This window comes from Podarcis erhardii (genome assembly GCF_964252035.2).
Source record: "Podarcis erhardii genome assembly, chromosome: 7".
NCBI classification, from domain to species: Eukaryota; Metazoa; Chordata; class Lepidosauria; order Squamata; family Lacertidae; genus Podarcis; species Podarcis erhardii.
In genome coordinates, this window is record NC_138511.1 from 44,244,600 (window position 1) to 44,309,610 (window position 65,011).

The window sequence follows — 65,011 nt, forward strand, 5'->3', positions numbered from 1 at the left end:
CACACTGTTTTCAGCTGAGCCCAGGAGAACCACCTGGTATGGAAAAGTGTTGCAATGCTGGCTTCCAAGTTCATCCTACTTTTATGTTTTGCTGGGCCAATTTATCTAGACAAACTTTTGAGTTATGTAGCATCGTTAACAGTCTGTAATCAAGCAGTTCTAGGCCAAATGCTCTTTGGATAGTACGTTTGGCCATCATTACTTTTCCTCAACCTTTGCTTTACGTAGAGTCAATGACCTACTTCCTTATTCTGCCTGACAAAGGACTTTGTTTTTTGTTGGCTTATTCTAATTATTTATTTTCATATGCCTGTATTTCCCTGTGCTCCCAGCTATTAATAGTCTGGTCCTATCAGTAAGCCGTTTATGATGATTATCATCATCATTTCAATTTCTATCCCCCACTTTCTCCCAAAAAAGCCAAGGGCAGCAAACAAAATGGCAAAACAGTACAGTTTTTGAAAAACAAAAACAAAAATTCTGAAAATGATTCCCAAGTGCTCTTAGAGGTGGGATTTATCCAAATCTCATGTATATCTTGCAGACCATGGCGTGTTCTTGTTTTCCCTAATCAGTAAGTGCTAGAGCTCATTGCAATGGCAGAGCATCTGTTTTGCATGTAGAAGATCCTGGGTTCAATTCCCAGCATCTCCAGGCAGGTCTGGGAATTTGTTCCAGTCTGAAATCATGGAGAGCTGTCAGTGTGGACAATGCTGAGCTAGAGAGCCCAATGGTCTGACTCTGTATGAAGCAGCTTCCTAATCTCCTAAAACTGCATATGAATATCTATGGCTGGAGTGAGGTATGTCTATGGCCTTCAGGCCTTTCTCTCTCTGGTCCTGGGCCCTCCCCAAACCATGCACCCCCAAGTGCTATTCTGTGCCCTCCTACTATGTGCTTTCGCCTAGTCAGAATGTGCCATTGAACTGCAGGAATGCCTTTTGCATTTGTGGCTAGAGAGACACATAAGAGGGGTGTAGAAATCTGGCTTTTGCATTGCTGGCATGTAACCCACTGTGCGAAGATGAGTCACACATCACATGTCCTGGCCCTCTTTTGCCCCTGGCCCCACCAACTATTAACATAGTTGGCCCTTGGGAGGTTGCCTGGCAAGGGAATGGGTCCCTCTGGCTGAAGAAGTGTGCCCCTCTCTAACCTAAGGGGATGGTAGTTGGCAACGCTCTCTCTTGGGTGTAGGTTCCACCAGCTTCAGCACTCAGGTCTGGAAAAGCAGCTGCAGTTTTCTATAATTTTGTGTTGCAAAAGGGCAAGTGCACAGCTTTCAGATAACTCTTAGTTGTTGAAGGGAAGCAAAAGGATCCTAAAGTAAAGGAACAGTTCTATAATGAGTGGAGATACCTTTGCTTCTGGCCTCTAGAGCTCCACAACAACACTCCTGCTCTTAGGCTTCTTTTTAAAAAACCACTCCTAAAAGTTACAAAATGACACAGGTGTGCCTGCATGCAGGAACTCACACAAACACACCCCACTGCTTGCTATTGATGTCGCCAGCTCTCAGGTATCATACAACTGCATTTTGCACAGCATGCAAGCAGCTTGAGTAAGAAATGTCTTCTCCCCTGAGGAACAAAAATATTACCGTTTGGAGTGCTGGGGAAAAAATGGGACATCCATGCAGTGAAGGGAAAGACCCTACAAGAAATTACTGCGTTAACTGTATGGGTGCAGGGGGAGCTCCTCTGCTAAGGCTGTTGTAATGTGCCCTCCCTTGCGTGCATTGAATAAAAGAAAATAAAAAGATTTCCTGAAGGGTTGTTCAAGGGCACCTGCAAGAGCTGGATAGAGGAAAATGCAATTTATTTGGAGAGAGCCCTCCCTTCCCTGTGAATGCTTTAAGGGATTAACTAGGTTAGGATTAAATTACTATACTTGGTCATCAGGATCCTGTAGAGTTGCATTGCTATGTGTGCCTTTGATGTCAGTTCTCTGTTTTGCCTCCCATTGTAAAAAGCAGCAGCCCCCAGTGGCTGGGAATTTGCAAGGGAAGGGTGATGGAAAGAAGGGCTTCCCGGAAGTCTTTGGTAAAGGCTCTAAAACCCCTTCTTTCAAACATGGGTAGATATATTAGTGCTTCAGAGCATGAGCAGAGTGTCTTTCCATCCCTACTCTTGAGGCAGGGGTACAGGCTATTGGCCCATGTGTGCACTTTATACTTTGGAGGGGAGTTGTGCTCTTTTGCTAGAGGCATTTGAGCATAGGCTGGACAGCCACTTGTCAGGGTGCTGCAGCAGCATCCTCTATGAGAGGCCTTCTACTGGGCAGCGGGTTGAAGTAGATGACCTCTGGAGGTCCCTTCAAGCTCTGTGATTCTCCCGAGTAGCTGCAGCCAGCTGCCCCACATCTATATGGCATCCAGGGACCTGAAGATGTGCTCTCTCTCCCCCCCCTTTGAGCCTTGGTGTTCCCTTTTCAACATACTGATTTCTTGGTGTTCCCCTCTCTATATATAGAGCTCCACTCATGTACAAAATTTTCAGTTTGTTCCTGATTGAACCCTGAAGAGGGTGAAGGGGACACTGGCTATTTAAGAGCAGCCCCACTAGATCTCATCAAAGTTCCACCTAGTCCCTCCCATCCCCTTCCACAGTGCGATTGGAAGGTCAGCAATTCGAATCTGCGCGATGGGGTGAGCTCTCATCGCTCTGTCCCAGCTTCTGCCAACCTAGCAGTTCGAATGCATGCCAGTGCACGTAGATAAATAGGTACCACTGCAGTGGGAAGGTAAATGGTGTTTCTGTGTGCTCTGGCACTCATCACGGTCCTCTGTGCTCCAGTAGTGGTTCAGTCATGCTCGCCACATGACCTGGAAAGCTGTCTGTGGACAAATGCAGGCTCCCTTGGCCTGAAAAGCGAGATGAGCGCAACACCCCATAGTCGCCTTTGACTGGACCAACTGTCCATGGGTCGTTTACCTTTTTATCTTACCCACTCCCTTCCACAGTGACCAATTGGATGCATTTTCTTTTTTAAGTCGCTTTCTGGATGTGCTTGGAGACATTTTTTAAAAATGGCACTCTCTGCATGCACCCAGAGGCGTTTTTTAAAATAAAAGGCAACTTTCTGCGTGCTCTCAGGGGCACTTTTTAGTAGCCGCATGCGCTCAGAGGCCCTTTTTTTTTTTTTTTTACAAAGCCACTCTCTGCATGCGCTCAGAAGCACTGCTTCGAAGCACTTCAGGGCAGAGGTTTGGCGTTGAACCTCTGTGCCAGAGCTAAGCCTAGCGTGGGAGAGGGCGCCCTCGGCTTTTTTGTCCTCCGCAGGGCGGAGCCGGGCGCGGGCCCGCGGGGCGTGTCTCCCCACCTCCTGGCCGCACCTGGCCCTCTATAGGCTGCGGCTGCGGGGCTCCCTCCTCGGCGGGCTGGGCTGGAGGGATGACAAAGCAGCCGTGGCGGCGGCCAGCCCAGCTCAGCCCTCCCCTTCCTTGTCCTCTTCCTCAGGCTGCCCAGCAGCGCCGCTGTTATGGCAACCAGCCCGCCTCGCCGGAGGAGCCGATGATGGAGCAGCGGCCATGGCCCGAGCGGCGGCAGGAGCAGCGGCGGCGGGAACCGAGGGCGGCGGCGGCGGCGGCGGGAGCGGCGCGGGGGCCGCGGTGGCGGCGTCCGAGGAGCGGCCGTCGGGGGAGCCGGCGGAGCTGTCCCTGGAGGAGGTGCTGAAGTCTTACGAGCAGCCCATCAACGAGGAGCAGGCCTGGGCCGTGTGCTTCCAGTGCTGCCGCGGGCTGCTGCAGCCCGGCCCCGTCGAGGAAGGCGCGCCCGAGCAGGAGGCGCGCCGCTGGGGGCCCGCCGGGCGCATCCGCGACACCGCCGACATCCGCCTGCACCGGGACGGCGCCGTCTCCGCCTGCGGAGAGTACGGCGTGGCCGGTGAGTGGGGCGCGAGCCGGGCGGCACCACGGAGCCGGGCCGAACGACCCACAAGGGCGGCGGCGGCGGGGCTGGAGCGAGGGGAGCGGCCCCCCCCCGGACTCGGGCAAAGCAACCTTCTTGTCGGTTTTTGCTGGGCTGTCCGGGAAAAAGCTTCAGGGACGGAGGCTCTTTGGAGGGACTGCGGCTGAGCGCTCGGCCCCTCCCCCGTCTTCTCAGCCCGCAGGGATTAAGTTGGGGGGGGGTGAGCTTTTAGCTAAGAGCTAAACGCACCGCGAGTGCTGGGGGGGGGGGGGAGAGAAGCAAAGAGGGCTTCTGTGTCCCGCAGTCCCGTAGCCACCCCCCTCTTCACCTGCTGGTCCCTACCTGAGAGGCTAGTGGGCGGGTGTGTCCAGAGCTCTAGACATAACGGGAGGTGGGGGGGGGACGATTCCTTGGCAAGGGAAGAGCCAGCAACTGAACTGCCGGGCTAATACCCTCCGTTCCTTCTACCCTCATTTCCTTAAAAAGAAAAAAAAGGCTGGAAGTATTCATTGGTGATTTGCTTTTGTGATTCCTGTTTTAGAATCTACTAATATAATAGTGAAGCCCTCCAAGTACATCTAAGCAGGAAACAAATATATTGGGGGGGATAACTTTTGGTGTGCAGAGGTAGATTTAAGGTGTGTGTGGGTGTGTGTGTGTGTGTTTCCTTTCTGAGCCTGAGATGTGTTCCAGAAGTAAACAAAAAAGTGTTATGGTGGGAAGTGAAATCTTGCTTCAGCCAGATAAGGGGCATGTAAAGACTCTCCATTAAAAAACCTGGACTTCTTGTTTCTGAAGGGCAAAAGGTTTTAACAATTTGGTTGGTTCTGAATATCCCAAGGGAAGAACTGGAGGTGAATTGTGGCTGGGGCCAGCCTCTCCCCATGTGCTGACTTAAAGCTGTTTTCTTGGAGCCTGAAAGCAGCCTGTTCCCAAGTAGACAGAGGGAATCCTAAAGGCATCAATCTGTCAGATGTGATGGCATTTGAGGACGTCCTGTTTTGTAGGAGTTGGTCTCTGTGCATTTTGTGTTCCTGCTGATCCTTGCATATAAACAGACAAAACTTAATTCTTTGCAAAGGAAATTGAGAAGCAGAGAAGAATTAATTCAGGTTAAGTAAGCTGAAGGAACTGTTTTCTACATGCTCTCACTTCTGTGAATCAAAAGATTGTGTGTGTGTGGTCTCCACTTGAAGGTGAAAGGCACTTAAACTGCAGGAAGATAGATACAATATCATCATGCTTTAAAACCAAACCAAACAAGCCTCCTAATGGAAGACCCGCCATGTATGTTGCGATTGCCTTAAGCACTGCAAGGCTGTCCCAGGGCCAGCGCTAACATGAGGGAAGATGAAGCAACTACCGCAGGTGGTAAATGCTATGGAGTGGGTGGGGAGTGGGCAGAACTGTGTGTGCCCTACAGCCTGCTTAAACTAACCTGCTGCCTTTGAGTGCAATTGTGGAAATCTAAGAAAGCTGTCAGTCTGGTTGACTTTTGTACGTGGGGGCGGGGAGGTGCAATCCTGGCCATCTCAGGCAGCAAAATGCCTTGGACCGCCCACACGTTGCTGTAGAAGAACATTTTCCTTTTTAAAAGTTTTAACACTGTTTTATTTGGAAATTAAAGCTATACGTATTGTGATAACATGACAATATAGCAGCATATTAACAAATCCTTATCCAAATTAATTATATAATTTTATTATGTGTTACCCAACCTATTTGCATGCTTTTCTTTTAAAACAAACCTCTTTCCTGCCCCACCCCTCCCCCACTTGCCTGCTGTCACGCAAGTCCAAAGTCTAAGCTTCCCTGTGCACCTGCAAACTGGGTGGGGATCCTGGATTGTAGTAGGTCCTGGATTATCTTTCATGTGTGAGCAAAGAGATCAAAGTATCTCCCAAGGACACACTTCACATCCTTGGTATGTTTATGATGTGTGTAATTACACCAACGACCAATTTGCAGCGTGTTCTCATGTGCTAGCGTAAACAGAAGCCATTGAGTGCTTGAGTCACGCTGCTTGCCTTCATCATTTAGTACATCCATGCAAGGCAGGTGTAGATGTTTAAGAGCTATACATTCTGCCTTGTTGTCTGTCTCCAGGGTAGGGAAGTGTTTTGGCCCCAAGGGGTGAGCCAGGCCCTGTGTGGCCTCAGGGACATCAGTGTTTGGGTGCTTAGCATCTCACAGTTACCAGCCACACAGCAGGTGATGAGAGAATTGTGTATTGAATCACTGCAAAGCTGCTCCCTTTGTGGCTTCTCTGAAATGCAGCAGAGGAAACGTTCCCACCAGCGATGCACATAACTAATGCACACACACATTCATTTATGCTCTTGCATGCATCTCAAGGCTTGGGACAGGCAGGAAGAGCTGCAGTAGACATTTTACCTGTAAACCCACAGAAGGGTTTTGGGAATCAAATGTGAAAGCTACAATACGTATAAAACATTAAAAACAACACGATATGAAAGCTATCAGACCTAAAAGAGACAGGATGTGTGAGACATGAAAGTGGCATGAAAGGGAATTAAAAAGCCCAGGGGGAAAGGGGGGGGGCTTTGACTGGCAGCACTGAAATGATGTCAGTGAAGCCTGTGGAGAGCATTGCACAGTCAGGAGGCCACCAGCAAGAAGGCCCTTTCCCCTGCAGCCTGTTGACACACCTTAGATGATGGGGCAGCCAAAGGACAGCCTCTGCTGAAGGTCTTAGAGGAGGGTATCTAGTGTGGTGTCCTCCAAATGTTGTGGGACTTAAACTCTAAGCAGCCAGCTGACCAATGATCAGAGCTGATGGGAGCTGTAGTCCAACATCTGGAGCACCACAGGTTCCCAATTCCTGTCTTGGAGTATGGGCAGGCAGGTGTTGAGATGAGGGTTTAGACTACAACTCCCATCACCCCATCCATTGTCTGCTGACTGAGGTTGATAACAGTTGCAGTCCAAAAATTCTGGAGGGCACCAGGTTAGTGATGAATGATGTTGGATTTACCAGTGAAATGAATGGAGGAAACTGACATGCATGTACCCTGGGTTCTCTTTCAGCTGCTTATCTCTCTCAATGGAAAAAAAAAATGCACTTCTTGCCTAGTTCAAACAAGCTGGGGACTTACAGGTTCTGGGCAGGTTGGCATCCTGCCATGTTTCCTGTTGGAGGCAAATTGCTGCTCTTATATGAAATTCAACAAAACCAAGGAGGTTCCATCTCCTCAAACAGCTACTGCTCTTTATCTCAGCCATGCCAGTAATTATTTATATTTTTGAAGAATGTGTCTCCAGCTATCAGGCAGCAACTTGTTCCTTTGGGCATCCTGAGTTCTTACGTTGTTAACTTGGTGTTCTCAGCCCATAAGCAGAGGGTCTCTAATGAAGCTGAATGTTGGAAGATTCGAAACAGACAAAAGGAAGTGCCTCTTCACACAGCACATGGTTAAATAATGGAAATCGCTCCCACCAAGGGCAACAATGGCCACCAACTTGGATGACTTTGAAAGAGGATTAGACAAATTCATAGATGTAAAGACTATCAATGCCTGTTAGTCACGATGGCTATGTTCTGCTTGCACTCTTGGTGGGTGCAGTATTGCTCTAGATACCAGTTGTTGGGAATCACAAGTTGTGAGGCTGCTATTGCACTCAGGTCCTGCTTATAAGCTTCCCAGAAGCATCAGCCTGGCCACTGTGAGAACAGGATACTGGATTAGGCGGGCTATTGCCCTGATCCAGCAGGATCTTATTATGTTCTTATGTGTGCGCTGCACATATATATACTTACCACCCCCTCGGTTCCCTTTATGCATCGGATGAATCCTGTTGTCCACAAAAGCTCTTGACTTCACAGCTTTATTCTGTGCACTGTTCCACGAAGCTCCATTCCCCACTTAAGGTGAATGGAAACAAGAGACAGGATGAGCATGTCTGTCTGACACTCATGTGCTTTGTACGGAGCTTGTGTCAAGAGGGAAGGGCCATGGCTCAGTGGAAGAACATCTGCCTTGCATGCAGAAGGCCCCAGGTCCCATCCTCTCCCCACCATCCCCAGGTAGGGCTGGGAATGTCTTCTGCCTGAAACCCCGGAGAACCAGGTGTATGTAGATTATCCTGAGCTAGATGGACCAATGCCATGGTCTGATTCAGCATAAGGCAGCTTCCTAAGAGTAATTCACAAAGAATTGAGGCAGCAATATCATGACTTCCTCTGTGTGTATGTGTGTGTTTGTTTGTTTGTGTGTGTGTGTGTGTTTGTGTGTGTGTGTGTATGTATGTCCCTTTTGTGTGTGACTCTCCTGTTGCGCAGCTGAAGAAATGAGGATGTGCCTACATGCAAAGAATTGAGATGTTCTCAACTTCAAAGCCACTGTACTGTTGTCTAAATTTGACGACCTTATTGTCCTAAGCTTCATATATCTGAATCAGTTTGGCTGCTGCTACTTTACCAATCCTCACCAACAGGCACCGAAATCCTTTCCATTGTGCTCATCCCCCAGAAAGCACTTCACAATTCCCCCATGTTTTGACATCTCTCTGGCGTCTGCAAAGGCAGGTAGCAATTCTATTTCAAAATTCTAACTCTTTCCTGCTAATCCCAAGAGAATGAAATACTGGAAGGAATGCATGGGGAAGGTAATTGTTTTCTGTTTTGATGTTCTTTGTCATGTATGAAAACTCTGAAAGAATAAGAGATGCCTGGAGGGACAAAGCAGAATGGAACCTTTTGCCTTTGTCCTTGCAGGGGCTGCAGCTGGTTGCGTTGGAGTCTGCAGGAGTAGCTATTGCTGATCTGCTTGTTCTGATAATATTTACTTAGAAGCATTACACAGAGTGCCTTAAAAACTGGTCTGCCCGGTTCTGGGCTATACATAGCCTAGCCTATGATTGTCAGCAGCTACTAAAGGGTCACTGACTTCTTGACCTTCAACCAACGATGCAAAGCGAAGGTGACTCTTTTGGTGCATTTAAATCATTCCAGCCCAAGAGCTCTCTCTCTCTGCCCACAGGCACCACTGATGTTTTAGTGGGGAGGAGGCCAAGAATTGCATCAGTTTAATGGTCCCTGAAGGAACACAGTGATGAACAGTAGCAGTATATAGCAAGGAATCTTTGCTGCAGTAGAGAGAAGCTCAGTTCCTAGCATATTACTTTCCAGCATCCATGGTATCCTGAAAACCTTGCTTTATATAGCTAGGGGTGCTTCCAGAAGGACACTTCTTAAAAATCATATATGGGGAGTTCAGATCTGATTTCTATGTTTGTGTGTTGCACATTGCTTCCCACTATTTCCCATCCACATTAGAGCTTGATGGGATGTATCTGTGCTGAGCTGCTTTGCTCTTCCTCTCTGACATGTCTCCCCTGCCCTCCTCTACCTTTTCTGTTCTGAACATAAGAAGAGCCTGCTGGATCAGATCAGGGGCCCATCTAGTCCAGCATCCTGTTCTCACAGTAGCCAACCTGATGCCTGCAGAAAACCTGCAAGCAGGATCTGAGCAGAAGAGCATCTTCCCCTCCTGTGGTTTCTAGCAACTGTTACTTGGAAGCACTTCTGCCTCCAGCTGTGGAGGCAGAGCATAACCATCCTGGCTAGTATCCTCTGATAGCCCTCTCCTCCATGAATTTGTCTAATACTATTTGAGAGCCATTCAAGCTGGTGGACAACATCACTGCCTCCTGTGGGACCAAGTTCCTTAGTTTTAACTATGCACAGCATGAATAAGTCCTGACACTTTTGGGCACACCTGCAGGTATTTTTGCATCTGTGTGCAAATCAACCCACTGGAAGTCTGCAAGACCAAATGTAACCAGCCTTTAGGTATCACTCTTAACAGTACTGTAGTTAAAATGCAGACTTGTGCTTTTGAGGAGGGTGCAACTTTTCCCATTATTTAAAAAATAATCTTAATGGTGAACCCTTGCACAAGAACAATGTTTAGCTATATCAGTCTGCAGTTTGATTTGGTGAAGGTGTGATGGGCAAGCAATATCAAATAATAATAGTAATAATAATACCCAGTAGGCCTCTGTAACCATTAACAACACAACCACCTGTCTTCCTCAGCCTACCCCAAAAGAGAGCAGCAATTAAATACTGGAATGAAGAGTCTTGTGCAAGACCAGCACATAATTTTGCGAAGTGTTTTTAAATCTTGATGTATGGCACTTTCTGCTGCAATCCCCTGCATGATCTGTGTGGAGATTCTGAGAGAGCAGTTCCTCTGAAATTCAGAGGATTTCCTGTTGAAATCCAGGTGTGCTTTCAGTCTGTGGAATGTAGGCATGCTTGCAGATTGTGCTCACGTAAGGAGCAAATGGAAATAGGGGCATGGCCTTAGAAAAAGGCTACTCAAAGTGGTGGTCCACAGAATAGTGCCAGTCCATAAGCCATCAGCTGCCAGACTATGAAAACATCACAACGCAAGTTGGGTGAGATGCCCCAGGGACCAATATGGTGCTGGTTTCTGACACATTGGGGCGGGGGGTAGGAATTGCTGGTCTGCCACATCAGATAGTTTGAGAAGCAAGACTAAATTCTGTTACAAATGACTGGGTTGGTTCCCCACCCCTTATCTTTTTTCCTTTGTCCATCAGAGAGTTCTGTAAAGCTCTAAACCTTGCTTATATCTACTTCAACCTAATTTAAATATACTATTTACATACTGTCTCCTGCCCTTTTGAGACCAACAGAGAAACTGTAGTGACTGAATTTCCATGTTGGGGACATTTTAATGCCAAATGCAAAGAGAAATATTTCCTGCTTAGCCTCTGCAGTTCCTCTTTCAGGGACTGGTTGATAATGGAACTGGAGTCAAGGGTGAATTGTGATATATGAGAGATACTAGGAACTGAGAGAGGGGCAAATCCGTTCACCAGCTGACTTTGTGCCCCTTTTACAAGGATGCAAATCTGAGCTTCTGCTGCTACTTTCTTTCTTTCTGTGTCTGGGTTTTTTAAAAGTTCTTCTGCCACCGAATTGCTGTGTGGTGCTGCCTACGGAGATGTTTAGGAGATGCCTTAATTTCTCTGAAATGTCTCGGAGTTGCTGAGAATCTGCTGAGTCTGTTAGACTGCGCTTTGCTGATGCGGCTGCCCTAGCAAGTTATGCCTCTTTAACAGCTTTTGCTCCTGTTGTCCTGCTGATAAATGGAGTACAGGACACTTGCTCCATTCATGTGGCTGTATGAAGCCATCCTCTGCTTTCTTCCAATGCAAGGCTGCCAATCTGGTGCAGCTCCAGATATTTTGGAGTACGATTCCCATCAGCCCCAAGAAGGATGGGACCTGTGCAGTCCACATCTGGAGGGCACCATGTTGCATCCTAGAGGTAGGGCAACCTTCCCCAGCCTGGTGGTCTCCAGGTATTTCAGGCTACAGCTCCCACCTGCCCCAGCTAGGACAGCCATTTCCCACTATAATACCTCTCAGCTGTGATGGGAGTTGTCCAAAATATTTAGAGGGCACCAGCTTGGGGAAGCTTGTAGTATTTGCAAAATTTTGAGAGCATTGATTGTTGGCTATGGAAGTACCTCTAAATAGAGATGGCTTATTTGAGCCTTCTTTCCCCAGCACCTCTTGGACAGAGTGATGATGGGAAGAAATAACAATAGGCTATATTGTTCTGATTTATATCCTCGGACCTTTGCCCATAATATTCCTCAGAGCGGCTTACAATCCTTTTCAGTATACAGTAAAAACAACTTTTTGTTGTTGTAAGAAGCGCTGCCATCACTACCACCACCAGGACTACCCTTCCTCCACCACCTGCAACCAAACAAACCCCAAACCAGTCTAAACAGCATTGGGCAGCCCTGCAGAAAGCATCCTCGACCTCTGTTCTACGCATGCTAAGAGAGAAGGAGAGCTTCACCCTTCAGTGTCACTGGAGACTAGAGGCACTTGTGTGGGCCAGATTGACCTCTCTGCAGGGCAGCCTATAAGTGGCTCATTGATTGGGGAAATGGCAGGAAATGGGGGTCTGAGCTCCCTCGGGTCACAGGGGACATGACAGCAAAGTGGCTCTGAAGCACTGCGGACAATTATGGGAAATGGAGCAGGGGGAGCCTGGCTTAACTGCTTTATCCCTGCCTGGGAATGAAAACCTGCTCCATTTAGTGCTCTTCCTCTCCCCCCCCCAAAAAAAATAAGGCTCTGCATTCATAAATGGCAGGTTCTCTGAGGACTATGGTCCCCAAGTGGGTGAATTTAATGGCCTGCCTTTTCAGGGCTAATTTCTGTCTTGCCAAAGATGCACTTGGAAAAACACTTTCTGCCCCAGAGAGCCTCTTATTTGCCTTTTTGACTGTTGGTGCACCAGCTGCCACGTGTCTTTTTTCTGTTTTGTTTCTTTTCCAAACTCCCACCACTCGTGCATTTTTGCTTCTTTCCCTCCCACCTCTTAATATTTGGAGTTCACAGCCTGTCCCTTGCAGAAGAGGAGGAGGCTGCTGCTGCTGCTGTTCTTTTAATGTTCACAGGCAAACCCTGATTGTTCATGTTTCATGTATGCACTTGAGCCTGATCTACAGGTGCAGCAGACAGAGACTTTCAGCCATGCAGTCTTCCACCACCCCTTCTTTACCTGTGTGGCTCTCCATGATGATTCACTGCCAGCCAGCCAGGACTGAAGAAGGCAGTACTTAAAAGGCACATTTGGGCTTGGAGAAGGAGTAGTGTGTGCTGGTGTATAAAACAGAAAATCATCATCAGTACAATGACAAGCCATAGTTCTCCCTCACCATGGAGGGTAAAGCAATAATAAACAGGGGTTTGTAATTATTATAATACCTCAAGGCAGCTTACAGATAACATAGGAACAGCTAAAAACATAGCAGGGTGAGAGAGTCATTAAAAACATTTAAACACCAATAGAATAAAAACTATATAGGAACATAAAAGATTCTAAAGGAACAGGAAAAGAAAGATTTTTTTCCTGTCTGACCAATGAAAAGAGACTTGAGGGGAAACTGATGAGATCTCAAGTCCCCATAAAAATAGCTACTGGGAGTTAGTTTTTGTTTTAAACAGTTTCTGGAGAGAAGCATTGCTGGGCAGTTGGCTTGGATAGGGTTTCCCAGTCTTTAATCAGCTTGGGTTGGGACAGAAACTGTGGCTGTGGGGAAAGGGGAATACTACTCGTTGCCCTCTGACCCTAGGAGATGTGAGTGTTTTTTATGTCAGTGTGGTTCAGTCTGGCCTGCATCAGGTAATGTGTTGCATGCATGATGCTGAGTGGGCTTTCTGTGAGCACCCCAGTGCTGTAGCTGAGCCAGCCATTCATTTTCCTTGAGAGAGCTGTGGCTTTGGCACCACCTCACTTAATGCATTGAAATATTAATCTCTTACTCTTGGACTTGGTTCTTAAGCTGTCCTGTAGGCCTCTTTGGACAGTGTCTACAGCACCCTTTGAATTGCTGTCTGGTCTGTAGTAGCAGGGAATATGGACTCCTGCTTTGATAAGGGAAGGAGGCTGGGTTGGAATCCCACAAAGGTGCCCAGGTGAATCTGGGTCCTTTGAGTCTAGCCTTGCTCTTGTGGTTGGGAAGAGTGTGTGTGTAAGTGGGGCATGTGAACAACAAGGTGGTATAACAACCCCAACTTGACAATATGGGATATGGTTCCAAAAGGCAGCAATCTTAATGGTGTCATTTTCCTCTTGCAGAGCTCCCATTGACCTTGACACCCTCTGCTGAAGCACAGGTACGTTGTCGATTCCCTCCTAGGAAATAAGGGGTCACTGAAACTTGCCCCCGAAAGCCAGCATTATTGGATCATTCTGGTGACCTGCTAAAAAGCTTTTATCTCAGCATGTGGATGAAGTCATTCTGCCTTCAGCCAGTTGAAAGACAGCATAGATTTCAAGAGATCAGTGCTGAAAACCTCAGTCTGCTAAGAACATAAGAGCTCTGGAGCTGGATCAGGCGAAAGACCCCACCTTCTGGTATTATGAGAGAGGGAGAGATATGCCTTCTGCAGGCCATGCATTTCCTTTAAAAGCTCCTATCATGTCTTTCCAACGTTATGTGAATGAAAGCGCCTTAAAGTGGTGCAAACAGAACCCTTCTGATTCCGAGTGATTTCTGTGTGTCCTCCTCCTGAGAAGACCTCTGGGAGAGGCTCTTTCCTCTCCATTCCTCCCCCCCTTCCCAAACTCAAAGCAGCTGCAGCTCCACCATCAGCCCATCTCTCCTGGGTGCCTGTCGCCTTGGTAGCTAAGCCCAAGCAATGAATAATTCACAAATGCTGAAGCATAACTATATTTAATGGGCTGTCCCAGGCCAAATCAAGTCCCTCCTTGATCCCATTAGAAATGGCCAAAATGGTAGCTGGGAGACTGGAATAGTTTGGCTTCAGATGGGCCGGGAACCAGAAGCAGCCAGCAAGGGAGATCCTTCGGCAGGTGCTGTGCACCTGCTGGATCTGGTTTGGAGATCTTACAAGGGTGGAATTTAGGCCCTTTTAATCTCTTTGCACACCCTGAACATGTGTGTGTCCCTCTCCCTCTTTCCCCACGTTCTCCTCTTAGCCTCCACAGCTCAGCTCAACTTGACATGACACTATCTTTGTTTTTCTTCTATCAATGTACACCTCTTCCCTTTATGACTGCCCACCCCCCACTCACGTTTCCCACAGGGGAAGGAAGCCAGCTAACAGTGCAGCTTCTGTTTCTGCTCAGAGATTCTTGGCTCTCTACATCAACCCTGTTCCCTGCGGGGGGCTCGTGTTCCCCTTGACTTCTAGACAACGGAGCCCTGGCGTTCATGGTGCAGAGAGGAAGAGAAACAGGAGGGGAGCCAGAATGCACACCTTTGTCTGGGAAATAAAATGAATTGTTTTAAAATATCATTTCAGTAAATCTCCAATACCGTGGTATCTCAGGTTACATACACTTCAGGTTACAGATGCTTCAGGTTACAGACTCCGCTAACCCAGAAATAGTACCTTGGGTTAAGAACTTTGCTTCAGGATGAGAACAGAAATTGTGCTCTGGCTGTGGAGCGGCAGCAGCGGGAGGCCCCATTAGCTAAAGTGGTGCTTCAGGTTAAAAACAATTTCTTTTTTCTTTTTTTAAATAATATTTATTGCTTTTAAACCTTACAAGAAGAAAAAGAAAAAGAAAAAAAGCAGAAAAAACAAAAGAAAGAAAAAACAATACAATACAATATATAAACAATACACTACACAACATTAACGCATTAAACTAAACAAAACAGAACAAAAACAATTTAAAAACATACATCATACCATTTCAATGCCTTATCTTTCATTCCCTTGTTTCATTGACTTCCTCTCACCTCCCTTTTTGTATTCTACTTCTATTAATTGTTTCAGCAATTCCTTTCCATCTTTCACTATTTTCTGTCATATAAATATCTTAACTTATTTTAACCTTATTTTCCATTAATACTATGATACTTATTTATGCTTAACTCCTTATAAGACTTCTACTAAAGCCATATAATTTCATTCCAACATTTTTCTAACACTCATTAATTTCCCCGTATTTCTATAAATAAACTTTAAACTTTTTCCAATCTTTTTTCCAAACTTTTTTCCAAACTTTTTCCACCGTCTCTTCTCCCTGGTCTCGGATTCTGCCGTCTCTTCTCCCTGGTCTCGGATTCTGCCAGTCATTTCCGTCAATTCCATATAGTCCATCAACCTGGTGATCTTCTGTCCGAGCCTCTTAACTCTTTTCCAGGTCCCTTCTGCAAGTCTTCTTCATATTGATACATACACTTTACTTTGTCTTCTGCTGATCTTGTTCTTAATTTCCTTTCTTTGATGCTGAAGAGTAGGTCTCAGAGGAGCTCCAACATAGCAATGGTTTTATTCCTTCTCGACATGTCATCCACATCTCCGTGGTTAAGACTAAAATCCAAAAGATATTTCAGGACGTGTTTCAAAATCCCTCCAAATCTGAAGGTCCCCACAACTCCAATTTCCTCCTGACCCAGGTCCAGGTTTCAAGTTAAGAACAGACCTCCGGAACGAATTAAGTTCTTAACCTGAGGTACCACTGTAATACCAACAGTAACAGCAAGAACAGTATACAACACAATACCTGCAACTAAGTGTTGCAGTATATCTTCCCTCTCAAAATGAGTGCTCCTGTTCAGAGTTCCAGCCAGATACTGCCTCTGAGAAGGGCATCCCACTCCCCACCCCAGACATGGCACCCGGGGCGCACTGCCCCCCGCCCCCCTTGCGACTCCACTGGCTACATGTAGCCACATCTTCTGTTGATTTGTCTAATCCGCTATGAAAGCCATTCAAGTTGGTGGCCATCACTTAATCTTGTATCCTAATGGCACAATCTCACCTAAACAACCTTTTTGCCTTAACCACCTGCGTCTGTTTGCTTGCAGATGGTGCAGTCTCTCGGCTTTGCGATCTACCGAGCGCTGGACTGGGGTCTGGATGAGAATGAGGAACGGGAGCTCAGCCCTGAACTGGAGCGGCTTATTGACTTGATGGCCAACAGCGATTCAGAGGACAGTGGCTGTGCCACGGCAGATGAAGGCTATGGCGGGCAGGAGGAGGAAGAGGAGGCTGTGGCGGAGGGCACCCTGAGGGCCGTGTGCACCTTCAGCCAAGCCATGCGGCTATGTGCTATGCGCCTCACCCAGCCCCAGGAAGCTGAGGCCCACTACCAGGCTGTCTGCAGAGCCCTCTTCCTGGAGACGGTTGAACTGAAGGCTTTTCTGGCCAAGATTCGCGATGCCAAGGAGGTGAGCATTGCAGTGGGCTGTGTTGCTCTTGCCACATGGGCATTGATGGGAGGGCATGCATGGCAGCATCAGCGCTGCTTGACCCCAAGAAGGAGCATGCGTGCGCTTGTGACATGTTGTCTGCTTGCTAGGGGTGTCAGAGATTTCTGCTGGAAACAGAAACGGAAGTAGAAATGGTTGGTGTTCTCTTGTTTGTCCCATGCCTGGAATGGAAATCAAACTATGGCATAGAGTCTATATTCACTACTGGCACTTCCAGTCCACAAATGATGCATAGTCTATTATGTTGGGATACTGCCAGGGAGACAAAGGCCATCATGCAGCCTACACGTCTTCTCCAGACGGTCTCTCGGTCCCCCATAGAACAGCATCAGTCAATTAGCGACATGAGCTTCAGACACATTCCAGGACTTGTGCACGCCCTTTTAGCAGAGATTCCACAACGGAAGATTCACCCAGGAGAGCATAATTACAGCTTTATTCAACGTTGGTCAGAACAAAGGAAAAACATGACTGCTTGCTTTCATGCCGAGGAAACAGAAAACAAAAGCTATATACAAAACGGAAGCTCCCCATGAGCAGGAAGTACGCAGGCTTGTGACACACAACAGCCTGCTCCCTTTTTAAGGAGGAACGGAAATATCCTAACATTTTACTCTCCCCCACCCCAATTTGCATTGCATTTCCTTTGCACTGAGATGAATGGGCTGGAATAATGTGACTACTAAAGAGCTTATAATCCCGCTACCACCGACATTGAAACCCATAATGCAGTTTTCAGTAGAAAACAAACTGCAGCAGAAAGGAAGCAGTGCTGCTTGTGATGAATGTAGGGTGGGATGTAGCCCTTTTGCATCCCTCCTATTCACATGGCAGCTTGGAGAGTTACACAGTGACATGTCTCTGCCTGCAAGGAACTCACAGTTTTAAAAATGCAGTAGGGAAAACAGAGAAAGGGAGAGTCAAGGGAGGAAAGGAAGATTTGGGGCAAACAACAAACTACAAGCCTTTAGCTTGATTTGAGTTCAGGACATGCTCCATACATGACAGCATTGCAGCTTTGTTGGAAGATGCACTCCATGGATTACGGCGTCACTGCTTTTTGCCTGAAGCTGCAACATGGATAAGCTTCCTACACAGCAGCTAGAGGAAGGATAAGGATGCTCCAAACCCTGCAGCCACCTGTATCTGCAGAGCAGTGACCTTGTTGCTCTGGGAAGGGGAGGCATCAATTGTCTGTAGAGCTGCAGCTGTTGTTAAAGAGGCTGTTTTCTGCCTCATTGAGCTTATGAGGCTGCTCCTTCTGCCTGTCAGCCTGATGATGGCACCTGTGTGTCCCAGCTTGGTCTGTGTGCAGGCTGCCTAAGTTGCGATGGGTAAGCTGGGAAGAGGGGGCATTCTGGTGGCAGTTGCAGAACAGGGTAGATAGGGATGATGATCCTGTGGGTGTCAGAGAAGGGAAGCTGTATCTGGGCTGGAGCACAAAGGAGGTGGCTGAGTAGTTAACGGCACCTGGGCTGGGGAAGACGGACTCAGTGGAGACTGACTTCCCTACATCCTCGTGCACTGGTGATACATGTTGCAATTCCTAGTTGCTGGTAAGGGGCAGTTTTCTTAAAATGTCTGGGGTTCCCTGGCTTTTGTTTTGTTGGGCTTTTTTAGTTTTTTAAAGCAATGGTATCCTGGATAAGTCCTTGGAATTTGATAGTTAACAATCTAAGGCTGTGATCACACCATACATTTAAAGCACATCCCCCCTTTTAACAACCCCCTGCCCAAATAATCCTGGAAACTGTAGTTTATCCGTCACAGAACTATAATTCCCAGCACCCTTAACAAACTCCCAGGATTCTTTGGTTGGGTAGGGGAACTGTGCTTTAAAAGTATGCTGTGTACACAGCCTTAGTCACTGAGCTTGCTGATTAATGAACAGTGACATTGCCCACCTTGCGCAGACTTTGCAAGAATTCCAGGGGAGGGAGGGGAGATGGAAAGAGTAGGCAGTGGGCCACATCCTGATGCACCACTTGTCCTTCCTTCTCTACCCAGTTCCTGGTCTCTCACGTGCAGCCCATCCCAGTTGTGTAAACAGAGATCCTTCCATGAGAATTAGGCACCCTCCCTACTTCCTTCAGCTGTTTCCTTGTAGAGACTTGCTGGGCTGTTGTAAAAAACCAGCAGCAATAGCACCTCCTTCTGGCCAGTATCTCTGATAGGCAGCAACCTCTAGCCTACTGAGCTGCCCTCCTAGAATCTCAGGGAAGCTTTTCTTCTGGGAATGGGCAGAGCAGCAATTTGCATTCCTCTCATTCCAAAGCTTCTAAATGACACACCTGCAAAGAGACATCACCTGTCTCCTGGGAGGAATAAAGGAGGGCAGGCAGGCAATGCTTTTAACTGGCTCTTCCAGCACAAAATAAGTGACATCCTTGTGGGCTTGTCTCATGGGCGGAAACCTATTAACGCTAATTAACTCGTTGCTAATTAATAACTCTACAGCCAAACAGTTCAGAAGGGATCATGAGCTACTCTAGGAAACGATTTCCTGGCACATTTTTGTCTCTCTGGAGGGGTGAAGTCTGGCCATGCCTGCCCTTCATGGGGATGAAATGTAACACAGCTCTTCACAGCCACTGTCCTTAAGTTAGGGATGGAGAACATGTGTGTCTGTCAGTTGCTGTTAGATGCCTAACTCCCATCAGCCCAGTGGGAGTTATTATTAATATGTTAGAGGACTTAATGGTTAATAAGATAAATGCCTTGTTTACCACGGCCTCTGCCTGTTCCATCTGTCTGCAGTAGAAATATGATGTGGGTTTCTCTAGCGGGAGCTGACAAAAATGCATTGCAGATTTGTTAAGATTTCCACTTAACAAATTGTTTGTACGATCGCATCCCAGTAAAGCAGCTTGGTGGCTGTAGGATGCCAAAAATATGGCCCTGTGGCAATTAGTGTCTTTTTGGGTGGTGGATCTCAGTAGATTTCACATCCTGACAGAATCTAGAAAAACTAACAAGTCCCCCTGGGCTGTTGGTCAAAGGGCCTGTATTCCACTGCCACTCTCATTGGTGACACTCTCTGGGGAGATGGCTGAGTGGCCTGTGCAGAAGGAAAAGCTAGCCTATTTTTGTTTCTTGTGGTGTGCAGATGCTGACGAAGCTGAAGGATGAGGACGAGAAGCTGATGGACCGAACAGCTGCAGATCTAGACAACCTGAGGAACACAGACTGGGTACAGAGTGAGGGGGGTGGGTGGGATGGCCGAATGTCACCTGGATAAATGGCTGGTGGCTCTGGGCTAGCCCCAGTGGGCTAACCATGGCAAGACCTTCAAAGCTGGCCAGTGAACTTCAGTTTCTTTTCCTTGGACTAATCCTGGGGCTGCCAGGAGAGGCGCCCTGCTTACTGGTCCTGCTAGGTGTGGCATCAATTGCTACTCCAGCTTCACCTGCTCCAAACTGGGGGAGATTGCAAGGAGGGAATGTATGGGCCGTGTGTGTGTGTGTGTGTGTGTGTGCTGGGGAGCTATGTGGCACAATGGCCTTAGGTAGAGTTCCCCAAGGTGGACCCAAAGATGGATTGCAGAGGCTCTTTCTGGGGGAGGAAGGGGCACGAGGTTCATGCCAAGCCATTTTTCGTCAGCGACTGATATTTCTCTGCCTGCTGCAGGCTCGGCTGTGGGTCCAGCTAATGAGGGAGCTCCGCAATGGAGTCAAGCTCAAGAAGGTCCAGGAGAAGCAGTTCAACCCCTTGCCCACTGAGTACCAGCTGACGCCCTTTGAGATGCTGATGCAGGACATCCGGGCCCGCAACTATAAGCTCCGCAAGGTCATGGTGAGTGAGGTGGGTGGGTAGGTGTCCCTGGCTAGTTTGATCACTGCAGCAATAGGGCCCCTTTTCCTTTTCCTTTTTGTCTCTACCCCTGCCTACACCTCCCAAAGCCTGGTACTGCTGGACTGTGTAAAGTGACAGGGAAATGCCCTGGAAAGAGTGGGATAACACTTGCTTTGACATCTGTGCCATCTAACCTCCCCACAAACAAATCAGAATGAATACTCAATAGATAGAATACTCAATAGATAAATTGACAGGAAAGATTAGATACTTAAGAGACCAAAAATTCATCGGGGACTGGAAGAAATATGTAGATTATCTGGAATGCTTAAGTAAAGGAAAGATGACGCTTAAGGGATTTAAAGAAGCACTGTAAAAAAGTAATAAGTATTGATTAAAGGGAATAGGAGGAAAAGAGATAAATAATGTCAATACAAGATTGAGGAATGCGTAATGAAAGTGATGAATACGGATGATTTACGGGACAGCTGAGGGAAGTTTGAAAGAAAATGTAGTGATGAAAATGATGTGAAATTACTGTATATATATATATTATTTTTCGTTGTTGTTGTCGTTTGTCTTGTTTTATGTTTGTGTTTTATGTTTAATAATAAAAATTATATGGCAGAATGAATACTCAATAAACAGGTTGTTCGGAAGCGCCTTCCCAGTGTGTGGCTCCTGGGAGTCAGCAGGTACTGGCTTTGCCACCTGTTTTGGTTCCCCCTTATGGACCCACTAACAGGGGGAATTCCCACAAGCCTCAAGTCTGCCCATACCTGGGCCATCGACCGAGTCCATCCATCATGCTCAGAAATATTTCCAGAGACCCTCTCGGGAGGGAGCTAAAACTGGTAGTATCACACATGTAGCGGCTCACACTTTCAAAGCTTCTTAAGGCATTCACCAAAGACAAAACTGGGGACTGGACAGGTGCTGGGAAAGAGGAACTGCTAATCCAGCTGCTAATTCTTCCTCTTTGGGGCATCTACCAGGTGGACGGCGACATTCCTCCCAAGGTGAAGAAGGATGCGCATGAGCTTATCCTTGACTTCATAAGATCTCGGCCGCCCCTGAGACAGGTAGGTGGAAAAGGTTATTCATAGGAAGAAGCCCCCTGCCCCCAGTTTTGGGTTGGCCCTGTAGCCTGGCAGGGGTTTGCTTTTGGATCCGGGGAACCAAACATTATGAACTTAAGAGGCTGCTGATTCCCTAGCCTAGGAGATTGGCAGGGGGCTCTCCCGGTTATTTACCCGGTTATTTACCCAATCTCCATCTGATTTGTGGGTGGTTCAACTATTGGGAAACCCTTTGAGAACCTCATGCCAATAAGGAGTGTGGTCAAGGTGGACATGGCCACCTAAGGTGTATCTACACAGCATCTGCAAGAGAGGAATGGGCATCTTAAGCCACACTCTGGGTCCCTCCAGTGTTTTCTTCTTAGGGGGACTGTGCTGTGCAGGGAAAGAGGATCCTCCTGTGAAACTATTTACATTTTTCTTGCCACTGCTGTGTGACTGCCACTGGCAAAATCACAAGGTGTCTCAGGTTGGGCAGGCACATGAATGCCTGTGGGAATGGGCAGACCTTGCCCACTGGCTAACAGTTTGCCACCTCTGTCTCAACTGGCTGTGCCAGGGCTTGATCCTGGGGCTCTTCTGTAAGCTGAGAGCAACTTGACAGATGGGGGTTATACTTGGACATGTGGAACTTCTTGTGAAGTTGCTGTATCTTGGTCACTCTGTCACCTTAGTTTTGTGGGATCAACATCCCTTATGGATCCTTAATAAGGAAGGTGGCAATTAACTATATAGCCCTTCTGAAAATGAAAAACTGCCCTTCCGACCTGGCTGCAGGCTTCGGAACGGAGGCTGCGCCCCATTCCTCAGAAACAGAGGACGCTCCATGAGAAAATCCTGGAGGAGATCAAGCAGGAAAGGAAGCTCCGACCTGTGGCATCACGGCACCAGAATCAGAAAGGTAAGCCTGCGATGATGAGAAAGGCTAAAGGGAATCCTTAATGCTAGTGGGCAACATGTTCGTCAGTAAGTACATGGGGCCATTCAGGCCATATTTGTATAAGGTATTTGTATGCCACTATCATTCACATTTCGATGCTGGGTCCAGAAATTACGTGGGAAATGGGAGGGGCAAAAGTTGGGACCTAAGTTATTGGGTCCAGTGGGAAACTCTGAACTCAACAGTGCAAATCTCAGAAATGTCTAAGTGATCAAAAAACCTGGAACAACTGCAGAGATTCTGTTTTGTGGAACCAGCTGTTACTGGGACTGGTGGAAGATGGCTTTGAAGCTGTCTGAATGTCTTGGATCAGCCAAAACATACGGAGGGCACCAGGTTAAGGAAGTAGAGTTAGTTACACAAAACACTCTCCAATGAGAGGAGAAATGTCAGTCATGTGCCCAGTGTATTCCAAGGGTGGTACTCAATGCTAGTCCTGCTCAGAGTAATGAACATGACTAAGTAATTTCAATAGGTTTAGTATTCTAAATAGGATTTGGTTAAATACAACTCCAGATAGATTTTTTTTTAATAAAAAGGAGACGCAATGTCAAAATATTCAATATGTCTAGCAATTTATAGATAGAAAGTGGCTGTATCCAATGTTCATCCTACTCAGAGTAGACCCATTGAAAGTAATGGGCATTTTAAAGGTGTTTCATCACTTGCTGTTTTCCTCCCTGGGCTTCTTTGGGTGGAGAGGTGGGATATAAATAAATTGGGCACATTAATTTCAGTGGGTCTTCTCTGAATGGGATTTAGGTGGCCACAACTCTAGAAGTTGTTGTGCTGCTACTGGGCCCTCATGGTGCTGCCATCCTTGTTCTTCTCCTCTTCCAGGGTTTGGCTCCCTCCCCTGCATCCTGAATGCCTGCTCCAGCAATGTGACCTCAACTTCCTGCATCAACCTCTCAGATGTCTCCGACGCCAATGCCCTGCCCCAGCGCCAGAGGCCTAGGGTCCTGCTGAAGGCTCCCACGCTGGCAGAGATGGAGGAGATGTTGACCTCGGAGGTGAGAACCAAGTTTTTTGCCTCTCTTGACACCTTCAGGAAGAAGACTTTTTTAGCCTGCAGGAACAGGTGCTGTGCTGCTATGGAGACACTTTGCCACCCTATTGCTCCTTGGTCCCAGCCACCATGTTGCCCTGTACTGCACATGGTGCCCGGAGGTGTCTGGAAATGGTGGGGATGCACTTTGTGGTGGTGCATGTGGAATCAGCCTTCAACTGCATTGGCTGATGTTACCAGTTGGTACTAGGGATGGAGGATAAATTAGATTTTGTTGGCATTTTAATGAGAAGTTACCTAATGCACACTTCCTGAACCGAAATAATTACCCTTTTAAATTTGTACTGCTACAAATTTTGCAATGCAGTTCTCCAGCCAAACAGTCATGCATATATGAAAGGGAAGTGAGCATTGCAATACATAACATACAAAAATGCATTATGTTAGAGAAAATTACTTGCAAAAGTGTACATATTAGTCAAAATGGCATACGAAAGGAAAGTCACACTAAAATGCTGATTTTTCAAGAGGATTAAAAATATATATAATTTTAAAACCACAAACTGCTGCATAAATGAGGAAAAATTAGAAAACTGAAATGGGCAGATTCACCCATCTCTGCCAGTCTCTGGAATTACAAACGTGAGAGTGCTGTTGTTCTCATGTCCTGCTTGTGAGCTTCTCTTTTGATTGGGGCTGTAAGAGCAGATACTGGAGTAGATGCCATGCAACACACCCCAGCCTGACCCAGTTGCTGAGGAGATTTTCTGATGTTCTTGGGCTCAAAAGCCATTCCCTCAAGTGTGACCTCTTTCACTGATGAATACACCTATTTCTACTCCCTTTTCTGTGCAGGAGGAAGACTCTCCAAGCTCTGAGGCTGTACAGGAACCAGGTCCACTGATGCCCCTGAAGCGTGACCGCTCCTTCTCGGAGCAAGACCTGGCCCAGTTTCAGAGTGAAAGCGGTGGTGGCCAGCCTGACTCAGAGTATTTGGGACCCAGCGGGTCTGAACCGAGACCCCGCTCAGGTACCGAGAGCCCTGCATGGACCAGCATGGAAAATACGGGCAAGTGCACTCCCCACCCCCCACCCCGCTTTCCAACTCCACCCAAGCCTTTCTTCCTAACTCTCCACACACTGACACTCTGGTTCTAAGTTGGTTAAATGCATGGCATGTTTGCAACCTAAGGGACCCAGCAGCTCTGCACTAAAATAGCATGAGTCCTGCACTGACCAGCGTGGAGGAAATGGGCAAGTCTGTTTCTGTCTGTCTCTCAACGTGTATATATACCAAGATGGCACTGACTCTGGTCTTGCTGGCATTCTGTTGTCATCCTCCAGGTTCGGTTCCAGCCAGCTACCAGCAGGCTCCCTGTGGTGCCAGTCCTTTCCCCCCAAAGCATGGCGTCCTCAGCTCTGTGGACGAGAAGTCAGAGGCTGGTTCCAGTACTGCCCCGGATGTCAACTTGAAATATTTGTGGCTGGTAAGTATCTGGTATGAATCAAACTCTCATGGAGTGTGGTGTTCCTGTGCACTGGGTGAACTCCCAGCCTCTTGATGTGGGGCTAGGCAGGGAAGGAGCATCCGTTCCCTGTCCCGATCTTAGTCTGGCATACCCCAAACGTGCAGTAAGCTGAAATGTTGTCACAACCTGGAAGAAAACTTGCATAGAATGAATGGCATGGGTGGAAGGGAGGGAGAACTGCTAGGTATCTGTAAGGTTTGGAACATGGGCCCAGAGACTCAGATTTGCCTAAAATACACTTATGCTAATTTATATGTATAGATACAGATTTACAAGTTAAATATGTCACAAAAGGCAAACCAGACAATATCTCTGCTCCAGATTGCTCCAAATAAGTTCTTCCTTTTCCTCCCACCCCAGACAGTCCTAAATTGGTTCCTCTTAAATTCATCTGCCTTTAATTAATTTCCTTATGGACACTGCTCCAGATAGTCCCCTTCATTTAGTTTATTCATTAGCCCCAAAACATGGAGAGATAAAATCATCTTAAATAAATTAATGTATTCCTCCAATTAATATTACACCACCAAAATGCTGTGGCACTCAGGAAAAAGGTTTGGGGCCTGAGCCCCTTTACTCCACAGCCTTATCAACACCCCAGTGGGTGGTCTGAATACACACTATGGGGCCTGGAAGGATCTGTCTGTTTCAGTTTTCTCAGGTTCCCATTTTTTCAATCTGCTGGAAGCAATTTAAAGAACAGCGTAATATACTTAGAACCGCCCCTGATTTAAGGGCTCTTCCACTGAAGTAATAGGTGCAGATCCAAGTTTTGCTCTCCTGTTAAAAAGGAGCTAGCAGGGGAAGAAAGACTTGGTCAGAGTGAACAATACTGGGCTAGTTGGACCAACAGCCTGGTGGTCAAAGGTGGCTCCTATGTCCTTCTGTTCTCTCCTCTCTCCAGCAGGAGTTCAGCCACCCTGTGGAGAGCCTGGCACTCACTGTGGAGGAGATGATCAATGTGCGGCGGGTGTTGGTGAAAGCAGAGATGGAGAAGTTCTTGCAGAGCAAGGAGCTGTACAGCAGCCTGAAGAAAGGGAAGGTGAGAGTTGGAGGATTCGGGATGGGGTGTCTGTGTGTGTTGCTGAGCAGGGGCCTCTTGCATTGAACAATAGTCAGCTTGGAAGCTCAAGTGTCTCCTTTTCCTCTCACCACTCAGATCTGCTGCTGCTGCAAAACCAAGTTTGCTCTGTTTTCCTGGCCCCCGACTTGCCTGTTCTGCAAGAGGTGAGCAAGCTCTGTTTGTGTGGTCTAGGCCCGGGAGTGTTGTTGGTTGATGGCTGCTGAAGGGGCTCCTTCCTTTGATCTGATGTTGGTTTTCCCTTTTTGGTTTTAGGTCTGTCTGCAGCTCATGTAGTCTAAAGGTAAGAGACTCTTGGCTCTGCCCATGACATGAATATGCCCCTTGGTGCAAGAGCAAAAAGTGAGCCCACTTGTGGCTCAGAAGATGGTTTTCTCCCATCTTCTGAAGATCTACACCGGATAAGGGCCATCCAGGTGTCATTGGACTCCAACTCCCATCAGCCCCAGCCAGTATTGTCCATGGCTAAGAATGATGGGAGCTGTAGATTGAAAACAGGTCCCCTATCCCTGACCTACAATAAACATCTCCTTCCCAATACAGAGGGATACAGTGCAGGCCCTTGCTGTGGTGATGATTCCCTGTCATGACAGTGATGTCCAGTGCTCCTGTTCTTCACCTTTGTTGAGAACCTTTCTTTTTTACGTCCTTCTAGATCAAGATGCCTTCAAAGAAGCTTGCCCATATCCCGGTCTATGCCCTGGGCTTTGAGACCCTTCCAGGCTCGTTGGGTACAAGGGCACCTCCATTCCGGAGGAGGGAGGCTTTCCAGTAAGTAGGACCCCTGTGCACTCTCTGCATTTGTCTCCCCCACCCTCAGTTCATTCATGGAGGCACTGTGCTCTGTATGATTCCTGGTGGAGTTAAGGGCCTTAAATAGAACAGTGCAATGTTTTTCCTACCCAAATTCCTCTGTCATCCAGGATTGGAGACAGCAGGCCTTACTTCGTTGCAAATGCTTAGGGAGAGAAATTTGCCACTGCAAATTTTATGTGGTCTTAGCCAGGTCCAAGAAGGATATGAGGTGGCAAAGTTTCTCCCAGGACACTTGTGTGCTCACAGTTCTATGAATACAACCACAAAAGACTGGATTAGTTTTCTTTTAAATAAGTATTCTACTATTTATGGGGGTAAGCTTGTTTGCAGAGGTCTTACTTGAGCTACAGGGGGCTGAGAGTTCATACAGCTGAGCAGCAGAGCTCTACGTAGAGTGGAGCTGGTACCATCACTCTGTCTTCTTGAAATCATGCAGACATTTGAAAGCTGAGGAGGCTGGGGTTGTTTGCAAGATGGGATTCAGGTGGCTTTAGAAATGAGTTACTATTACTACTATTAATGGACTGAACTAAATAGTTGCACTAGTGGGAACCAGCACACAGCGTCCCACTAGCGCAACTGGGCATTCATTCCATGCTCCTCCCCCACAAATTAGCTATGGGGAGTTGAAAGAACCCCCAGAATAGTGCATGATGGGAGGAGAGCGGAGTTCATTCCACCATGAAATTGGAAATGCTTACGCCAATGGAACTATTGCCTTAGCACAAATCCACCTAATAATAATTGTCATCAATATTATCATCATCACTCACCTTTCCTCCAGGGAGCTCAAATTGGGGTACTACATGTCTCTCCCCCTCCCATTTTATCCTCACAAACAACCCTGTGAGGTAGACTAGGCTGAGAGGTAGGCTAGGCAATGCACTTCATGCCTGAGTGGGGATTTGAACCCTTATCCTGCCTGCCAGCCCAGTGTTCTAGCCGCTACGTCACCGTCGTCTTCCTAGTTGAGCCAGGGGGCTGTCAGTAACCAGGCTTAGTTGTCTTTCTTGGGGCGTTTGTGACGGATCCCCCTCTGCCCCCACCCCACTTGCCTTTCCAGCTCCTTGCAGGGCACGCGCTGGCGCAGCGTGGAGGAGGAATTCCCGTACATCTATGCGCATGGCTCTGTGCTCAAGGATGTTTGCAGCGACTGTTCCGGGTTCGTCACAGATGTCGTCAGCTCCAGCCGCAAGAGCATGGACATCCTGAACACCACCCCGTGCAGGAGCCGCAAGACCCAGTCCCTTTACATCCCTTCCAGTTAAATGACCCACCTCTGCTGCTGGTGGTGGTCTCCTCCACCCCCCCCCCGCCCTCTGCACCCAACCTTCATTCTTTGATCCTCTCTATTTCCCAGCCCCCAGCAAGGAGGATGCAGGTGCTCTCTGGCCAAGGAAGCTTCAGCTGGCTTTGTCTGGACTTGTTGCCTCCTGGCTTCCTTGCTTCTCTGTCCAGCCCATCTCCTCCTTTGCCTCCATCCCAGCCTCCCGTGAACATCCCCTGCCTGGCCTGCGTGCGTGTGTACATATATACATAACCTTATAGAGACACTATATTTATACCTGTCGATCAGCTGCTGTGGTCCATGGGCTACATTTGGTCTGAGAATGCCCCTGCTTGGCAAACGAGGACTCTGCTGAAGTCTTCCAACCCACCCACCTTTTTTGGATTGTAAGAAAGACGGATTTGGGGCAGGATAATTCCAGAGTGTTTGGAAGCCTGGCCATCTCAGTTGCTGCAAATGCAACCTAGAAATCCCAGATGCAGCCACCCCAGAGGATGACATTGTTCCCTTGAGGGCTCTGCCCTTTCAGTCATACTAGTAAGAGAAGCTCTTTCTGAGATGTCTTACCTGTGCAACTTCTAGTCTTATGGGAAGCAGGCCCATTGTGCCATGACCTGTCTGCTGCTTTCCAATATCTTCCTCCAAGCTGTTTCTCTGCCCCGCCCCCCACCCTTCTTGGTGATGTCTTGATTATCTGCTCCCTCCCAGCACCAGCAGGAGGTGCTTTTTAAAATGTGTTCAGACTATCATTGTCTGTTTTCTAATCCCTGGTTTTTTGGGGCTCCTTGGATTTAGGAGGCAAAGGGTAATTTTTGTAATCATTTAGACAAAGGCTGAACATTTCCCACACAGTGGGTTTTGTGTGGCTGCCAGAACTACAGTTGGGGGGTTGCATGGCTGCTAGGGATGAGCCAGGCACCGACGAGAGTATCATCAGTGTATGGCAGGATCCTGCTGGCAATGTCTCCTCGTGCAGAACAGGACTCTGGCTCTCCAAAGGCTGATAAGATGAGCAGTCTGTTTCCACATGTCCCATTCCCTCACTCCATTCAGGATTGCCTTGAAAATAGAAAACAAAGGTGCACAAAGGAGCTCTCCCTGTGAGGACAGAATGAAAGCCAGATCCAGCCCATGCCAGGCCTGGGCTAGGGTGAGTCTCACCGCTGCCTTTAAGAAAATTTGGAGAGAGGAGATTGGGATATGCAGGGCTGCCCCTGAGTCTTTCAACCACCTTCCCTGTCAAGCCTGCTGCTGTGGTGGCCCGCACATGTATATTGGCTGTGCCATGGCATACTGAGCTCATCTTCCCTTGATAGCTAATTTCCAAGCCCTGGAAGCACCCCAAAAACAGAGGTTGTAAATGCAAAATCCACAGCCCTAATATGCCAAATTAGCACATCAGCACTATACATTTAAAGCACTATGATACTACTTTAAATAGTCTTGGCTTCCCCCAAGGAATCCTGGGGCATGTAGTTTGTTAAGTGTACTTAAGAGTTCTGAAGAAACTCCTATTCCCCTCACAGAGCCACAATTCCCAGCAATAACAATCAATCCTTTGCAGGAAATTCTGGGAACTGTAGCTGGGCGGGGGGCGGGGGGTATACAGGTCGTCTTATACTGCTCAGCACCCTTGACAAACTACACTTCCCAGGGTCCTTTAGGAGAAGCCATAATTGTTTAAAGCAGTATGATACTGTTTCATATGTATAATGCAGATGGGGCCTGAGACTATATTGAGTGTGGCTAGCGGAATGGAGAGTGGATCAATTTATCTTTGACAGATGGATAGAAAAGGGTCTTGCTTCTCCTACCCTTTTGTCTTTTCCCTGGATCAGTTTTATTCAACCTGGAAGGCAGCACTTCTGCCGTCTCTGGTCTGCTTATTTCTGCCAGGGATGATGACAGATCTGCCTTTGAATGTTCAAGTGTGAGACCAGGCTGGGATAAGCTAAATTCCTCGCTAGCAATGGCAGCCCAGTCTTCTTCCACCAGTGAACCATTCAGTCTTCAGAGTGTATGCAGCAAAGACAGCCAATACCCTGTGGCTCCCTAAGGATGCAATTTATTATGGTATAAGCCAAAGGCAGACAACATGGTGTCCTCTGGGAGTGGTGGACCACAACTCCCATCAGCCCTATCCAGCATGGCTCATGGACAGAAATGATGAGAACTGTAGTCTACAACATATGAAAGGCACCCCAACATACGCTTTCATGGACTAGTGGACCACTGCATCTGACAAAGTGGATTTCTAGTCCCCCAAAGCTGATGCCATAATGAATGAAGTCTTTAAAGTGCCACAGGACACTATTTTTAATTTTATTTTTTTGGTTATATTTAGCCTTGTAGCTCTGGGTTTTATTCTGTGGCATGGGCCATGGGCTGCAAGGTGCCAGCCTGGTGTTGCCCATTTGTCCTGTTGAGAAAGTGGGCTTCAGCACTGCCACTTGGGTTTGGCAAGAGCCTCCATGGCTCCATCCCTGCATGTTACCTACCCACAGTGGCTCTGCTGCTCAGGATCTCAACCGGCCACTTAAGACAACCTTGGACCACTTCTGTGGCTCAGAACTAGCACCATCTCCTGCCAAGCCTGCACACAGTCTCAAAAGCTGCACACTCACTCTCTCCCCCCTCTTCCTCTTCCTGCCCCAGGGGACGTAACTGCTTCCTAAAATGCCACTAGTTTTGTGTATAGCTCCACATTTTGTATCTTGCCAATACCTGCAAATGCCAAATATACAGTTCATGCAGTCGTGAACTGTTTATAGTGGAACAGACCGTGTACCTGCAGGTGCACAGCTGGATGTGCAAATACCTACTTGTACAACCAGTCGGTTATGGGGTGAGGATTAAGTGCTTGTCAATTTGCACATGATGCAAGTGGAAAAAGCAAGGACTGAGTTACACAGGGGATTGAGAGAGGACATTGTGGAAACAAATCAGGTGGAGTGTTATGAGGGTCAAAGAGGAAGCCAGGTGTTTGCAGGTGAGTGCTCAAGCCTGTTTTTCCTCAGTGCTGAGAAAGGAAGGTAATCCAGCTATAGGAACCGCTAGTGCTTTTCACTGCCACTGCTACTTCTATTGCTGTTTGTGCCAATCTGCTTGCTTGGAGTCTTGCCTTGGCTGCATCGTGCTGGCTGCTGCCTCTGGAGTTCAACATGCCTTATCACCCTGCTCACCTTCTTTGCAATAATTCATTGCACTCTGTGTCAAAAGGGGTGTGTGTGCTCCCTCCTTTTTCTTGTATGTTCTGCCTGCACTTACTCTCCCCCTCAACCAATGTTTTATACACAGCCTGTATTGTAAAGAGTTGTAAATAAAATGTAAAGTGAAACTGATCTGGTGGTGTGGCCTTGCTAATAAACACCTCTGGGCAGTAAGAGGTTTCAGATTCATCCAGCCCTAGTGGTGACTGATGGTGCTTTCCGTGAGATAGATGATAGATAGATAGATAGATAGATAGATAGATAGATAGATAGATAGATATATGCACATATATAAGGGGTTGAGTGGGAGCATTAAGACTCCAAGAAATCCTGTTCCCCAATACCATAACTTTGGATTCTCAGTGAGCAAGTCAGGCCTCTACACCTCTTCCCAGCTCCAGACCCAAGACTGCCAGATTCTGTTGTTCTCTTTCACACCTTCATGAAGTCAGAGGCTGAGATCTCCTACCGGAGTGACAGCTTTTTCTCTAGAAACTGAGAAGAGGCTTCCAGGTGTGCATATATATGCAACAACGTCCTGGATGAATAAAAAAGCAATAATCCAAACAGATAATTTCTTAGTCTTAAATATTTTTATTGCCATTCTCCTTTTTACAGTGTCTCCCAATTACAAGGAGTGTGATAGCAAAAATATGAAATAGCGTTTTGATAAAATAAAAATCACTGTTAGGCACTGTTACTTCATTTAGAAGTCTAAGAGATTGCCTATCACCCAATTTACTGCACTCTGTAGCTCATGGGGAAAAACAAGAGCAACAACAACTGTATATGCAAGACCACTGTGGTATTTATACATGTTTCTACATTTCCCAAGCTTGAATGGGCAGTTTCTTTGGAAAGCCAACTAAATTAATAAAAGGCCAAATGAAAGTGTAGAGTCTAGTTTTGTTTGACCTTGCCTGCGTTTTAGTTGATGAGTAATCTTTTCCACAATGGCAGTTCTAACCACATTAAAGCAAGCAGTCAAAGGCCCAGATACAAAAGAACGATGCTCCTTTCCTCTCCTCAATCTCAATATCCACCCCAACTTGGGTGGCTTTAAAAGAGAATTAGGCACATTCATGGAGGGCGCGGCTATCGACGACTACGAGCCAGGACGACTAGGCTCCCTATCCTTAGTCGGAGGCAGCGACGTTTCTGAATCCCAGTTGCTGGAGACCACAGGAGGGGAGCACGCTCTGGTGCTCGGGTCCCGCTTGCGGGTCTCCCTCAGGCAACTGGTCGGCCGTTGCGAGAGCTTGGATGCGGGACCAGATGGCCGGATCCAAGAGGCTCTTCCTTCGCTCTTAATTCCAGCTGGAATCGAGGACCTGCGCACCCGTAGCCCGAGGCGAAGGCTTTGCTCTGCAGCCGCGACTTATGCCGCACGCTCCTGGGAGCATCAAATATAACGACCGCGCAGGCAAGCGGGGCATGCGCAGAGCCATCCGGCTCGTCGGAGGCGTCCTCTCGGGCAGCGGCGCGCACGCGTCACGAAGAAGCGCCTCTGCTCTCTTTCGGGTCCTCCAGGTGGCTTCCGGTCCGTCGGCTTCTCTTGCCCGGGGTGCTACGGTTCTATTATGTCGCGACGGGCCTTGAGGAGGCTGAGGGGGGAGTCGCGGGGGCAGTCGCCTCTGGGAGGCCTCGATGTGGGAGGCGGCGGCGAGGAGGAGGAGGAGGAGGAAGAGGACGAAGAAGGTGGTGGGGGAGGCGAGGTGCCGTCGTTGTCGGGGGCTGGAGGCAGCAGGAGGCGGCCCCGGCAGGAGCCGGCGGGTCGGGTCACCAACCTCTTCGAGCTGGTGAGGGTCGGGTCTGCTGAGCTGCCGCCAGTGTGGCCCTGAAGCGGGAGGAGGCTTGGCATAATGGCTCAGGAAGAAGGAGAAGAAGAGGCAAAGGCCCGCCGCCCGCTTCAGCTTCCGCTGCTTTCCCGTAGTAGCTTGGCAGATGTTTCCAAGAAGCTCAGAGCAGGGCGTGATGGCAGGCAGCAGGCTTTTTATTTATCCTCCACGGTTGGAGTTGGAGGCAGTTTATGCTTCTGAATGCCAGCTGAGAGAGTTGCTGCTGAGCTCAGGTCCTACTTGCATGCTTCCTATAGGCCTCTGGATGGCCATCGTTAAAAGAGAAATGTTGGACTAGATGACCCTTTGGCCTGATCCAGCAGTTAAGCACTTCTTATGTTCTCCCTACCCCAGCAAATTGTATTCAGTTGAATACCCTCGCAGTATGTGGAGGTTCCACTGCTACCTGTCATAAAGGTAAAGGGACGCCTGACCATTAGGTCCAGTCATGGCCGACTCTGGGGTTGCGGCGCTCATCTCGCTTTATTGGCTGAGGGAGCCGGTGTACAGCTTCTGGGTCAAGTGGCCAGCATGACTAAGCCGCTTCTGGCAAACCAGAGCAGCGCATGGAAAAGCCGTTTACCTTCCCGCCATAGCGGTACCTGTTTATCTACTTGCACTTTGACGTGCTTTCGAACTGCTAGGTTGGCAGGAGCAGGGACCGAGCAACGGGAGCTCACCCCATCGCGGGGTCTGATCGGCAAGCCCTAGGCTCTGTGGTTTAACTCACAGTGCCACCCGCGCCCCTAGCTGTCATAGCAAATCAGAATTTCCTGACTGATCAGCCCTAAGGTCATGTAGTCCAGCATCCTGTTCCCCATAGTGACCAAGCAAATGCTTTTGGGAAGTTTAGAAGTAGGACCTGAAGGCAACAGTCCCCCTCCCCCCCCAAAAAAAATGACTTTGTATTGGGAAGCTCTATGTGCCATGAAGTTGTCTAATGTGCCATGAAGTTGCTTTCTTAAAGCAAGCTGAGCTATTGGCAAATATTGTGTGGTGACATGAAGTTAATTTCTCCATTGCATGAAATGCACTTTCCTGTGACTGCTGCTAGTCAGCTTTGTTTCCTGGCCCTGGATTCTAATATTATAAGGGAGAGAGAAAGAAATGGGCCCATTTAATCTCTTTTCTTCTCCTTCCCCCCGTTTTATAAACTTGGAAAGCCATCATATATAGAATCAGGCCATTGGTCTGTCTAGCCCAGTAATGTCTGAGTGATAGTGGCTCTCTGAAGCATCAAACCAGAGGGCTTTCCTGGCCCTGCTTTCTAAAGTGTGTTTTACAATAAATTGAACTTGTGGTTTTCTCTATCAAAGCATGACTTATCACCAGGCTGTGGTGTTTCCCTTTTATATGATAAGTGAAAGAATCCATACCTCTGCATTATTCTGCAATTCTGCAAAATAAAACAAACATAACCTGTGCTTTTATTTCACGGAATGATTAGGGAATGTGTCCTATTTGTTCAACTGGACTAATTTTTACCTGCACAGATAACCAATGAAGAAGCAGAGGATGATGTAGCATCTAAAGAGGACAAAGATGATTCCAGGCTGCAGGAGGAGGGTGACACAGGGAACAAAGAAGGTCTCAAGACTGACAGGCGGAGAGAAGGAGACGAGACAGAGCAACCGGACCAGATGGCAAGTACCCTGTAGGCAGCTGGGACAGTAACACACATAACTGTGCAAAAGAGTAGTGAGTGCCCCAGATGTATCCCTGGAAAAGGCAGGGTGCTCTTTCCTTGGGAAACCCTTATACATATAATGTGAGGCTGTATAGATTCTGCTTCCTGGACAGGAAGACTGCTGTGACATAAACTCCTGACAAACTTTACTTTCAGGAGTCAGATGTGCTACATGATTGCATCTAATTCCTAGGATAGCCACTATACAAATGTGTCCTGTGTGTTAGAATGTGTGAATCAAGAGATGATTTATTTAAAAAGAAATGCTGAAGTAATGCTGAAGTTTTTCTCAGGACTAGATCCCTTAGTTATGTTTCTGCTTCTGATTTGATGTTGCAATATATATATCTTAATTGTACCATTCACTTTTATTTTTAAAAGCCTATTTCAAATAACAAATCACGAAAGAAAAAGAAGAAAAGAAAGAATAAGAAGACTGCGTCTGGCGAGTCTCTGGTAAATATGAACTAGGTTTATGGGTTTAGCACCCAGAGGGGGATGCCAAGTGAGGCTGGCTAATGCATATAGGAAGGATAAGACAGGGCTAGATGAATCCCACCCTCCTGGCCCCCTTGGGATTTGAAATATTTATATACCCTTGTGTAGGATTGGCTCTTTAAAATGTGGGAACGTAATTCCAGCCCCAGTGAAAGCTGACCAGCTAGATGTAGTGAACAGAGACTAGATGTCATGACAGATACACAGCCACACCATATTAGTAGAAGAGGGTGAAGAAATTTGTGCTAGGACAAGTTAAAGCAGTATGTTTGGGTACGTGGAAGGCATTACAGACAGCTCCTTTATCAGCGGCTGAATCTCAGAATATTGCAGCTTTCCTTGTAAACTTTCATGTTTCTTAACAGTGCCCTGGAGATGAGGACGATGCAGAAGACATTGAAAGCATCCTTGTGAGGATTGAGAACTCCAGTGGGCCACCTTGCCAGAGCCAGAGCACAGTTATCACGGACCATCGGCCTTTGCTCTACATAGAGCACAGGTAAGAAGCCGAGTCCTACGAAGGCGTTTTCCTAACCTAGGGACACTTGGGACTGGGAGCAAGTTGACCAAGTGAAGTCTGTGGCTTGTGGAATGTTTGTGGGAGGAACCAAAATTCCTGCACAAAAGTACTTTTGCTTTAGAACGGAGGTGGCTAAGCTGCAGCCTTCCGTATGTTGCTGGCCTACTGCTCTCATCATCCCTGACCATTGGCCATGCTCAATGGTCACAAGTTTCCTCCTCTGCTTTAGAGAGTGTTGTTAGAGCTTTTGTTGCTTCCTTTTCTCCATTTGTTTTGCATTTAGACACCATTCACAGAAGTCCTTTATCTTCCTGATAAAGTCCCTGTTTTATACTGTCACATCCACATGTATTCTGTGTGCTGTGGAGGTTTTTGGAGCTTGGTCTTTATTTGCCAACAAAGTACCTTCAAGCATGCAGACTGTATGTCTTCCCCAAAGATGAATGGGGAAAACAATCAGGCTCAGTGAGCAACTCGTGTCTGGGAGTTGAGGCATGTTTTGCCACCTACCTTAGATTTTCCCAGTTGCTGCTTTGTAAACTATTAAAGAGATTGGAGAAGGATCTGGTTGCTGCTGTGGGGAGTAGGAGTCCATGCTAGATGGCAGCATGTTATAGCCAAGGTAGTACCCGTCAGATGTTGTGGACTGCAGCATCTCGATGAGTATTGGCCATACTATCTGGGGCTGATGGGAGTTGTGGTCTGCAGCATTTGGAGGGCACCATGTTGCATATTCTAGACTTAACGGCATGTCCTCCAGCCATACCAACCAGCACTTCTTGCACCTCCTGTGCTGCTGCTACAACAGTGTCTCCAAATCCTTGGCCTGTGAAGTTACACCTGGAAAGGGAGAGCTGAAGCAGCTCAGTAGATGTTCCGTGTGTGTGTGTGTGTGTGTGTTTATCCCTCCCAGAAAATAAGGCATGCCTCACAGGAAGCTCAATGCAAATACAATGAATTGTTGTCTTTTAAAATCATACATGTGTGGTTTATCCTCAAAAAGTGGTAGCGGTTGTGGTAGGCAATAATTGAACAATGGAACTTGAGCATCTCTTCTTCACCTACTCTGGTGGCTAAATTGTCTTGCCTCTTCCTATTTCAGCTTTTGCTTCTCCTCAGACTCCATGCACTTCTCAATAGTCCTCCCACTAGTCTTTGGTAAAACTTCTCAAAAGTCTGTGGAAAAACTGAACTTTTTAAAAAACAAACAAACATATTTTTATTAAGGATTTCTTGGTTTACAAAAGTTATGTGCAATGTCTCTTTTTTCCAGTTACATTTTCTACAGATCAGTTTCATTTGTTGAGACATTAGTGTAACATTAGGAAGAAAAGGGGGGAAGAGGTGGAGGGGGCATGATGAGTCGGGGTGGGATCAGGTGGCAATGCTTCTATTCTACTTAGTGTATGAAAAGCTGAACTTTTGAAGTAGCATGCGTTATGTAGAAGGGCAGATCAAATTACAAGCTTCCCTCAGTTTATTATTACTGCAGCATTTTACATGAATGACACACCATTTTCACTCTGACCATTGAAATGTCTTCCTTAAGCCCTCCTTTCACTTGGGGGGGGGGTAGTGGACCTCCTGCGTATTTCAAACCTTTCTCCACAACAGGGGTCAGAAATATATTTGGATCAAAACAGAGAGTTGCATTCTGAGAGGTTAGAATTCTGCACCGTATTTCAGAGAGTGCAACTGAATTCCATCCCTGTTTACAGTTGCTTGTAGGATTGCTGGCAGTTTAGTGGTGTGTTAGATGTCTTGCACTGTTTGATCAAGAGAGGGCAGTATTGGCACTTTCTGTTTCGAAGCTATTTTGTAGCAATACTGAAAGGGCAAGGAGTGGTGAGATGAAAATACAGTATTAAGCTGCCCTGCTTCTTGCTGTGTTTGTTTACTGTGGTCTTTATTGCTTCTGCCCTTTTAAATATAGCCTCTGCTCCTCCAGTAGTAGAGATAAGTGAAACACTCAGAAGAGGTATGGAAAGAAACGTAAGGCTAGGTAGGGTATTTCAGCAAAGGGGTTGCTGAATATACCTTTTGGGAAGGGCCTCTGCCATGTCTCCCTTCCTGTAAGCTTGAATCTGTCTCCCAGAACATCTTCATCAGGGATAGGAGAATTTGTGGCCCTCCAGATGTTGCTGAACTCCAACTTCCATCATCCATGACCATTGGCCAGCAATCTGGAGAGCCATGGGTTTCCTGTCCCTGACTTACGCCTAAGCAAACTGAAACAAATTGGTGTTTGTCACCCGGTTGCCTCTGGTTCCATCTCTGCTCCTTCTCTTGTTGCATAAGAAGAGCCCTCTTAGAACAGGCCAAAGGCCTATCTAGTTCTCAAAGTGGCGAATCAAATGCCCAGGGGAAGCCCAGAAGCAGGACCTGAGGACAACAGCGCTCTCCCCATCTGCTGCTGAATTTTAGATTGTAAGCTTCTCAGGGCACAGACCTGTTTCTTGTTCTTTGTATATAATTAATAGAAATAATTAATATAAATAAATAAATAGGTGGATTTGTATTACATTTTTTTCCCAGGAACTTGAATCCAGAAACAGAGCTGAAGAGATATTTTGGGGCCCGAGCAGTTCTTGGTGATCAGAGGTAAGTTCAAACTCTAGAAGTGTGAAGCATATGCTTAGTTAGGTCCTGTGGGAGACTAAAGCATCTGCCAGTTGTCTTATAAAAACATACTTTTTGCTTAAGCCTCTTAGGCTGAGGAACTTTGAATGCCTCTTGCTTAACACTCCACTTTTAGACTGTCTCTGAGACAAGGGATGTTGTGGAGATCTCAGACATCACAGAGTGCTGAAGACGAGGGAAATGGGACATCAGCACAATAGCTTCAGTGTTTCCTTAGAGATAGTGTCAGTTTTTAACCCTTTGTGCTAATCTAAACAATTGCTTTAAAGCCCAGCCTACAAGTGTGAGGTGCCTGGATGCGGACAAGTACTTGTAGGTCGTTCGGATGTGGTAGGAAAGAGGACATGGTGGTGACTTTGAACCATGATTATGCTTGCTGTTCAAGTGCAGGAAGCAGCCTATAATTTCTTCAGGAAGGCAGGGAGCCAACATAGATATCTGAAGGTTCAGGAGGCATGGTCCCAGTTCTGGTAGGCGCAAGCCAGTAGCGTGCTGCTGTCCTAAATACCTGTCCTGTTGAGCTTCTTTTCCCTCACCACCTTGCCATTCCCCAAGTATCAATCAGCTGAATTTACTGAGGCGCTACATATGACTCTCTGGTTTGTTTACAAAGAGCGCATGAGCAGCTTGCAGCTTCAGAGTTAAACAAATTTCCTCTCTGCGTGGGAGATCTTGTGGGTGTTTGCTTCGTTTTGGTGCATTTTGTAATTTTTTGTGCTGTGCTAGTAGTTGGTGCTTATAGTGCTGTTTGCTTCAGCAAGATAGCGGCAACTACTGGCAGAGCACAGCAAAGTGTAGAGCAACCTTCACTAACCTGGTGCCCTGGTTTGGACTGCAGTTCCCATCAGCCCCAGTCAGCAAACTTGTACTGACTGTGGCTGATGGAGGTTGTGGGAGACAACAGGTGGGGAAAGCCTGAAACAGAGAGAAATCTGCTAATGAAAAAGATGGCTTTCTAGTTATGTGGGAAGGAGATGATATCTGACCTTCCTAATTCTGAGAGACCAGGTTGCATTTTTTTTCTTCTCATGTTATTTGTATATCACAAAAATAGCATTAAAAAATTGCAGTAATATATATAATGTATGGTTCATTATTAGTGGCCGGTACCAGATTATATTTATGATACACAAGCAGGTAGCCACAGGAGGAAGCCAGGGTAGGTCAGTCACATGAAAGAGTCCTTTCATGGTAAAAGAATGCTCCAAATGAAGCCATCAGCCATGTGGACTAGAAGACCAATCTGGAAATTAGATAAGGGCTCAGGTAAATAAATGCCCCTTAAGACAGGGCTCATTGGAAATCTGGATAGGAGATGAAATGCTGAGCCATCATATGGAGCAGATTGAAAATTGCATTTTTTGTTCTGTTTTTAATGTTTTATTGTGGGGGGATTACTGTGTGTATTTTTATTGTTTTATTGGAATGTGGCCACCCTGAGATTGTTTGCATTAAAGAATGGGATAAAAATTTTATAAATAAAATAAATATCAAAAGTAATTTTCATCAGTATGTTCAGCTAAAATAACATTGTATTTTAATATTTTGTTGGAAGCCGCCCAGAGTGGCTAGGGAAACCCCTCCAGATGGGTGGGGTATAAATAATAATAAATAATAATTATTATTGTTATTATTTTATTTTGCCTGAGTGTCTCTGTTTGTTTGTGTATGTGTCTCTGTCTGTGTCACTGTGGTAAACCTTGTGGTATTCATTGGTCTTGCATTCAGTCTCCAAGTTCTATTTCTTCTGCAGGCCACGGCAGAGGCAGCGCCAGTATGTCCGCAGCACGTGGCTGACAGTGCCTAAGAACACTTGGCCACGCCATAGCAAAACAGGTGAGAGGCTTTCCCCGCTTCCCTCAGGTGCTCTGTGCACTCCCACTGGCTTAAACATCTGCATTGGGAACACATGCCTGGTTGCTGATTACATCTTCATAGATGTTATTTTAGTGCTATCTTCCCCTTCCACTTAGTTTCCTCCAGATGTTTTGGACTAGAACTCCCATCATTCCCAGCCAATTTGGGGCAGGCTGCTTTATTTTGTGTGTGAGGAAGTACATCTTCACATGTCAAGTAGCAGGACTGCATGTGCTGAGCTGACATGTAGGAGCAGTGTTTGTACAGTGGTGCCCCGCAAGACGAATGCCTCGCAAGACGAAAAACTCGCTAGACGAAAGAGTTTTCCGTTTTTTGAGGTGCTTTGCAAGACGAATTTCCCTATGGGCTTGCGAGTTCTTTCGAGTTTGTTTCCTTTTTCTTAAAGCCGCTAAGCCGTTAATAGCCGCTAATAGCCGTGCTTCGCAAGACGAAAAAACCGCAAGACGAAGAGACTCGCGGAACAGATTAATTTCGTCTTGCGAGGCACCACTGTATGTCACTCCACCCACCTTTCTCTTTCTGTGACCAAAAGGAGGTCTCTTCCTCTGTGCACAGTCTAGCTTTCTGGAAGATGTTGGAAAGGAAAATTTATCTCCTTACCCAAGTATCTATAACCCTGATTGCCCACACTTCTTTGCCTGTGTGCTTGCTTGGAATCTCAATTTGTTTTTAAGCCTAGAGAAAGCAAGAATCCTTGCTTTGGCGCAAGGGCAGGAAACCTTTGACCTTCCAGGTGTTGCTGAACTACCACTCCCATCAGCCCCAGAAAGCATGGCCAGTAGCCAGGAATGATGGGAGTTGTGGTTCAGCAACATCTATAGCAGCCTTCCTAAACCTTGGGTTCTTAGATGTTGTTGGACTCCAACTCCCCCTAGGGAGTCAACTAACAGAACTAGTTAAGTTGGGTTGGGCATGTTCCCTTAGGTGCTGTAAATATATTGCATCGTGCATTAACAGCCCTCTTTCTCTCCCTTTCCCATCCCCAATTCTGCCTAGGCATATCCATGGCGCTGCTAGAAACAAAGCGAGGGGTACAACACTTTGCATTTGAGCACCATCGTGAATACCAGCAGGTGCAGTTCAAGTTCTTGGATGCCGTGGAGTCCATGGATCCAAACAATCTGGTGGTAGGTTCTCAATCGGACAAGGCCCTGCTGTGATGATCAGAACCACTTGTAAGAATGGCAGCCATTTTTGCTGTTGCCAGTACCTGGTCTCTGAACATCCAGCAGTCTGCCAACCTGTATTGTATCAGGCGATCGTGTGTTGAACGTTTTACAAGAAGGACCCTCCTGTGTCAGAGCAATGGTCCAGGTAGCTCAGCATTCCATCTGTGGAATTGCTCTGACCCAAGGCTGGCAGTGGCCACTGTAGGAGGTTCACAAGCAGGGCAGGTATACTGTGATGTCCTTATACTCTAGTGGTCAGAGGCGGACAGCTGGAAAAAGTGGTTGCGGCCAGCGTGGGCAAGAAGTGCCATGTCTTGGGACCAAATGAGATGTTTCTTTGCTCACGTAGTTTGCCATGGTTTGCAGGGGCAGGGAGCCAAATCAGATTGTATCCCTTTGCCCCATAGCCACAGTCATGATCATAATTTCTCCTCTCCATGCACAACCTGATGGGGAGATTCCTTTGGTATTCCCCATCAGCAAACAGAATAATTGAATTGTAGGCATGGGTGGGTGAGCGATTCTGGTTGTGAATGTGACAGGGGGAAATGGTTAAGAAGGCTCCTTCCCCTTCTGTTTTTAAACTCAAACACAGCAGAAAACAAACTGCATGACAAGTGTCTTGTCTAGTTTGGTCTTCGGAGTACAGGACAATGAGTTTGTTATTACATGGAGATATATGACAAAAAATGGCAAACCCTGCTGCATTCTGGGTTCTAGTCCTTCACGGTACATAGCATAGTCACAGATCCTGCATCCTTTTGCCCAGATCTTATGCACAATGTTTGCCCATGTTTGTAAGATTTGGACTGAAGGGTTCAGTGACTAAAGAGACCCTTGATGGTGGTGGGTTTCTAAAGCATTATCTGCTGCCATGTTTTTGTGTCTTGGAATATTTTGCTACTAGTGACTGATGTTTTCACTTAATCCTTTTCCAAAAGCAAGCTATATTGGTAGCATCACAACAGCCTGAGGCAGTGAATTCCAAAGGCTGACTCTATTTTGTGGGAGGGTAGCTGGAAGTTCCTCCTTTGTATCTCTCTTTCTGAAAATTCAAAAATCACTTTGGGGATTGCGATATAATTATGTTCGTTGACGCTTTGGTCTGTACTCCTGGTCCTGTGGGGAATCATAGAGTTGAAATGAAAGCCCAAGGGTCATCTAGTCCAGCCCTCTGCAATGCAGGAATCTCAGCTAAAGCATTCATGACAGATGGTCATCCAACCTCTCCATTGAAGGAGAGTCCACACCTCCCAAGGGAGTCTGCTCCACTGTCAAACAGCTCTTACTGTCAGAAAGTTCTTGGTGGTGTTTAGTCTCAATCTGCTTTCTTGTAACTTGAAGTCATTGGTTCGGGAAGAGGCAGTCTGTTCTGTTACTCTATGGAGCAGAAATCTGATGTGGAACAAGGCTCTCCTGCAGTGCAGAGGTTGCCCTGCCTGTCATAAAGGAACTTGATTTCCACATTGGGCTTGCAGCCATTGTTGTTGACCTTGATGAACTCATCCATAAAGCAAGCCCCTGGCTGAGGACGCCCCTCCTGTCTGGGACAGAAGGTGGGGGTGAGCAAGGAGAGCGCTGAGTGGATTCTAACAAGCAAGATTTGAATAGGCAGCTGTGCTATTTTTAAACTTCTTTTTCCAGATTTGAAGAAAGGAGTGCCTAATTTCTCTTGGTACTTTAGCAGAACAGGCTCTGCTTTGAGGCTTTACTGACCATATCCTGGTGAATTAAGTTGGGCAACAACTTTGATGGTACACACAAAGCAGGCAAATCATTCTTGCCCTAATATTAGCATAATCAGGACATTGAGCTTGGAGAGCCCCCAGCCTCCCCCCCTTCCCCTTCCCCGATGAGGGCAAACACGGCTATTTGAAACTTCACTGTTCTGTTTTTTAGATAGAAGACCCTTTGTCTGGGGAAGACTCACGCTTTGCACTCTCACCACTCATTGCTTGGGCATGGGATCTGTGCTTGATGGGCGTCTTTGGCTTGGGGAAAAACAGAAGGCAGCAGCTAGAAGCTGCAGCTTTGCAAATTCAGATGACACTCAGTTGTCGCAATGCAAGCCTTGGCACAGTGGGTCATGGTCAGACCAAATGTCTGCTGAGTTCAGCATTCTGTGGCCTACAAGTGGTCAGACAGATACCCCACAACTAGAGCTGGGTGGTCCTGTTATTTCCCAGCTAATTGTGATCGGGATAGGGGTGGGTTGAGGTTGCGATTTGCAGGCATCAAAGCTTATGCTGTGTGCAGCCCCTTAGGCATGGTACGACCCTGTTCTGTCCTGTCCCACCAGCATGTGCCACCCCCACACCACACTGCAGCTACCTTTGCTTCCTTCAGCTCCAAGGGGTTAGGCCCTTGTTGACCAATTGACTAGTCAAGATGTCCTAGTGTAACTCCTCAGGTCATCAACTGCCTCACAGTACAAGTTCTGAAATTAGTTGTCTCGTATGCATATGGTGGTGCCTAATCAGGCTGACTGAAAACTTTGTAGTGATCCTGGTCAGCCCCTCCCCACCCCCACCCCGGAGATCCCTCTCTAATCTTAGATCTGTTTTCTTGCACCATTCACAGTTGATGGGCTTGGGAGTTCATTCAAGGTGAAGTGCAGCCCATTGCAATTTCACTTAATACACCACTTCGGAGCAATCAAAGAACTGAATGTTTCACATCTTGGAGTAATTGTTTGTTCCCTAGCCTGTTATTATGTAGCCGGCTGTTTTCATGAAAAGTCATCCTCCGGATCAATAAAATATGAAGAGAAGGAAATGGCCATGTCACAGATTTCAAAATGCTTGCTTCATCTGTCTGCTTTCAGCTTTTGCTCCAGATGAACCCTTCGCATGTAGACTCACTCTTACAGCTCAGTGACGTCTGTCGGATGCAGGAGGACCAGGAGATGGCCAGAGACCTTGTCGGTAAGAAGCTGAGGGCAGCCAGAGTAGAAGCTGGGAGGGCTGTGCTGTGTTGCTTGAGCTACTCCTGAAATTATGGTTCTCCCCAAAACGGAGGAGGGAGTCTAGAAGGATGCATGTGTTCTAAAGAGGGCCATGCCTTACAGAATAGGGGATTGTGGGAGCCATATGTGTCACCAGCTAGTAATCCAGAGCATTGCTCTTCACTCCCTGGGATGCAACTGTTTCATAGGACACCTGGATTAGGAAGCACCTTCCAATTCCTCTTTAGAGTCAGACTTGAAGGGAACAGGGCCTTCTCATTTGTGGCACCTCATCTATGAAGTCCCCTTTCAGTTCATCATGTTCCCACTCTAGCCATTTCGATAACAGTAGAATACTAATTTTAGTAGTTCTAGCATTTAGTGGAATCTGGGTTTAATGCTGATTTGACAGAAATGGGTTAATATTTTAACAACAACAAAAACTCCAAAGATGAGTGGTGTCTCCTGCCTCCAGGACAGGGGTAACCAATATAGCGTCCTCCAGATGTTATTGATCCACAACTCCCAGCATCACCAATGGTCAGAGATGATGGAAGTTGCAGCCTACAACATCCAGGTGGCATCATGTTAGCTACCCCTGCTCTGGTGCTACAGGAGGGAACACACACACCAATTTCCTAGGTAGCTTGGACCAGAGTGGGATTGCTTTTGCGGCTACCTCTGCCTGACCTTTTTGCTGCCACCTAAACATGATACCCACAACAGCAAAAACCAACACTAAAACTTGCTTACTGTGTGTTATTAAATCTGTATTGCATAGTTTGTTTACATTGCATAGGGTATATATTAGATTTCTGTTCTAATACTTCAAATGCATTTGCATCACTCAGGCAGCTTGCAACAGTTCAAATCACAGTATCATTAAAAATCTACAATATTGTTATGTCGGTGCTAGAAATGGAGGAAGGCCTGTCCACCACAGCTGAATACCAGTTGCAGAAAATCACAGAAGTGGGGACTGCTCTTGTACTTGAGCCCTGCTTGCTGATTTCCCATAGGCTGGCCCTGTGAGAATAGGATGCTGGACTAGATGGGCCATCGGTCTGATCCGGCAGGCTCTTCTTAAGTTATTATGATCTAAGGCAGCATGCAAGTTGGTAGGGAGGTGGTATCCTGCTTTAAGCCTTATGGGCTTAAAGTATTAAAATTTAATACCTCGCCTTGTTTTTGAAGAATATAATCAGTACATGAAAGGCTACAGAAGATGACTCAGCCATGCCCCACTCTTGGTGCCTCTTTTGCAGAAAGAGCCCTTTACACCCTGGAATGCGCCTTTCACCCAATGTTCAGCCTCACCAGTGGGACCTGCAGACTGGACTACCGGAGGCCAGAGAACAGGTAAGAGTCCCATTGACAGTGCCAAATGGGAGTTTGCTTGCTCAGTCAGGACTTCTCACTCTAAAGATAGATGACTTCTTTGCACAAGCCAGGAAAGGAGTTGAACCAGAATGTGCTGCCCTTCATGGCTGATCAAGCCTGTTTATGCCCTTTTTCATGCCCAGACTGAATTGTTGTTGTTATATTGTTAATCATTAATCTTTGCTTTTTTGTTGTGCCTCTCAGAGCCTTCTATCTGGCTCTGTTCAAGCATATGATTTTCCTAGAGAGGAGAGGTTGTCCTCGCACCGCCCTGGAGTTCTGCAAACTTATTCTGAGGTAACTACTGGTTCTTATAAGGCAGCTTTAGGCCTCTGGTCTGTCTTTTAGACTGGGTGGGAGGACTGAACAGCACACCCGTCTCCCACCTCTACCCTGAGCAGGTGTGTGTTTACATACTGAGCCCTTAATTTCTCCAAAAGTTTTTAAGGGGGCAGTTAACTCCCTTATGTAGACATGGAGAAGGGTTGATTAATTTGCTGGTTGGTCTTGACTATTGCTGGTTGGTTTTGCAATAGATTCACATGGTTTTTAATCTCCCCACCCTTGCATTCCACCCCCATCTCCAAAGCCTTGATCCAGAGAATGACCCGCTGTGCATACTGCTGATAATTGATTTGCTGTCGCTACGAGCAAGAGAGTACGCCTTCCTGACACGCATGTTTCAGGAGTGGGAGGTGAGTTGCTAGTGGGTGGCCCTGGCAGGAAGTGTGCTGAGAACGGAAGAGTCTGGCTGAGTTGCCAGAAGGTCACCCCACCACCTGCGGAAGAATTAGGTGTGAGTCACTCTGGCCACAGCCTGTGGTGCTTCCAATTCCTCTGAAGCTGGTCGTAACTGCAGCCTGTTCATGAGCAACTCTTATAATGCAATTTACCACTAGAGTTACTGTTGACTTTCCGTGTTTGGTTTTATGGACTGTTAATGTGTTTCATTTAATTGGTAATTTTCTTTGTGGCCCCATTTAGGGTCAAAAAATGGGATACAAGTTTTTTAAAAAATCAGCTCAGCTGTCAAGCAGATACTTACATAGCTTCTCTTCCTCTTCTCTCCCCCCCTTCCCGCCCCCCACCTTTAGGGTCATCGGAACCTGTCTCAACTCCCAAACTTTGCCTTCTCGGTCCCTCTGGCATATTTCTTTCTGAGCCAGCAGGAAGACCTCCCAGAGTCGGAGATCAACCAAGCCCACGAAAGAGCTGCCAGCCTCATTCAGCAGTCACTGGTCATGTTCCCGGGTGGTGAGTCTGTCTGTGTAAAATGTTCAAAGATGGGTGTACAGAAGGCTGCAGCTGTGAATAAAGCCCTTCATATTCCCTCAGCAGTGGTGGCTCCGGGAGGGCAGTAATGCTAAATCTCAGAGGGGGGTTGGGTTGCTTTAATCAAGATTTCCCGTGACTGGTCGTCTCCTCTTTGTCCACACTTTCCCTTCAAGACACTGTCACGCTTTAGCCAGGAGCAGCACATGGGTCCTGCCTTTCATCATGCTGTGACTGCCTGGTCCCTGGGAGGGGCCTGCCCAGTTTCCCCTTCCAGCCGCAGGCTCCAAAGGGATATAAGGTCTGCCAAGAGAGCCTTGCATGGCTGAGCAGTGAATGTCTTCTGCTCCAAACAAAGGGAGTCCAGTTTAGGCTGCTGACCCATGACAAGGCACACCCTCTCTGCTCCTTCACAGCGACTTCAAACAAAACCCCTTAATAATTAGGGGCCAGAAAAAGTTCTGTTGTGTGGTTTTAATGGCACCTCACTCCTTGCAAGTCCATTTCATTCAGAACTTTTTTCTGTGGTGGGAAGAATAAAAAAACAAGAGGCAGAGCAATATTGTGACCCATTTTGAGTACCCGTGCAGCAGCATTTGTGGCGGTTGGAGGTCTTTCCCTCTCATTTCTTTCTCTTCATGCCTCTTCCAGTTCTTATGCCTTTGTTGGATCGCTGTAGTGTGCAGCCAGATTCCACAGTAGCATCCCATGCATTCTTTGGACTGGACGCCCAGTTGAGGTAAGGAGTGTGTGAAAATGCTCTTTGCAGTCCAAGAACATGCAAGTCTTACAGGAATGGAGTGAGGCGTTTTGTGGTGTCAGCAGCTGAATCTTCTTATGGAGTACTAGCAAGATTGGAGGGAGGTTTTTCAGAATACCAAGGGAAGCATCAGAACCAGAGGATTGCATGTCAGCAACGTGAGGTCAAACTGAGAATCGGTTGCTGACATGGATGCTCGTGTTGTCAGTTTCTGGGGCCAATGGCAGTCAGCATCTCTACAGCAAAGAGGCTGGGCAAGTTTCTGGTTCAAGACTGTCTGGTCTGTTGTTGCTACAGTGTCGGAGGGGCAGGTCACAGTCTATGGAATGGACATAAGGATGACCTCTGCCTCTGACCCTTTCCCCCAGGACAAGGGCAGAATAAAAGTGTGATGTGTTGTGCCCTGCTAAAAGTGAAAATGCCTTATTGGGTGGCTCTGCTCCGCTGTCTTCATCAGCCTTGATGCCTAGTAGTGGAACTGAGGCCTTCTGCTCTCGTTTCTCTTCCTGTGAGGAGTTGCCCTCAGCAAGTCTACCTCTAAGGCAGCAAAGTGCTTTAAGCTGCCATGTTTAAAGGTGTCTCATTTTCCCTCTGCAGTTCGCCCCCTGTGCTGAACCAGCTGCTTGCCCTCTATCTTGGGAGGACCCATTCCCTCTGGAAGGACCCGGCTGTCATGGCCTGGCTCGAAACAAACGTGCATGAGGTGTTGCGGATGGTGGATGCCAAGAACCCAGTGTTGGAGGAGGCTGAGCAGAAGTGAGTCTCTGCACCTGCTCCAGGCTGATGGTGGGCAGAATTCATTCCCGCTCTGGCTCCAAGCATTCCCTGCCATATTCTGCTGACTCCTGCACCCTGTGACCCTCCTGTTGAGAGAAGAGAGCGTTCAACAGCTGGGGGGGGGGGAGAGACATAGCTGGGCAGTGGGCTGTTCTTGGTGCCTTCTTAGATGTGCCAGCTAATTTGAGGGTGGTCGGGAAAGAAACCTTTTTGAAGCTATCAAGAACTGCTAACTGGGCTGACTGAATGCAGCTACTTTTGGGGGATTCTGGCAATCTGTGATCAGCCCTGGGTGCCAATATGTTTCTGCAGAGGAGGCCTTTGCTTACGTGTGGCTGGGAAAGAGAGCTCCGAGGGATGCATATAGCAAATTGGAGCCACTTCTCTGAAATATTTTTGGCCCTTAGGCGAAAGGCAAGGTACCAGAACGCTCCCAGGAATGTCTACCGCCATGTGATCCTCTCGGAGATAAGGGAAGCCACAGCAGCATTGCCTCCGGTGAGAGAATGGATGGGGCAGGGGCATAGCTGCACCTCACAAACCTTTTTTGGGGGGGAGCATATCCTGTCGGTATCTCTTGCTTCTTCTGATTCTGCTCAATATGGCCTTTCTGGGCTCCCATATCACAGTTCTTTGGGCATAAGGAGGTGGCTGGCATTGAACTGCCAATGGCCCATCCTGCAGTGTTGTTAGCTGGAGAGCAGAGCCTTCCCCCAGCACTGTTGCCTGATACCATTTAATGGGAATGTCTGTGACCTTCTGCATGGCAAGTGTGCACTGTGCCTCTCGTCAGTATAGGAAGCTTAACAGCTCTGCTGCCAGGTGGACCCCTCCCACCCACAAGAGGCCTTGCTAGCCATCCCAGGGCTGCACCTGCCACCACCTTGAGAGCAGCCATATTTCTTCTTTCACAGGTCTCCCAGCTTGTACAAAGTTCCCTTCTCCTTTTGTCTCATATTTCTAGATTGTAAGCCTACAGGCAGGAACCCTTTTTTTTGTTTTGATTGTTTGTTTGTTTGTGCAGCACCTAGTGCATATTTGGCACTTTATAAGTAATCCAGTAGGAAGCATCAAAGGGAGGGAAGCGAAGCAGGGCCACTCCATCGGCTCTGCCCAGAGATCAGCTACATCAGGCACCTCTCCCTGAACTGTTTCCACTCAAGCTTGCCATTGTGGGAACAAATATTTTAATTTTAAGAAGGCATGCCTGAATTTGCTTCTCTTTTCCCTTTGGGGACATGTATTTTAGATCGTAAGCCTACTGACAAGGATTGTCTTGTTAGTTCTGTAAGAGCCTGTAGGAGCCTATTTGCTGAAAAGCAGGGTAAAAAAATGCTACAACTAAATACAAAGATGGTGATGAGTTCTGACCTGGATTCAATTTCCCTCCCTCTCTCAAGGAAGTGACCTCCCAGCCGATAATGGGGTTTGACCCCCTGCCACCTCTGGACTCCATTGTTTCGTACACAAGGCCAGAAAGGTACCACCTGTTGCTGCTTCCCGCATACCTCCATCCAGTTCAGTAGCTTGGATATTTACTTAGGTCTGTGTCAGCCTGGGGTAGACAAAAAACCCCAGAAAGGACCAGAAGTGGTCCAGTTCTCTGAATCTTTTAGACATGCATTGTGTTTACGAGTTTTTATACAGGCAGTGGAAGCTGGTCCATTAGGGCAAATGGGGCACTGCTCCACCAATCTCAGTCTTCCCTGAAGGCCCTGCTTCCCTCAGTAATCTTCCCCCATTTACTTACAACCAGTCCAGCAGGTATTACTGCCTGTCAGCTTCTTCCTCCTCAGCCTCAATGCTGCCCTTGTAGAACTCAGCAAGAAGAAGGATGAGGACAAAACTAGAAAGTTAGAATTAGTTGGCTCCACCTCTCACTTAACTCTGGCTCCTCTTGGTCTCCCTGCTTTCTAGTCCCAATGGACACCAGTCAGCTGCCTTATTCCAGGCCAGCCTACCTGCCCATCGTGCTCATTATTGTCTTCTCTGAGTAGCAGAGTTGCTCTGGGGAATCAGGTAGAGAATGTTCTTTCCCATCGCCTCCTATTGGAGATAACAGGGATGGAACCTGGGATCTTTTGCCTGCAGAGTAAATGCTTTGCTCATAAGCTGTGGTCCATCTCTTCCTCAGTGCATCAAAGACCCACCCACCCTTCCCCATGTCACTTTGTTCTTCCCACGCAGTGGGCCAAATATTTATTCTTTTTACATTGCCTTTTGTATCCCATCGTTCCTCCAAGCAGTTCAGAGGACATAAAATCTGCCCCTTGCACCTGTGATTGGTCAAAGTTTACCCAGTGAGTTTCATAGTTGAGTGGGGATTGGAACCAGAGTCTTAGCTTAGTCCAGCACTAAGATCTGTTACACCAGACTGTCTTTCTGGATAGTAGTCCAAAATTGCACGCTCCCTGGATCATGAAGTGCCATGACATGCCCTCTCTCCTAGGAAAGAGGAGGAGGTCCATTTGTGACCAGACTTTCTCTTTTTTTTCCAGGGCAACCCATCCAGCCAATGAAAGCACTTTATCTCTCTTCTTTCGCTCACTCTTGCCAAACTTCAACTTGCAGGTATGTTGAGTGTGAAATGACTGGCCAAGGTAAGGCAGATATGCAGGTGGTTGCATGCTTCTGAGTACTAGGTGCTGGGAACGGCAGGAGGGGAGAGTGCTCTTGCACTTGGGTCCTGCCTGCAGGTTTCCCATAATGGGCACCAAGTTGGCAACTGTGAGAACAGGAGGCTGGACTAGATGGCCCCCCTTTTGCTTCATCCAACTCTCATCAGCCCCATCTAGTGTGCTTCTACAATCCAGTCGGCTAGGTTCTCCCCCCAAGAAGACTGGAGTGTCCAGGCCTTCCTCCCTAAGTGTATAAGGAGCAGAAGAGATGGAGAATTTGCAGCAAAGAGACTGAGATGAGCTTCTTTCTAGCATTTCTTCTGAGGACCCCAAAGACTGGGCTGGTTCTCCTTCAGTGCCCAGCACCTCTTCCAGTCAAACTGCCTTGTATAATTCCTTGCCCTGTGCTGTGTTTCAGGGAGAAGTCAGAGCCGGTGGAGAGGAAGAGCCGGGTGCAGGACAGAATCTGAACCAAGGTGTGAACAGACTGATGGCAGCCATGCGGGACATGCTGGCAAATATCCAGTTCCAGGAGCCACCACGGGATGACAACCCCGAGGGGGATGGGGGAGAGTGGGACTAGGCCCTTGCACCCCAGAACTTCCTTTCTGCCCCTTCTGTAACTTCCCTTGCCACAAAATAAACAATCATAAGCCAGAGGGGTAGAGTGTCTCTGTGCCTTAAACATGCACACACCAGAAAAAAGGGCATGGTTATCATCTTGGCACAACTGATAGGGCAGAAATGGCCCTTTGCTCTGAAAGCTGCACACTGTTGCTTTCATGAGATCCAGGTTTCGCTAACATGCAACTGTCCTGCCTAAGGAGAGGAGCTGCAAGCAGTAGGCTGGGGAGGCACACATGCCCCCATTTCAATTCCTTTCACAGATAGATTTATTGTGTCACTTGCCTTCCTTTTCTTAGTGGCTCCTGCCAGTGAAACCACATAGGCTAGAGCACCAGCCTTCAACTATTGGATCAAGACCCACTAACAGGTCATGGCCTGATCCAAGGTGGGATAGTGCAACAGTAGCAGCAACACCACCATATAACTATGTGGGGGGGGATGTGTTACCAAATGCATGTTCTGGTTAAAGACGAATCCTGGATTTAGAAAGGTTGAAGACCATGGGGCTAGTGTTTTAAAGTCGCTTGGAGGTGTTCTGCTAATCAGAAAGGCTCTTTAGTGCAATTCAGATATGCTTTGTGAGAGGGAGGATATAGAAATTCTGTGTCAGTGACTTGCTCTATCAAAGTAAGCAAGATATAGAAGATCTGTGTCTCCTCATGTTGTTATTCAAAGTTTAAAAATAGCTGCCTGGAGCAAACTTGATGTTGGGGGAGGATGTGTTTAAACTTTTTCACTCCCTGACCTTTTTCATGAACGTATTGTCCACTCCAGAGCTGTTATTAGTTCCTTTGGGAAAAGACGGGTACCCAGATTGTAGCTGTCTTGTTTCCCCACTACATGACACCCCAAGTTTATTAATAAGTGTATTTGTCAGGGGGAAGGAGAGGATTGTGAAAATGGGGACGGGGTAGGCCTTCCTCAAGCACTGTGCCCTTGATCCAATGTGTCCTCATGCCTGCTCTTAACATGCTTTTGGGACATCTGCTGACATCTTTTGTCATTTGGCTCTTTCTGGGCACCTGTGCTTGTGGCCTGTGGGATTGGCAGAAGGGATGTTAGCACCCTAGTCTCTTACTCTGTTCCTGCCTTTAAAGTGTACATCACAAATCAGCTGGATAATGCAATTTACACGAGCAGGAGTGGCTGCCATGCTCTGAGTTTGACCAAATAATACAAGATTCTACTGAAAATAATGAGGATAAAGTTGTTGCTGCTGCTGCTGCTGTTGCCACCACCCTCAGAGAATGTCCACAGACTTGCCTTGGAGCTTAATCAGTGTGAGCCCCTCAATATTTTCCTGCAGCAGAGTGGGTGACTGGCAGCCCCCTCTAGTGGGTGCAAACCCCAAGTCTCTTCTTTCTTCAAGGGACCAGCACCCACAGTCCCACCCAAACCTTACTCTGGAGCTATTCTGCATTATTTCTGCTCCCCTAGTAGTTGTAGCAGAAGCAAAAGTGTCTGCTGCATTCTGACTGAGTTCTGCTGTGGCAACCAAACCTTCCAGCAGGCTGGCCTCTGAACTGGGCATGCTTGACTATTGGCCCTGGCTTTGCAGCCTCGGATCAGACGCCTCCTGAGCAGGAGAGGCAGGGGCTGGGACTGTGTTTTGCCTGCCTCTCTTGGCATCAAGGCAAACATAGTGCATCTGCTACTCTCTTCACACTTTGAAGTGCTGCCTCTGGCTTGACTCTCAAAGGCCTCATTGATAAAGCTGTAAATAGAACTCTTGGCCGGTTGCTGGTTTAGAGGCATAAAGACATCCGCCAAAAAGAGAATGGTTATAAAACGTATTTTCTCTCCCGGCTCAGCCACCAGGCTCTGCTCCCAGCCAGGCAACCCCATGCCAGTGTTTTAGGGCTGCACCGAGTAGTTGATTAGCTGATTAAAAACCTTTTGATTGACTGAAAACACGGCACCTGATTAATTAGGCAAAGTATTTTTTTTAATGTTAATTATTCATGATAAAGATACTTCTTTTCATTGCAGACATTCAGAGGTTGGTTTTCAGTATGACTCATTCCGGAGTGCCTGGCAGATACCCTCTCTATTTAAAAGCCCATCAAGCCCCTGCTATGAATAGTGACTTCAGGAGGGGGGGCTGACACTGGAAGGGCGAGAGCAATGAAATGACTCTAACTGGCAGCTGCAGCCTCTTTGGTTTGGGGAAGAATTGGGATCAGAATCCTCTTCCATCAACATTTCATTTGGCTTGGCCTTTTGAGGGCTGATAGAGGAGGTTAGCTTGGACTGTTTAATTGGAACTTGGGAGCTGGTCTAGTGTGCCACTGCTTTGTTAGTGTGTATAGGGGGAGGTGAGTTACAGAGCAGGCCATGTTTATGGGGATATAGTGTCTGTACAGTTTCCAAAGGGCAGGACAACATCCTCACGCCTCAACCAACTGAACCCATGGGAGTCCAAGGGCCTGCTTAAATTGCAGCTGTTTCTTACACACACACACCACATGCCTGGTGAGGGATTCTTGCAAAGACTGAAAACAAGAAGTGGAAGGAGCATAAAACCTCCCATGTCTTTATTCTACTCCTCCGCCTTGCACAGGACTGGAGTAGTTTGGTTAGTGCTACAGCTTGATCCAGATGATTGCGCTCACATTTTCAGAGGGACAGTGACTGTTGCTGCTGCTTTGTCCCTGTGTGCTCTGCTTCAACCTGGGATCATTTTCATGTATGCTGGGCAGCAGCTCTCTCTGGAAGAATACCAGCTTGTCAGGGGAGAATATCAACTGGGACTGTGATACAGGGGTGAAAGTGTTAAACCCCCTTCCCCGTGTGCTGCAATCCTGATCCTCATTCTCGGTGACCCTGATTATAAAAGTAAAAGCAAGACCTCTTCAGTGTTCACCATGCATTTAATGTCTGCAGCTGGTTCTCTGAATTAGCATCTTAAGAACATCACCACATACTTTGGGCAGGCTAAAAATGCTTCTGCCCTAATTCAAAACCCAGAGTCTTTAAAGGAAACTACCCCGCTCACCCTGGAATGCTGCGGCTTCTCTCCAGTACGAAGTGGTTAGCAGAATAGGGGTCAGCATGAGCTGGGATCTCTCTGGAAATGGGGTGTTAGAGCAGATGGGACATTCATCTGAGCCAGCAGGAGTATATGATTGCTTGCTTACTTCCCCACCCTTTACTCTAAAGTCCATGGGCAAGTTGAAACACTTCAAAATGGCAGATACACTCTAAGGATCAGCTTGTCTATTAATTGCCCACAAAATATGAAATGACTTCAAGTTATTCTCAAGCCATTTTTACATGAAAGCATGTGTTTTGCATGAATAGGTAAAAAATGGAGTTTGTTGTCCAAGTAGTTCCCACCTGGTTTCTGTTTTCCCATCATGGGGGCTGTCACAAGGGTTTGCCTGTTCTTGTACCCAAAGTTCACCCATATTTATTAAAGAGGAAAACCTGCCCCATACCTTAGGAATATAAGAAGAGTCTACTGGAATGGCTCATCTTATCAGCAACCTGTTCTCACCCTGGCTATCCAGATACCAGGGGTGGGAGTGGGGAGTGGGGAGTAAAGGTAAAGGACCCCTGGATAGTTAAGTCCAGTCAAAGGCAACTATGGGGTTGTGGTACTCATCTCGCTTTCCAGGAGCTGGGACAGAGCAACGGGAACTCACCCCATCGCGAGGATTCAAACCACCGACCTTCTGACCGGCAAGCCCAAGAGGCTCAGTGGTTTAGACCACTGCACCACCCACGTCCCTGCCAGAGGGAAACCCACAAGCAGGACCTGAGTTCAACAGTCTCAGGTCCCTGGTGGTTCCCTGTGAGTGGTATTCAGAGGCCTACCACCTCCAAGATGGGAGGTAACACACAGCCATCATGACTAGTAGCCATAGATAGTCTTATCCTCCATGAACTTGTCTAGCTCTCAGGGCCATCCCCGGATGTTTTGCCACCAGAGGCAAAAGAGAAAACACTGCCCTGTCACCACCTCTTCCTCTGTTGCCCACCCACTGCTGTGCACCCACATGGCGTCACATGTCTGCCTACTGCCACCTGCCAGCCACTGGGCAGTACACAGGCACACAGAGGAAGAGGCTGACAAGTGCAGGGAAAGCTCCATGGAGTAAATCGGCCGCTCTCCCAGCTTTCTGGAACCTGCCACCCTGAGGGAACTGCCTCACCTCATGGGTGGGCCAGCCCTGCTAACTCCAGGTTGGTGGCCATCATTACATCTTGCGATAGCCCTTGTATCTACAGGTGAAGGGTGGTATGCAAATTTAGTACTAAATAAATACATAAATAAATAAATACAGCAAATTCCAGACTTTAACCACAGTAAGCGCTGGGTGGATAAGTATTTTCTTTGTCTGCATGGAATCCTCCAACACTGAGCTTTGTTCAATGGACCGGTATTATAAGAAAAGGAGAAATACTTCTCTCTATCAACATTCTCCACCCCTAACAATTTTAAACGCTTCTCTTCTGTCCTCCCTTACTCGCCTTGTGTCTAAACTAAAAACCTCCAACTGTTGTAAAGGTAACTGGAAAAAAATGATCTTGAACATAGTCACTGATTTTGTTTTGAGCAAATGAAATAAATATGACCCCTTTAGGGTCATAAATTCTCTGTCTTGCAAAACAAAGAGCCCATCTTTTCCTAGCGAGGAGAAGCAGGCCCCTCTTCATGATGTACCACGCTGCTTTGAATTACGTAGGCAGTATCTTGTGAAATCAGCCAGTGAAACATGCAATGCTCTCTCCACAGAGTGAGTTGTTTGTGTCTCGCACGGCATGTCACGTAAATAGTTGCATAAGAAGTCACACTTGTATGTCAGACTGTGCTGCTTACAGGGCGAGCTTGACTGCCTTTTGCATGCTCTGCCCTACTAGGAATTGCTAACCCAGAGCTGGGGGAAACGGGACCAAGGCAAGGAAGTATTAGCATGCACAAATGTTGTAGTGTCATGGAAATGTGATGCTTGTGCATCGTCTAATAGGTGAAATGAAGAAAGTTCTGAAATGGAACTTATTTGTGCTGAGTCAGAGCCAAGTTTCGCATTTGCCTCTGAGTGGCCACTTTGAGAATGGGATGCTGGGCTGGATCGGCCATTTGCTTAATCTATCAGACTCATTTTACATTCTTGCATCAACAGTTTTAGGGAACTTACTGGACTCTGAAGCTTTGATTTGGAGGGAACTGTACAACCCTATGTTTTAAGATTTTCAGGAGAGGCCATTCTTTCTTTCTACCCTGCCAATATCTGTAGCATGTTTGGCAGAACTTAAGGCAGGGCCTTCCAAGTGGCTTCCCCCAAACTCTAGAGTTCCTTGCAAGGGAGGCCCATGTAGCCTCTGATTACCTTCTGTCAGTAGGAAGAACATAGGAAGTTGCCTTCTGCTGAGCCAGACCCTTGGCCCCTCTAGCCTAGTATAGTCTGCACTCTGGCTGGCAACAGCTCTCCAGGGTTTCATGCAAAGGACCTTCCCAGTTCAGCTACCTGGAGATACTGTCAAGGATTGAACCTGGGACCTTCAGCACACAAAGCAGATGCTCCACCACTGACCTATGACCCTCTCCTAAAGGAGAATAGTCAGACGAGGCTCCAAGTAGCTCCTCTTGTTTTATGCCCACTGCAGTGCTGCTATGTGTTCTACTGGCTGTTGTTGTTTGTATTGGTTGCACAGGAAAGTTGCCATTCCTCTAAATTCCTCAAGGCAGACACTTTTTGCCAGACCATATTCACAGAGTAAAGTTTGCACTGGCTGCCCATATGCTACTTGGCCAGGTCAGGCCAATGAGAGATCAGGTGGTCGCTGAGATATCCTGTACCCAAGTTGTTAAAGGGCCTTCAAAATAAGAACAATGAACCTGGCTGGGTAGCATATGGGCAACCAGCACAAGCTTTCCATCGCTAGTCTTATGTGCTAGCAATAGTCTGTCCCAATCAACAGTCTAGCAGCTGCATTTTGCATAAGCTGGAGCCTCCAGACCAGGCCAACAGAGAGAGCATTGCAATAACTGAGTCTTGTCAATCAAGCTGGGCAATTTCCTCCAGTAGAAGTTGGTGGGGAATCTTCTGCAGCAGGGGGAAAAACCCGGAGTGTGTCAAACATGGGTGAAGCCATATTTGGGAAAACTTGACTCTTCTTCCGCCTATATGCAACCCTTCTCCTTTGTACTTGCATAAATGTAAGTTGAAGACGTCACTGAGATGGTGAGTAATGCTTCACTGCTGGACCCCCTTTTGCTTGGCATGGGGAGGGGGGGGCATCATGCCACCAGGATGTTAATGAAGAGGAAAACTCAGCCAGGCTTTAAGGGCAGTTTCATAAGTTCTCCCTGCCATTCAGCACCCTCGCCTCCTGGGCTGTTATCATGTGGATCACCCTCCGCCCCTCTGCTGATGGGAAAGCTGGGCATATTCCTTTAAAAGTAAGGGAGATAAAGGGTTCTTTCTTTGCTGTGAACTCCTGCTAATCAGTTTACTTTGGGGAAGAGGCAAATCAAGCAACGGCACCCTTGGAAGGAAAATAGGACTTGGGAATTGAGAGCCGGGAGAGGCAGAAAGAAACTGGCAAGTTCTCCCCTCTTCTTTTTCTGGGACAGAGACCCAAAGGAAGAAACCAGGAACAAGAGAGCAGAACCCAAGAAGACACGGGTGTTGGGCTCTCCAGCGTATTGTGCCAAAGAAGGGTCACTGGAAGCGTGTTGCTGACTCTGCCACCCCAAAACTTTGTGTGGAGCATGTCTGGTCTCACAGCTCTGTTCTGAGACATCTATCCATCTATTCCCTTGGAGGAAGAGTGGCCACAGAAGTTTCTTTCAGGTTCCGCAGCCTACAGGTGAGTTCCCGGACCATGCTAACTATATACTTCTCCCCCAAGAGAAAACTCTGTTGCAAAATCCTGCGGGTCTCCTTTGTCTTTCTGTAGCATTCCCACCATGTCTGTGCCATCACCCCTGCGGGTGCTGCCCAGCCCCCCGAATGCCACTGCAGGCATTCCCGTGAGCAACCAGACCAATGAGACATTCTGCACAAGCAGCCAGCAGGTAGTGATCCCTGGCGAACTCTTCCTGACCCTGGGGATCCTGAGCTTTGTGGAGAACTTGTTAGTGGTGGCCGCCATTGTCAAAAACCGGAACCTGCATTCGCCCATGTACTATTTCATCTGCTGCCTGGCTGTGTCAGACATGCTGGTGAGCGTCAGCAACCTAGTGGAGACCCTCTTCATGCTTCTGCTGGAGCATGAGATGATGGTTGTGCAGCCCACCACCGTGATGCACCTGGATAACGCCATGGACATGCTGATCTGCAGCTCCCTGATGTCCTCGCTCTCCTTCCTCGGCGTCATCGCCATTGACCGCTACATCACCATCTTCTACGCCTTGCGGTATCACAGCATCATGACCATCCAGAGGGCCGTCACCATCATCGTGGTTGTCTGGGTGGTCAGCAGCATCTCCAGCACCATCTTCATTGCCTACGATGGCAAGGCGGTCATCCTCTGCCTGGTCATCTTCTTCCTCTCCATGATCACCCTGATCATGGGCCTCTACATCCACATGTTCAGCCTGGCTCACCAACACGCCCGCAGGATCTCCAGCCTGCAAAGGAAGCAGTCGGCGCCCCACTTCACTAGCATGAGAGGGGCCATCACCCTCACCATCCTGCTAGGCGTCTTCTTCATCTGCTGGGGCCCCTTCTTCCTTCACCTGATCCTCATCCTCACCTGCCCTGAGAAGCCCGCCTGCAACTGCTACTTCAGATACTTCAACCTCTATCTCATCCTCCTCATTTGCAACTCTGTGGTGGACCCCATAATTTACGCCTTCCGGAGCCAGGAGCTCAGGAGGACTTTGAAAGAGGTGGTCTTATGCTTTTGGTAAGGAGCAGGCGGCAGTGGGGGTCTGAGGGTGCAAGTAGCCACTGGGGCTCTCCTGCCCTCCTCAGAGGCAGCAGAGGCAGCCACTTTGCAATTGGGAGCTCAGCGCCCCCTGGTGGCACTGGGGATGGGCAAGCAGAGGAAGCTTCTGGGAGGAGGTGCCAGGCAGCGTTCGCCACATCCCACGGCCAGAAGGAGGAAACAAAGTGTGTGTGTGTGTGTGTGTGCGCGCGCGCGCGCGTTCTTTTGCTTCCTGACTGCCTTCAGCCTAGAGGCATGGCTGAGATGTTGTATAACTCTGCTATTTCCTTGCTAGTGATCTAGGGAAACCATTTGTTCTTCCTCTGTGAGCGCTCCAGGGCGTTCCCATCAAGGTGTGCAGAGCAGAGGGTGAGGATGACAATGGCAGGTGCAGCAACATTTTCCCAATGCAGAAGAAGGGAAAGTGTGTGTGTGTGTGTGTGTGTGTGTGTGTGTGTGTGTGTCTGTGTCTGTGTACACACTCCCAATTGCGCCGCATCCAGTGCACAACAACCTTTGGTTTGGGAAGTGGCATACAAGTGATGTTAACCACAACCAATATTGATCCTCTCCTTTCTGAGGAAATGCTGTGTTTTGATGCATTCCCCACCCCACCCCCCAAACCAGCTCCGATTTGACTTGTGTAAAGATACGGCCTCACTGTGTTTTAAGCCAGTAATGTGTGCACAGCCTAAATATGTGTTTTGTATGTCAAGGAGCTTTGCAGGGTAATAAAGAGGAATGTTTCAGAGTATGTGTGCCCCTTGTGAACTGAGCAACCGCAGGAGGGCTCTACCTGTCTAGGAGTACAGGGTGGGGAGTCCAGTTTAGAGATGTGGACATCTTTTCCTAAAGCCATTTCAGCACTGGGAAGGACACGCCCTAAAATTTCAGATGCTGCAAATATGTCCCCCTGCATTCTCATAAGACCTGACTGGCAGCCTCTGACTGTGTTTCAGAGGACTTCCCTCCCTCCGTCTTCTGACTTCATGTTTGCAGTCTCTACAAATCAATGCAACTCAATAAGTTGCAAAATGGTGCCTCTGCCCATATCTCAACCCTTTGTCCAGAATTCTTACAACATTGTCCTTTCACTGAAAAATAGGCCTGAGTGATGCTCTGTGCTTATGTGAGATTATCTCTCTGAGTGGATCTCTGCTTGTTCCGGTTTCCATGTCCTGCAATAGGTGGTTGTAGCATCCCTTACCTGGTGGCTGGGCTACCTTGGGCCAAGCCTGGAGGAAGCATCAGGGACTCACAATCCTATCTAAATTACTGGTAGTTCCTTTTCAGAACATGCTAATTAAAGTAGGAGTCAGTCTTCAGATTCATGGTGCCCAAAGCACAGGAGCCTCCTAGTGTTGCATCATATGTCACAGATGGGAGTTGCCTGTAAGGAACCTCACACACATATCCCTGTCTGGACCTGTGCCATAGTGATGCTTCCATACAAAACAAGACAAGCCATAGCTCATTCCAGGCATCACCCCTAGTAGACAGGACAGTAGCATAGCCCTCCTAAAGAAATGACTCTAAATCCAGAAAAGAGCCTTGCTATTTACATGCAGAGCTTTACCAACTGGGCAAACTCTTATTCCGTGCCACATAATAACAAACTTCAGTGGCATTGCCGATTTTGATCTTAAGGTTTGCTCTTAAAAGCATACTGTAGGTCTGAGCTGAGGTTCTTTCCTAAGATATCAGGAGCAAACTCCTAAAAGCACAAGGAGAGCCCTGCTGGGAACCCAACAGGCCCTGTATTCTAACATACTGCCTCCCATAGTGGCCAACCAGATGGCAATGACTTTATGCGCAGGGAAGCTACACATAGCCTCCATTGGCTAGCAGCTGTTGGTCAGACTTCCCTCCCTTCAGGAATGTGTATTCTGAAGTATGCACAGGTGTACCTAGGGGTTGGTGAAACTGGCTCCCTCTGGGGCACAGGCCTGGGCAGGTGCACAAAAATCACCTGTCTGGCTATGGAGTGTATGACATGCATGTGTGTGGTGAAACAACACCGTTGTTACAGTGAGATCAAACATGGCAGAAGCTTCCCATCCTTCTCACACCATGGCACAAAAGTGTGCAGTGAAGTGATGGGGGTGGCATCAATACAGCTCCTTGCCAAGGGTGCAAGGGACCCTACAAATGCCTCTGGGAGCATGCCCACCAGAAGTGGGTGACCAGGAAATCCAAGTCCGATGAAGGACAGTTGTCTCCCATTCACATGAAGGGCTGTCGCACACAGAAGATAGTTCTTCTCTGTTGCTCCAGAATCAGTGGCTGGAAAAGGCAGAAAAGTAGACTTCAATGAAACATGAGGAAGGCCTTCCAGATAGTGGCAGCTGTTCAGCAGTGGTTTGGGAGCTGGTGGGTTCTTCTTCACTCAAGAAGAGGTTGAGCAGCCATCTCACAGGGTTGTTGTAATTATATTCTGCATTGCAGGCCCCGTAGGGCAGGAGCAGGAGGTGGGGCTAAGCAGCCTTCAAAGTCCTATCTGATGCTGTGATTCTAAAAGCATCTGAGCCAAGAGTTCCCAAACTGGTTTACGGCATTTCTGTGGATTTGTGGTTAAAGGCAAGAGACAGCACATCTATTGCATAAAAGATTCATACTGCATTTTAATTGCTTCTTTTGTTTATTATATTGTATTACAATTTGAATTCAGTGGAATACAAGGATGTGATTTAAAAATGCAATTAAAAATCACACAGCATCTAGTACAGCACAACACAATTGCTTCAACAGACAGACAACACCATTAACCATTTTCTGAGGACCTGAGTGGTTTGGGAACCATTGCGCTAAGCCACATTGTGCAGAATACAAATCATGAGTCAGGATGAGGGAGACAGGAGGAGAGATGAATGGCTTGTTAGAAGGTGTATTCCGGAGAGCATAACAACTCACTTGCAACACTGTATAAGAAGCAAGTTCAGTGGGTATTTTTTGTGGGGTGTTGTCTTTCTCATATGCACCAACTGTGTGCATTCTCAGACACAAACACACAAATACAGAATGCTGGGGAGAAGCACACAGCACTTTTATTCCACCTTCTTATTATCTGCTACACAATATTTTGTAGGTTTTTGTGGTGCATGTGGCATAAATGTTCAGCTAGCAGGTTCCGTGTGGGAGTGGAAGTTGCAAGGGGGCTGGAACTATTTCTAAGAAGTGAGAGCTCCATCTGACCAGGGGCTTTTGTTTTGTTTGAGCTCTGCCACAATGAGTCATGCCTATGGGGGCGGGGGGGGGGGGGGAATTGGGTTCTACTCCCAGGCATTCAGCAGTCTGACTAGTCTCTGACACGCCACTCCCCCTGGGAGGGAAGAGGGCCTCATTTCCCTCCTGTCTCCTGTCAGTGGGCTGCAGCTGAGGCACCAGAACAAAATCACAGGGTCCTTTGCATGTCCACCTCTGCCTCACATGCCTACCCATTGCCCATGCACCTGATGTATCATGCATATGGAGCATCCCTTGGCAATGGCATAAAAGTTCCATGTGCAAGTCTGTCACTCATGTGGCAGGCTGGCAATCCAGAGCATCCCTTCTACCCCTCCCTCCATTCACAAGCTCCTGAGCAGCAGACACATACATGTTCTGTGGCATTCTCTCCCCCCACCCCTTGCTATGCAGCAGCCTGGTTGTTCTGGAATGTGGGCACCATCTATTGCCTGGAGGTGGCACTGGTGTTCGCTGCCTTTGCCCTTCAGGTCCTCTTGGGCAAACATCCTGAGCTGGTTCTATGTCCCCATCCAGGGAAGCACCATTGCTCAGTGGTAGAGGACCTCTTCTCCCCTGTTCAATCTCTGGTGTCTTCAGGTAAGGCTGGGAATGTCTCCTGCCTAAAACCCTGGAAAGCTGCTGTCAGTCAGTGAGACAGTACTAAGCTGGCAATCATCTGATGCAGCATAAGGCAGCTTCATATTATTCCGGCAGGGTGGCTAACCTTTTTGTTAGGGAAGGACCTAAGTTCAGTGCTAAAATAACAGCAGCTTTGCATGCAGAAATGCCTGGGTTCAAGTATGGCTGAGAAAAGACTCCTACCTGAAACCTTGATGAGCTGCTGCTGCTGCCTGTTAGTGCAGACAATACTAAGGCTAGATGGTTTTCAGTGTACCCATTCCTTGCCAAGGCAGGTGCTTTACCTGAGAAAGAGGGTGAACTGGCTGTTTGCCCACTGCACAGTCACACTCACTCTTGAGTTCCTTTGTCTCTCTCCAAGGCCAGATGTGATTCTCCTTCAGGCAAGCCCTTTCTCCAAGCTCTGTCATCTCTGATTACTGCTCCCTGCTGCTCACTCTGCAAAAAAAGAAAGACCTCTTTCGGGCAAGGCTACTCCCTAGGGCAGTGGCCACATCCACCATTCTGGGAATTCAGCTGCTGTGGGGAATGATCTCAGAGTGCTTTTCCTTGCTAGGAACTTGGCTGCATTTTACTGCCACTCCAGATGTAGGAGGGACTGTGCAGGCAGGAAGCCTGGCAGAGAGGCTGGCATGGGATGATCATGAACAGGCCCTGAAGAATAAGCGGAGAAGGACTTAGAAGCCAGCAGAATTTATCCCAACCTGCAGCTAGAAATGTTTTCATAGAATCATAGAGTTAGAAGGGGTCCTGAGAGTCATCTCTTCCAACCCCCTGCAATGCAGGGATCTCAACTAAAGCACCCATGCCAGATGGCCACCCAAGCTCTGCCTAAAAATCTCCAAGGAAGGAGTCCACCAAGCAATGCTGGATTACCACATAGGCAGAGAAGGCACCGGTCTATGGGACCCATGCCTTTTAGGGGCCCAATGACAACAGGTAAAATAATATTGATTTGATCTTGAAAGAAAATTACAATCAGGACTTCTTAGTTCAATGCTATCCCACTAGAGCAGGTGTGGTGGGGAGATTTCGACAGCCTAGGGCCCTCCACAGGATTTAATCCGGCACTGCTTCCAAAGGAGTCTGTTCTCTTAGTACCATCAGAAAGTTCTTCCTGATGTTTAGTTGGATATTGGAATATCCTTTCTTGTATCTTGAAGCCATTGGTTCCGGTCCTACCCTCTGGAGCTGGAGAAAACAACCTGGCTCCATCCTCCATGTGACTGCCCTTTAGATATTT

At 47.6% G+C, this 65,011-nt stretch overlaps 3 protein-coding genes across 5 annotated transcripts in view; all 3 read left to right on the plus strand.

Annotated features, from left to right (window-relative positions):
* Positions 1–3,314: 3,314 nt before the first annotated feature.
* Positions 3,315–31,550, plus strand: SPIRE2 (spire type actin nucleation factor 2). Of its 3 annotated transcripts, none has more exons than XM_081871565.1 (15): positions 3,315–3,884; positions 13,564–13,601; positions 16,271–16,633; positions 19,782–19,865; positions 20,303–20,467; positions 21,463–21,549; positions 22,324–22,447; positions 23,327–23,499; positions 24,351–24,564; positions 24,840–24,982; positions 25,929–26,066; positions 26,184–26,251; positions 26,361–26,388; positions 26,761–26,876; positions 27,985–31,550. In XM_081871565.1, the coding sequence occupies exons 1-15, from the start codon at positions 3,530–3,532 to the stop codon at positions 28,187–28,189; spliced, it is 2,301 nt and encodes a 766-aa protein (XP_081727691.1). In that variant the 5' UTR covers positions 3,315–3,529; the 3' UTR covers positions 28,190–31,550. The 3 variants fall into 3 exon arrangements, with proteins under 3 accessions (XP_081727691.1, XP_081727689.1, XP_081727690.1); XM_081871563.1 differs by having other exon boundaries at positions 3,415–3,884; positions 25,932–26,066; XM_081871564.1 differs by having other exon boundaries at positions 3,415–3,884; positions 24,351–24,525.
* Positions 31,551–32,938: 1,388 nt separating this feature from the next.
* On the plus strand, positions 32,939–52,058 carry TCF25 (TCF25 ribosome quality control complex subunit). The gene is made up of 18 exons (XM_081872274.1): positions 32,939–33,217; positions 34,750–34,899; positions 35,325–35,399; positions 35,807–35,940; positions 38,497–38,562; positions 40,355–40,437; positions 41,476–41,606; positions 44,473–44,572; positions 45,858–45,951; positions 46,177–46,269; positions 46,562–46,667; positions 47,067–47,226; positions 47,896–47,983; positions 48,602–48,760; positions 49,189–49,279; positions 50,182–50,261; positions 51,280–51,352; positions 51,818–52,058. Exons 1-18 carry the CDS (start codon positions 32,999–33,001, stop codon positions 51,980–51,982), a joined length of 2,067 nt encoding a protein of 688 aa, XP_081728400.1. The 5' UTR covers positions 32,939–32,998; the 3' UTR covers positions 51,983–52,058.
* Positions 52,059–58,209: 6,151 nt separating this feature from the next.
* The window catches only part of MC1R (melanocortin 1 receptor), a 7,020-nt gene continuing 218 nt past the window's right edge, over positions 58,210–65,011 (plus strand). Inside the window, exon 1 of the mRNA XM_081872093.1 lies at positions 58,210–65,011. This exon is cut by the window's right edge and continues 218 nt beyond it. Coding sequence (XP_081728219.1) covers positions 58,943–59,887 — 945 coding nt within the window. The 5' untranslated portion in view covers positions 58,210–58,942 and the 3' untranslated portion in view covers positions 59,888–65,011.

What these genes read in the sequence shown, in the direction of transcription:
- SPIRE2 (XM_081871565.1), top strand. Translation starts at nt 3,530, where the DNA reads ATGGCCCGAGCGGCGGCAGGAGCAGCGGCGGCGGGAACCGAGGGCGGC. An exon ending in ACTTGAAATATTTGTGGCTG is followed by an intron (nt 24,983 to 25,928) that starts GTAAGTATCTGG and finishes TCCTCTCTCCAG; the next exon opens with CAGGAGTTCAGCCACCCTGT. An exon ending in CGGAGGAGGGAGGCTTTCCA is followed by an intron (nt 26,877 to 27,984) that starts GTAAGTAGGACC and finishes TTGCCTTTCCAG; the next exon opens with CTCCTTGCAGGGCACGCGCT.
- TCF25 (XM_081872274.1), top strand. Translation starts at nt 32,999, where the DNA reads ATGTCGCGACGGGCCTTGAGGAGGCTGAGGGGGGAGTCGCGGGGGCAG. An exon ending in GCCACGCCATAGCAAAACAG is followed by an intron (nt 40,438 to 41,475) that starts GTGAGAGGCTTT and finishes AATTCTGCCTAG; the next exon opens with GCATATCCATGGCGCTGCTA. An exon ending in TTCTGCAAACTTATTCTGAG is followed by an intron (nt 46,270 to 46,561) that starts GTAACTACTGGT and finishes CCATCTCCAAAG; the next exon opens with CCTTGATCCAGAGAATGACC.